The 72,089-nt window shown below is 38.0% G+C and overlaps 4 protein-coding genes and 1 pseudogene across 6 annotated transcripts; 3 read left to right on the top strand and 2 right to left on the bottom strand.

The window, feature by feature from the left end:
- The first annotated feature begins 5,651 nt into the window (after window positions 1-5,651).
- On the top strand, window positions 5,652-11,606 carry LOC137741367 (ent-copalyl diphosphate synthase 1-like; annotated as a pseudogene).
- A 4,163-nt stretch (window positions 11,607-15,769) lies between these two features.
- LOC137742516 (syntaxin-52-like) lies at window positions 15,770-19,826 on the bottom strand. 2 transcript variants are annotated; one of them, XM_068482404.1, is made up of 6 exons: window positions 19,463-19,826; window positions 17,920-18,138; window positions 17,401-17,603; window positions 17,197-17,297; window positions 17,031-17,075; window positions 15,770-16,039 (listed from the first exon to the last, which is right to left on the bottom strand). In XM_068482404.1, the coding sequence occupies exons 2-6, from the start codon at window positions 18,132-18,134 to the stop codon at window positions 15,908-15,910; spliced, it is 696 nt and encodes a 231-aa protein (XP_068338505.1). In that variant the 5' UTR covers window positions 18,135-18,138; window positions 19,463-19,826; the 3' UTR covers window positions 15,770-15,907. The 2 variants fall into 2 exon arrangements, with proteins under 2 accessions (XP_068338505.1, XP_068338504.1); XM_068482403.1 differs by lacking the exon at window positions 19,463-19,826 and adding an exon at window positions 19,292-19,413.
- A 1,956-nt stretch (window positions 19,827-21,782) lies between these two features.
- LOC137742590 (NADH dehydrogenase [ubiquinone] 1 alpha subcomplex subunit 2-like) lies at window positions 21,783-31,058 on the bottom strand. Its single transcript, XM_068482499.1, has 4 exons — window positions 31,044-31,058; window positions 23,527-23,651; window positions 23,320-23,426; window positions 21,783-22,072 (listed from the first exon to the last, which is right to left on the bottom strand). Exons 2-4 carry the CDS (start codon window positions 23,610-23,612, stop codon window positions 21,969-21,971), a joined length of 297 nt encoding a protein of 98 aa, XP_068338600.1. The 5' UTR covers window positions 23,613-23,651; window positions 31,044-31,058; the 3' UTR covers window positions 21,783-21,968.
- On the top strand, window positions 23,965-28,621 carry LOC137742098 (serine/threonine-protein phosphatase PP-X isozyme 2). Its single transcript, XM_068481845.1, has 8 exons — window positions 23,965-24,223; window positions 24,878-25,030; window positions 26,169-26,231; window positions 26,310-26,395; window positions 27,138-27,213; window positions 27,311-27,579; window positions 27,667-27,745; window positions 28,129-28,621. The coding sequence occupies exons 1-8, from the start codon at window positions 24,083-24,085 to the stop codon at window positions 28,177-28,179; spliced, it is 918 nt and encodes a 305-aa protein (XP_068337946.1). The 5' UTR covers window positions 23,965-24,082; the 3' UTR covers window positions 28,180-28,621.
- Window positions 31,059-43,703: 12,645 nt separating the features above from the next.
- LOC137742784 (uncharacterized) lies at window positions 43,704-49,592 on the top strand. 2 transcript variants are annotated; one of them, XM_068482733.1, is made up of 7 exons: window positions 43,704-44,440; window positions 45,065-45,458; window positions 45,590-47,424; window positions 47,571-47,684; window positions 47,964-48,118; window positions 48,438-48,561; window positions 49,077-49,592. In XM_068482733.1, the coding sequence occupies exons 1-6, from the start codon at window positions 44,012-44,014 to the stop codon at window positions 48,484-48,486; spliced, it is 2,976 nt and encodes a 991-aa protein (XP_068338834.1). In that variant the 5' UTR covers window positions 43,704-44,011; the 3' UTR covers window positions 48,487-48,561; window positions 49,077-49,592. The 2 variants fall into 2 exon arrangements, with proteins under 2 accessions (XP_068338834.1, XP_068338833.1); XM_068482732.1 differs by having other exon boundaries at window positions 43,704-44,464.
- Window positions 49,593-72,089: the final 22,497 nt, after the last annotated feature.

Genomic DNA, 72,089 nt, shown 5'->3' with positions numbered 1-72,089 from the left:
AATCAAGGGAAGATAACTGTCTTACAAGTTTAAGATAATGATAGCCTTGATAGCTAACCCTAGGGACCGAGAGTCTTTAAGGTTACACTTCAACACTCCCCCTCAAGCTGGATCGAGGAGATTAATTGAGCCATGTTTGCCCAAAAAATGATGAAATTGAACAGATGACAGTGCCTTGGTAAAGAGATCTACCAGTTAATCATGGCTTCGTGTGGATATGGTCCGGATGACTTGAGTTTGGACTTGAGCCTGGATGAAATAGCAGTTTACTTCAATATGTTTTGTTCTTTCATGGAACACAAGGTTGGCAGCAATGTCCATGGCTGCTTGATTATCACACATAAGGGACATAGGAGCAGAACTAGGGAACCCTAAGTCTGAAATGAGCCTTTTAAGCCAAATTAGTTCACAAGAATTGGCTGCCATGGCTTTATATTCTGCCTTTGCGCTAAATCGAGCAATGACCTGTTGCTTCTTGCTCTTCCATGTGATGAGATTTCCACCAACAAATGTACAATAGCATGTGGTGGATTTCCTATTAATTACATTCTCTGCCCAGTCTGCATTGCTCCAGTATGATAATATCATCAACGTAGATAAGAACCACCACCTTTCCACTGGTGTCGGTTTTTACAAATAATGAAGAATCAGCATAACTTTGTAGGAACCCAGCCGTCTCCAGTACGAAACTGAGCTTGGCATACCAAGCTCGTGGGATTGTTTCAATCCATATAATGCCTTGTGCAATTTACAAATCAGATTGCCTTCAATACGAACATACCCTGGGGAAGGCTGCATATACACTTCTTCTTGTAACTCTCCATGAAAGAAAGCATTCTTCACATCCAATTGGTAAAGGGACCATCCATAATTGATTGTGACTGAGAGTAGAACCCTTACTAAGTTCATCTTGGCCACTGGTGCAAACATTTCCTTATAATCTACTCCAAGGTTTGAGTGAAACCTCGAGCAACAAGCCTAGCCTTATGTCTCTTGATTGAACCATCAGCTTTGAATTTGTTCTTGTAAATCCATCGGCTTCCAATAGCCTTTTTCCTTAGAGGTTGTTGGACCAAGCTCCAAGTGTGATTCTCTTCTAGTGCACGAAGCTCTTCTGCCATGGCTTGGTTCCATTGTGGGAATAGAGATGCTTCTTGAAATTTTCATGCCTCACACTTCTTATCAATTTCACAGAGAAAAGTAGCATGAGTTGTAGAGAGCCCAAGAAGACTAATACTTTCAGTGATAGGATTCCATGAAGCATACATCACATAGTCCTGCCACCTAACTGGAGATTTTCTTGTTTGATGAGGATTTCTCTTAATCACTTGAGACTCCGTAGAGGATTGAGAATGATCCGAGTGAGACTTCATGTGACATCCCACATCGCCCAGGGGAGTGATCCTTAAATGTATATTCTCATCTCTACCTAGCACAAGGCCTTTTGGGAGCTCACTGGCTTCGGGTTCCGTAGGAACTCCGAAGTTAAGCGAGAAGGGGGCTAGAGCAATCCCATGATGGGTGACCCACTGGGAAGTTGCTCGTGAGTTCCCAAAAACAAAACCGTGAGGGAATGGTAACCCCAAAGCGGACAATATCGTGCTACGGTGGTGGAGCGGGCCCGGGAAGTGATCCGCCCCGGGCCGGGATGTGACACTTCATGTCTCTCTCACTGCCATTTTGATCCCTGGAAGTGATTGAGTCAGTTGGTACTTCTTCGTGATCTGTAATCATAGTGGATGATCTCTCTTCCAACGCTGGATGATTGAAGTTTTGAGGAAGTGGAAACATGTCAACTAGTTCTTCCCCTTGACTTTTGTGAGTGAAATAAGGACAATCTTCTTTGAACTTCACATCTTTTGATACTAGGCACTTCTTAGTGACTGGATTGAAGCACTTGCATTCCTTTTAGGTGGATGACTAACCCAAAAACACTACTTGGTTGCTTTGGCATCTAGTTTGTCACGATTCAAGGTTTGGATGTGAACAAAACAAACACAACGAAATACCTTGAGGTGTGTCAAATCAATTTGCCTACCCTTGAGTACTTCATAGGGAGATTTAAACCCTAGCACATAACTTCGAAGTCGGTTGATGAGGTAAGTGGTAGTAAGGATAGCAAACGACCAAAATTTTTTAGGGACATTCATGTGTATCATGAGAGCACGAGTCTTCTCCAAGAAATCTCTGTTTTATCTTTCGGCTACTCTATTTTGTTGAGGGGTCCCTACACAGCTGGTTTGATGGATGATACCCTAAGAATTTATGTATTAAAGCATGTTGTTTGATAGAAATTTAGTGTCATTATTTGATCTTAAAACCTTATTATTTGATTGAAATTGTGTTTTAACATGCATATGAAAATCCTTGAAAATGGTTGGAACTTCACTTTTGGATTTCATAAGGTATAAGAAACTCGCTCAAGAGAAGTCATTAACAAATAAAACAAAGTACTTAAATCCTTCCATTGATTCAATTGTTGGTCCCCATACATTGGCGTGCACCATTTCAAAAGGTATACTTGTCTTAGACACTGAATTGCCAAAAAGCAGTCTAGCAAATTTTGAAAAATGACAAGTATCACATGTAAGGTGTGATTTACAAAAGTTTGGGAACAGTTTTGACAAGATGACCTTAGAATGGTGAGCTAATCTCTTATTCCAAAGTTGGTTTTCATCTATGAACTTCAATGAGCTTGAAGAGCCTGAGTAAAACAGGGATTCTTGCACAGGTAATAACGTCCATTTATGAAGACCCCTTCACCAATCATCTCCATGGTGAGAACATCCTGAAACATCACATTATTTGGTGAGAAAATGGCATGACAGTTTAGGGTGTTTGTGATCTTTCCATTTGACAAACGTTGGAAAGGAAAGGTTGGTACATATAAGGTAGTGGAAGGCTTTCTGTGTGAGAGTAAGTTGATTTCCCCTTTACCTAAAACTAAGACATTCTTTCCATTTGCATCAGACACATGTGAAGGACTTGAAAAAGGTTTAAAATTATGTAAGTTTGTGACTTTGTTTGTCATGTGATTAGTGGCTCCTAAATCAATTATCCAACAATCTTTTTCAACACTGGTTAATAGGGCATTAGTGAAAGCTTTAAGTATACCTGGTGCTTCATCCCATGGTACTTTCTCATTTACAGCAAGAAAGTCGGCAAAATGTCCCAACATGGCTGTGTGATTGCCCTCTTCAATGCCTTGACCATGTGAGACTCCTCCGTGTCCATTACTTTGTAGATAAGCTGCAAATTCATTGATAAGTGACAATGGATTTGCTATGAACTCCATGGATCCTTGTGGAGTGGTAGGAGGGTGAGCATTAGCAAGTTGTGCCTGGCAGTGAGGTTGCTAAGAGGGCCTTGGTATCATTTTTCCATCTTTGCTAAACTTAGGCTTGAGTTCAGGATAGAGTTCCCAACAGTTCTCTTCCACATGCCCAACACTATTGCAATATTTGCATTTTAGGTGTGTATTTCTACCCTTGTACACTTTGACCTCTGAGTTCTTGTAATTTGAACCATATGCACAAGTCTCAGTGAATCACGAGCTATGTTCAACATTCATCACCTTCTTCCGCGCTTCTTCTCGTTGAATAGTGGCACAGACATTGTTGAAGGTGGGCAGTTCTTGACTCATCAAGATGTGACTCCTTAGATCCTCGTACTCAGAGCTCAAACTCCCTAACAGTTGGTAAATTATGTCTTCCTCAGCTCGTTTTAGGAGAATGGTAGGGTCTGTGGTATGTGGGAGATAGACATCCAACTCATTCCACATGGTTTTGAGGCTTCCAAGATGTTGGACAAACATTTTCCCTTTTTATTGAACACTAGCAATGTCATTCTTCATTTGGAAAACACATGCATAGAATTGGGGTAACTAAAAATCTCAACAACATGTTTCTCCATAGTGTTGAGCAGCAAGGACATAACAAGTTGGTCTTTGCACAACTATGCATTGTATATGGGAGAAGAACTGTCTAGAGATTCCACACTTTTATTTACAAACCCTAATTTTCCTTTGCCTTCGAGAGCTAGTGAAACAGCTCGAGACCAAGGAAGGTAATTGAACTTGTTCAATAAAACTAAACGCAGACGTTGATTGGTGTTAACCTCGACATCTGAGAAATTAGAAGAGAGACTATGCTGGGTCTCATCCTCACGGTTCACTGAACTTTCTTCAGCCATGGTTCAGGCTTTGAAGAAAAATTGCAGCAGTAAGAATGGGCAGATATAGGTTACCAAAGAGTCTGTTCTGATACCATGTTGATTTTTCGGTTTAAATTTTAATGTATTTCATAAGTGTCAATGTACAAGAGACCAAGTATATGAGATAAGAGAGGGAAAGAGAGTTGGCTACAAGCAACCAAAGGGAATCCTAGTGACCGGGGTAAACCTAGGCCTAATCTAATCCTTAAATCAAGGAATTACACCAAACACTAGGTTAAGCAACAAATTAGTTAACTCCCTTAAATCAAGGGAAGATAGCAGTTTTACAAGTTTAAGATAATGATGGCCTTGTTAGCTAATCCTCGGGACTGAGAGTCTGTAAGGTTATACTTCAACAAAATATTACTTTTGAACTTGGTTTAGTGAAGAGTGTTTTTCTTCCTATTCTTAAACTCTTATCTCTTTGGTGGATTCCTTAGAGTGGCAAGTTGTATATCTTTGAGTGTTCACTTATGGTTTCCTTTTGATTTCCATTATCCCATGTCAACAGTGGCTTGTCTTTACATATATAGTAATAATTTTGTCAATATGCTATATATACCATTTGAAGCATATATTTCATGATAGTCAAGCACATAATGACTTATTTAATATATCATGGGATTAGAATTAATCGAGTCCATGATCTCACAGCTAAGACAACAAAAACCATAGGTGCTAATAGACAAGAAGACAATAAGGCATATTGTAAAAGGTTTGGAAGGTAATGGCCTAGAGGCCAAGGAATCATAAGATTCCCTCAAAACTACATTCTACAGTGACAAATTATTGAAATCCGCTTTGATAAAAACAAATTGCTTAACAACTATCAGGTTTTCCCTTTCCAATGTTTTTTTTATTGGAGTTTCCCTAATTTCTTTTGCAAAATGATTTCCGCATTCCACTTTCTCCTACTACACACCTCTCTATATTCTTTGATTGTTGATTTTGGACAAACCCATATTTTCCAATGGATTTCAGGTTCTCGTTCACTCGAGACATAAAGAAAACTTAACCCAACTAACGTCTTGTTTGGTGTAGAATTGTTTTGGTTAATAAGTCAAATCTGAGAGCAAATATACTATAAATTGCACGTAAAAATTGCATGTTGGCAGTCTTCAACAGTGGTACATTATTCTCTCTTTTCCTGGAACCATCCCGTGCCATTGAGACTTAAAACAACACTCGAGGCAATTTGCATGTTGAATCTAGTTGGCCTTTATCGGAATTTTGACACCAACAGAAAGAAGTTAAAGAAGGAAACATGAAAGAAACAAACACAAAAGCATATACGAATGATTCAGTTGTCATTTGACACAAGTCTTTAACTCAATTATTTTTTATATTTTTATTTTACAATTTCATGTCTTTAAAATCCCTCGAGACTCTCTTCAATTTACTGCGCGCCTACTGCTTCTTCCACTCAACAAACAACAATAATGTCATCTAGTTCCGCCCAGCCTTTTCTCTCTTCACCCTCAACTCTTCCACGAACCACCTCCTCTTCTCTTTCCATTATTAATCAATCACAAGATTTACCGCGTAAGTCCCCAGTGTTACCTTTCAGTTACTTTTTACTATTTATCACCATCCGTGGCACACTTTGCACCTTTCCAAGATCATGGATCTTGCTTTTCTTTTCATTTTCTTTCCCGTTTCTTTTCCTAGAAAATTCAAGAAACCTTGTTCAAGTTTTTTCTTTCTGTCGTGGATCGTTGTGGACAGAAACTATTGAAGATGTAAAATATTCCACATCCAAACTTTGACACTTACAATCTTAATTTTCAGCGTCAAGAAAGTTGCATGCAGATAAATATATCTTCTCAATTTATTTTTGGTAATCTATTTTAGCCCGATGTGGTTTAAGAGAGATTCTCTCATGTATCCGAGAATTAGAGCTAGCTAGAACCTATGTATTTCACCACGCATACAACTGCGACCTAGCTAGGCTCTTCCATTAACCAGCATCATGTTCTCGTCTTTTCAAAACTTATTTACCTTACGGTAATCAAATTCACACTAACTTTTAACACTAGAGACGAGTAATTAATTTTACCGCACTACCCTTTCTAGGTGTTTGGCTGTTCGGGGCTAAAGACGAGTTTTTCGCTCCAAATGCAGTACGGATTCGAAACCCCGAACTCAAGGTAATTAATCTATATTATTTTACCTTTCCCATTGATTTTTTACGTATAGTTCTTTTACTCACGGTAATATACATATGCAGATCTCGTGTTACAAAATAATGATCAGCTCCTGAAGTGGCACGATAGTGTGGATGACATAGAAGGAGATGAAGCAGCTCCTACGGTATAAGACGTACTCTATATACTTCTATTTTCAGTAATATTCTTTCTTATATTTTCACCTTTTTCTGGTATTTTTTTCGATATGGTTTTTGAAGGATTCTCGATCGATTAATATGATCAAGGAACATGTTGAGACCATTAGATCGACGTTGGTTTCGATGGAGGACGGGGAGATATCAATCTCGGGATACGATACCGCATGGGTGGCTTTAGTGGAAGATGTTGAGGGAAGTGGTTTACCTCAGTTCCCATCCATCCTCGAATGGATTGCCAACAATCAGCTCCCAGATGGTTCTTGGGGAGATACTGAAAGTTTCACTGCTCATGATTGCATCATCAACACCATTGCCTGTATTGTAGCACTCAAATCATGGAACGTTCATCCTGACAAATGCGAAAAAGGTAATACAGTACTAACTATACTCGTTTTGACCAACTTCTCTCAATGTTTAATTTCCCGTGTTGTGATCTCGACAGATCACTAATCAACTGAAGAAAAACGTTTAATATTCTTACTGTAGGAATGGCATATTTCAAGAAGAACATAAGTAATCTTGGGAACGAGAATGCTGAGCACATGCCCGTCGGGTTTGAAGTTGCTTTCCCTTCAATTCTTAAAGTAGCTCGGAGTTTAAACCTGGAAGCACCTGATGGCTGTCCTGTGTTGAATGAGATTTATGCCATGAGAAATCTAAAGCTCAAAAAGTATGCATATGAGTCATCATTATGTTTGCATATGTTTTCCGTCTCAGTTCATTGACGTACTGTTAAATTTTGCTCAACAATATCGACATGATATCAATTATATGGATGACATATTAACAACTTATGAGTAGCCCACTATCAAAAGTTAACGAGTTAATAGATGGAGTTGGCGAACTAGGGTAATATAAAATACGTACAGTAGTAAAAATCCATTACAGTTACAAAAGCGTGGTATAGAATGATATACTTTCGTGATTATTCAGAAGGCATTTTAATAAACTAAAACTTCCCCAAAATTGGTTTCACATGGTGTGTAACTAATGGTGGGTGTGGGATATATAGGATACCAAGGGAAATAATGCACAAAGTTCCCACAACACTACTCTACTGCTTGGAAGGAATGGCAGGTTTGGACTGGGAAAAGCTTCTAAAACTGCAGTCCCAAGATGGCTCTTTCATGACGTCGCCGGCCTCCACTGCCCATGCCCTCATGCAGACCAGAGATCCAAGTTGCATGGCTTATTTGGCCAAGGTCGTCCACTAGTTCAACGGCGGAGGTTCTTCTTCTCCTCCTTTTAATAAAAAAAAACCATCCATTTTAACTGCATGCCGTTTGTTCGAACCTTATTAAACTACTTGTTGAAAGAGGTTTTAAAATCTCCATCCCTTATTTATATATATGCGTATTTACATGTTTACTAGTCTTCTTTTTCCTTTTCAGTCCCTAATGTGTACCCAGTCGACTTGTTCGAACATGTATGGGCTGTGGATCGACTGCAGCGCTTAGGAATCTCTAGATATTTCGAGCCACAACTTAAGGAATGTATTGATTACGTAAATAGGTATGCTTGATAACTCATGTCCAAGTGTCTTTTTAAGTGGGATTCCCTCACTAATGATATTTGCATCCCCTGGAATGCACATATTCCACCATTAATTTGCAAGTATCTTCACCGTATAAATTTCATAGTCGGAACCGTTCAATTTCTTAACCTTCATTAGAAAATCATCCCACAAAAAATAATTCGAATAAGAGATTTTATTTTGTCATCCAAATATATCAAATAAATGGATAGTTCATTATAAATATGATACTTGGTACTTACACCTACATTTGGATGACTAAATAATCTCCAATTCGAATGATTTTTTGGTGGGATGATCTTCAAATAAAGATTAAAAATTTGAACCGTTCCAATTATGAAGTTTAGACAGTGAAGATATGTTATTCCCAAATGGTGGAATATGTGAATTCCCCTCATTGGGGGATGCAAGTGTTATTTTTCTCTCACCATCAAATAGTGTAAAAACATACAAATAAAATTTTAATGACATTATTTTTTTTTCGTGAATTATAGATACTGGACTCAAAAAGGAATGTCTTGGGTCAGAAATTTGAAGATTCTGGATATTGATATCGATGGGATTCAGACTACGCAGGTTGCATGGCCACCAAGTGTCCGCTGAGTGTTTTCATTTTACCTTTATTTAGGGAGTAAAGAATCGAATTCAAGACCATGCATGTACGAGTGAATCCTCCTTGTCTTTACAAGTTCATTAATTAGAACGTGCAGTAATAATCTGTACTAGGTAAAAGTAAATATTGTTAACTTCATTTTTTTTAATTAATTTAATTTCGTAATGTGGACAGATGTGTTCAAGAATTTCAAGAAGAGCAATGAGTTCATCTGCTTTGCTGGACAAAGCACACAAGCTGTGACTGGAACGTTCAACCTGTTTAGGGCTAGCCAGGTGCTGTTCCCAGGAGAAACGATCCTTGAGGAGGCTAAGGAGTTTTCCACAAAATTTCTCAGAGAAAAACAATCTTCCAATGAGCTGATAGACAAATGGATCATCACGAAGGACTTGCCCGGCGAGGTATGAAGCAGAATACCAGCAAAGACTTTTTTTTATTTCAATGTCGGGCTTTCATTTCATGGGGAGAGACTTTCCTACATCCCTCAGATTCTGGCACACGTCCTTCCCCATTTCATTAGGTCGTGCAGCATTTTTATTTAACAAGAATCGGTAGCTGTATTCTATTAATAAACAAGAACAATTACAAAAGTTGCCACATGAGTACATTTTCTCCAGTAACCAATTCATTGATGTCCAAAAATAAATAAGGATATTCTGAAGAGAAAGAGCCAATAAACAAGTGGAATACGCACTGGATGTTCCATGGTATGCGAGCTTACCTCGACTGGAGGCCAGATTCTACATCCAACAGTACGTTGGAGGAGACGACGTTTGGATTGGCAAGGTTCTCTACAGGTGTTTCACTTATTTATTTATGTTTTCACCAATTTTAAATTCTCAAATTCGTCCTATATAATCCGACAGCCCCCTGTAAGGGGGCAGCATCGATCTAGGAATATTTATTAACTAATTTTTTCAATAATTTTGAACTTGGTTTCTAACGACTGATTGGTTTTAGGATGCCATACGTGAACAATGATTTGTATCTCGAGCTGGCAAAACTGGACTACAACAATTGCCAAACACTGCATCTGATCGAATGGGACAACATTCAAAAGTATAACCAAACCAAAGCTATTTTATTATTAAAACTTACAAATTGTATATTGTTAATTTTTGGAACTTTAATTTTACATATATATGCTGTATCAATTATATGCAGGTGGTACGCAGAATCTAAACTTGAAGACTATGGATTGACCAGCAGAAGGCTCCTCATGGCTTATTTTGTTGCGGCGGCAAGTATTTTTGAACCGGAAAGATCCAACGAACAGCTTGCATGGGCTAAATCAACATCGTTAATTGAGACTATTGGGTCTCATTTCAAGGAAGAAACTTCTGAACAAAGGAGGGCATTTCTACATGAGTTCAGAACCAAGTACGTAAATACAACCGTTCTGTTAATTTGGTCTTTCTTGGTCTTATATATATATTGGCCTCCAGCATAGATTTAGTACCAATTCCCCAAGCAAAGACATTTAGTGTAAGATTATCCTATCGTTTGTTAAAAAAGACAAATGCTATAATTATATAGTTTAATTACTTGTAGGTAAATAACAATCTGATATATGTGTATAAGTACTCATTAGCATCGCCGTAGGAAAAATTTGTGCGCATATACATGAGGAATCGGTTGTTGAGGAAGCATGCATTTACGTACATTGGATGAGACATTAATTTACACGGCAATGTTTTACAGGAAGATGAGTACAAACAAGAAACGGCAGGGACTTATTGAGACCTTGCTGGCAACCATACACCACTTCTCAATGGACGCAATGGCGGCGCATGGCCAAAACATCAGCCACCCTCTACGCCAAGCTGTGAGTTCCTAGCAAAACAACATAATGTTACCTAAAACCAGTTGGCAACAGAGGGAGTGGCCCAACTCCTGTAAGCCATTGCAATGAGACTTCAACTTTCGACATGCGATAATTTTTACATCCTCACAATCCCAAAAATCTAATTTGGGTTTTTCTGTTTTGTTTCATTAACTAAATACATGGGAAAACTGGCTTCTGAAGTGACAAGATAAAGGAGACATGCACCAAGATGAAGCCGCACTGCTGGTGGAAACGATAAATCAAACTGCCGGCATTTCACTTTCAGAGGGGCCGTTGTTGTCCAATGATCTAGACCATAACCAACTTCTGAAGATCACCAACAGAGTTTGCAACAGACTCCGCAGCTACCAAAACCAAAAGCACAAGATTAGAAATTTAAACCTATTTCTGCATTAGGGTAAGCTATCCTTTCTCCAGATTCTGTTTTTGGGGCGTCTTTGATATAGTTCCTTTTTTATTTTTCTCAGGTGAATGGAAATGGCAGCTACATCGTAACAACCCAGGAAATCGAATTAGACATGCAGCAACTCGTGCAAATGGTGCTCCAAAAGCCTTTGCACGGCGCAGAGTCTTCGACCAAGCAAACCTTTTTCATAGTTGCGAGGAGCTTTTACTATTGTGCATACTCAGACCCTGAAACCATCAACCACCACCTTACCAAAGTACTCTTCGAGAGAGTAATTTGATCCTTCTATGTAGGATTGGTGGAAAATTATCTATAAATTGTGGGTTATGTTTATGGTGTAAGACAAATATAAACATATGTATGTCCTAACACCACCAATCATAAGTTAACCAATTGAATTATCAGAAACTAAGAACAAGATATGTATCTAGACCAAACATGCTCATGAGAAACACTGAAACCTGCGTAACAACTGACCTGCAAAACCTGAGATCGAAGACGACGCCATTGCAGCTCTTCGAACAGGTTTAACCTTCTCCTCTTTAACAAAGCACAAGTACTCACCGAACAATAGGTATTCGGAACAAATATTAAAAATGCAGATCTTTGCAAGAGCAGTGGCTAAACATATATATAGCAGTGTTCCAAATATTCTCCTATTAGAATTCGTATGGACTCAAACAACTAAACCATATCACAATATGAATGAACTAGACTCCTGATACTGAGTCAAATCCCATATAGAATTGGTACACCACACCCATAATTCTATAACAAACAGGATTTACTAAAAGCTTATCAACGGGACTTTTCCAAACGAAGATTTATACAATCCGGCTCTAAATATTTGTCTCATACTCATACTCTTTCATTTTCCCACTTGAATATGAAATATGACTAACAGCTGTTGAATAAGAAGAGTATCCAAGATAACTCTAATGATCTCAAGAAGAAGAAAATAGAGCACACTCTTAAAGAAAGCTCACAAAACAAACTAATTAGCAAAGCTTTTCTTATTTAGCTCTAGGCTTTGTTTTTCCTTGGATGATATACAATGCTTGGGGACTTAGGTATTTATAGCAAACCAAATGAAAGCTACACCACACACTTAATTAAACTAAGATTATTTACTACCACACAAAACCCATTAATTGCACCTAATTTTTTCCACTCAACCATACCTAACATTGCCTAACTTTGCAATTGTAAGCAATTACATCATCAAACTAGATATGGACTTGGACTTTAGATTGGGTTGTGGATTACTTATGGTTTTGGGCTGACATTGATTCTCAACAACAGCCTCATAAATCATGGAAGTGATCACCAAGTCCAAGTTAACCAAAAGCTCATTATCACATACAACCTTACCTAAGCATTTTAAAGCATGGAACTGCTGAGTTTCTTCTGTCCATTACAAAATTAACCCATCAATCACTCCACACCCAATCTGCAATTTGTAAACATGTGAACTAAAATTTGCAGCAATGTTAAAACACATTACTCCCACTCATATAAGTCAATCTTGACACAATAAGGCCATGATAATAGTCGATAACTAAAATTTATCAATACCAATAGTATAATCAATAGTCCCAAAAGTATGCTTCAACAAAATCACAAAATGATTTTCTAACAAACCAAACTATCTCATATATAAAATTTGTTTTCTAGCACAAATTAATCCCAGATGGAAAAACTGAAACCCTTAATTGAAAATAACTAACAATAATAGCTAACAATAAACTACCTGAGAAGATTAAACTCAACCAAAATATATAAAACTAACTCAGCTTGTAGAACTGCAACTTCAATATCAATGCAGAGCAATGAAATATCAAACAGCAACCTTTATGATTCACTCCCACTTGTCAAAAGACTCTAACACCCCCATTCGAACAACATGTCCTTTAAAAACATTATTAGGGATTGTTTTAGTCAGAGGATTCGCAATCATCAAGTTGGTTGACAAAAAACTGAATTTCGATTTCCCCCTTCTTTACCATTTCTCTAACTTTAAGAAACTTCACATCTATCAATCTTGAAGCTGAAGTTCTTTTGTTATTCTTTGAGAAAAAACACTGCTGCAGAATTGTCACAGAGCATTCTTAAAGGCCTCTTCACAGAATCAACAATCTTCATTTCAGCAACAAAATTTCTAAGCCAAATCGCTTGTTTCATCCCCTCAAAACATGCTACAAACTCAACTTCCATTGTAGAAGTTGATACGATTGTCTGTTTTGCACTTTTCCATGAAACAACACCCCCTTTCATCATGAAAATATAACCTCCAGTTGACTTCCTTTCATCCAAATCTCCAACAAGATCTGAATCAGTATAGCCAATGATCTCCAGACAATCCTCTCTACCATACATCAGGATGAATTCTTTTGTTCTCTAGAATTATCTCAGAACTTTCTTTGCAACTATCCAATGAGATTCATCTGGATTTGATTGAAATATTCCCAGCAAACCAACTATGAATGCCAAGTCAGGCCTAGTACATATGTTTGCATACATAAGACCAATGAAGCATACAGCCTCATCTTCATCAATTCTATCTCATGCTTAGATTTAGGACATTGATCTCGAGAGAACTTATCACCTTTGTTTACTGGGACATCAGTACAGCTTTCCATATTAAACTTGCTAAGGACCCTTTCAATGTAACCCTTCTGAGACAAGCCAAGCAATTTCTTCTGTCTACCCCTCACTATTTCGATTCCAAGCACATAATGAGCTTCTCCCAAATCTTTCATCTCAAAATTTGTGCTCAGAATTTTCTTGGTTTCCACAAGTAACTGCAAATCTGAGCTTGCAAGCAAAATGTCATCAACATATAGAATTAAGAAGATAAAGTTCGATCCCTTAAACTTAAGAGAGATGCAATCATCCATCTTATTTTCAGTAAAGCCATGGGATGTGATTACTTGATCAAACTTAAGAAAACATTGTCTTGAAGCCTGCTTAAGTCCATAGATTGATTTATTAAGCTTGCAGACCATCTTTTCTTTCCCCCTTTCAACAAATCCAAGAGGTTGAATCATGTGAATATGTTCTTGCAAGTCTCCATTCAAGAAAGTAGTTTTTACATCCATCTGGTGAGAATGTGTCATTATAGTCTACACCCTCCCTTTGATTGAATCCCTTTGCTACTAAATGGGCCTTATATCTTTCAACTTTGCCAGCAGCATCTCTTTTTGTCTTGTATACCCATTTACACCCAATAGGCTTGATATTAAAAAAATTTGAAAAACAAAACACTCTATTTCTAAAGAGCTCAAGGTGGGAGGGAAGACAAAGGATTGAGAAGATTTTTCACTTTTGAGTTTCTTTGAGATTTTTTTTATTTTATAATGGATGTAAAAATAAATATACTTTTAAATTGGGTTAGGAAGGGTGTAATAAATTTGAGTTTAAAAAGATATTAATTCTTTAATTAAAAATAATATGAATATGGAAAGTAAGTTGGGTTCAAAGTCAAATGAATTTAAATAAAATTTCTTTTTGCAAAAATAAAATATTGAATCAATCGACAACTACAGAAACGCCCAATTATACTGAACAAAATTAACTGCATTAACAAGGCAAATACCTGCATGATCTCTCGAACCCGGTACTCATCCGGGCTAATAAGAGCAAGGGCGACATCAGGGGACAAATTGGAAACGCCAAGTTCTGTGCTACGATCTCTATAGCTTCTTTCGGCACATTGCTCATCTTTATTTAATCTGACAAATTTTTTTCATAAACCCTCTTGCATCATGACCAACCCCACTGGTTCTGGAAAGCAATTATCGAATTAATAAGAAAAACCCTAATAAGCTATGAAATTGGCCAATTGGGTATGAAATTTTGTAGCAAAATTGGCAAGGAAACGAGATTAAGCAGAAAGAAAGTGCCAAAAACCCATCTGGGTCCGTCAGCTTCATGATTATATATGTTTGTATATGTGGAGCAATATAGATATATCCATATTTCACACATGCGGTTTAATATTATATATGAGTAATGTTAGGAAGATTAAATTGGTTGACAAAATTTTGTAAACTAAATGACATGAAAGTTAATAATTGAATTATTACTTAAATGTTGATAAATATGTTCATTTCTTATTGGTGACATGTTTAACTTTGCCTCTAAATGATAGACATGATGTGAAGTTAGAGCCATGATTATCAGGTTCAAAAGCTAGGCTTATTACTTTCATGGGCCTATAAATCAATTAGGCCCAAACCGTCATTTTTGGCTTGCGAGGGCGATTATTTACCTTTATATTATGTAATTCGAACTTCGGATATATTTCAACAGTGAGAAATATGTATGGTTGAACTAAATAAAAGAGCCGGTTGAACTAAATAAAAGAGCCAAGCGTGTCACTAATATTACGGTCCGGTATAATTATTGTTATCAGTGACCCAATGTGTGAATAAAATGCCATACCCATCCCTAATATTACGGTCCGGTATAATTATTGTTATCAGTGACCCAATGTGTGAATAAAATGCCATACCCATCGCCAATTCCTCAGCTACTTGCCTCTCTTGAACAAAAGCAAGTAGCTTGTAACTCAAGCGTGTGAGAGCATTAATCGTTGCACATGAGGTCACGATTTCAATTCACACATCTTCCAACGTTATTCACAATATATGATTCGTTGTAATTGCTCCAATTGCAATTCCTCCCCAGTTCAATTCCTCCTCATTCCAAATTCCTCTATTTTGATTACGGTTACGTGAACGAGCCCTCAATAACAAAGGAATATGTCAACAATTTTGCTTAATGATTGATTCTTTTCACCTCATGTCAAAGTCTTGAAAAACATGCTTCCAAGCAAGAAAACACACAAAACATTTATAAACAATCGATCGTTACAAAAATATCACGGCAACAACATCAAAACACACAAACAGGAGATCTTCATACTCGGTGTAGACTTATAGTTGGTACTATTACAAGTATTTGATCAACAAAAATATCACGGCAATCAGAACCACTATCCCGACGACAGATAAAAGCATGCACATGCAGGAGCAACCACCCTTTGTGCGCTTGTTCAAAACTGCCAAGTTTTTCTGCACCCGCTGTTTTGGCATTAACGGGTAGACAAAATAGTATTTGATTAATATTTGCTCCCAATAAAACATTGCAATTCTTAAGGAAACAAAACAAAGATCAAAACAATCAACTTCAGCAACAGTAAGGAATCGCAATACCCCACAGAGACTATAACATGCTCTATAAGCTTCGTCAGCAAACTTCAAATCATATCTGGAATCTAATTTAAATGATTCTAATTCGTCTGCAAACCTTCTTTTCTTTTTTCTTTTTTTTTTTTCACAATAAGGAGTCGCAAACTTGAGTGCACAATGGATTTTTGGCTGATAAAATCCATTGATCTAGTATATTGGGCTCATGTATACCCTTGTCGATACAAGTTAAGGACATATCCTAGTGCTAAAGTTATTTCAGGTTACGAGCTCCTGTTCCTAGCACAGAATCTAGCTTTCCCAATAAATAATTTTTATTGCTAAGATTTAAACCTAAGAGTTATCCAAAATCTTAAGTTCTTCCTCACGATCTCAGCCAAAACCCTCACTTTAAAGTTATGTAAAAACATGAACCACTGGCAGCCAAAAACATGAGGGAAAAAAAAAAAAAGTAGAATTAAAAGATTTATCACTTAAATCCCATTACTTTTGTTTCCTTCAATCTCCCTATCAATTCCTAATATCTTTGAAGTAACATAATTTTCTTCACTCGACAGCATCTACTGTTTCTCCTGTCAGCCTTACTTTCAATAATAATTTTTTCTTAGAAATACCAAGCAAAGAATTAACGACAGCCCACACTAATCAAAATGCATTTATGAACGACAAGATGGTCAAAAATTTCCACCAGGGACAGTTCTGTTGTGTCATGGTACACACGTCTCTTTTTTTTCTTTTTTTTTTTTTTTGCTGTTGATTTTCTTTCTTTCCGGGAATTCAGACAGGAGGGAAGAAAGAGTTGTGCAATATTCATTTGCTAAACAAGGGTTCACAATAATTTAAAATACATGAGTTAGATGATTACCCGTAACCGGGAGTCTGTAACTTCCACATGATCATCCAAGTCATCCTGCACAATGGGCCGGAAAGACATAAGTTATACTGAGAGTACAAATACATTTTAGATAAATAAGTAATTACTTTTTAGATGGAAGATTCAAAGACACAAGTATTAGAGTGCAAGGACATACAATAAGTCTAGTGTGTAGGTCAAGTTCTTCATTGACTGCCAATGCAATATGTTTTGTGCTTACTACAGTCTCCTCCAATTTCTCGAGCCCCTCATCTTGCTCTGCTTCATAGGAATACCATGTAAAGATCAATATTGTGAAAGTCAATCATGTGCAAAGATTACAGGACAACAAAATAGTTAAATCCGAATAAGGATCTCTTGCCTTTCATAATTTGTCGTTGCAAACCAACAAGGCCGTAGTTGTCTAGGCCAACTGTTCTTCCCATGGCATCAGCTTTATTTATTTCTGATCCCAGCAAGTTATCTCGGTTGGCAGTGTTGGACGTCAATGTTGAAGCCATCTGCTTAACTTTCAACCTTAAATTTCCTATCATATCCTTCCGACGGTTCATCTCTTTCTCTGTTCTGAGTTTCAAAATTGGCAGCATAAAAGAATGTCATATAATGATAGCCAGAAGTCACTTTAACATTATAAAGGACTATCTTACAATAACAATGTTTGATCAAAAGTTTCATGAGCTTTTATCACAAACGGTGATAGCATGAAATACTAACTCAAAGAATTCATAAGTTGGGCATAAACCCCTTCACATGCAGCATTGACCAATAGAAGCAGGAAATGAAAGAAGAGCATACAACATTGTTCAGTTCCTATATTTAGCTCCAATGGCAGTTGACGCATGCATTAAAACAAGTCAACTATGAGTCTATAATGACTTACATATGCTGTTTTTCAGGGAGTTTTGACAAAAGGGACTGTAAGCTATCAAGTCTAGTCCCCAATATTGTATTCTTCCGCCGTATAGCAGAGACATGACGCTGAGTGTCTGGACCTGCGGGCAATGTACTCCATTCAGATATCATACCGTTGATATCATCAGCAAGTTTTGTTGCTTCATTATATTCCTTCATCCATGAGTCCGAAGAAGATGCCATTGTGCTGAAATAAAAAGGGCACACTAATTCATCAATAACATACTCAGGGATTGCTTTTGTACAAATGAACACAATATCTTTACATATCTTTGGGCCTTGTATAGGCTCAAAATAATCAAATGACAAGTATAATACAAGGTTAACCACAGGCAGCAGATTATATCTAGAATAGCATCACGTAAGGATATTTTATCTTTCTGGTTAGCACAATTTTTATTTTTCCCCAAGAACTTCATCAACCCACCATATCTTTGACGGTAAGCTGAAAAGACAAAGGATTTGTTTGGTAAGAGTAACATAGCATGAGCAGTACTTGTTTGGTTGATAAGCACTTAAGAAACAATAATCCTGCAGCTAATTTCCAGTTAATTTAAACCTATCCATACCAAAGCATTGTCACCTAGCTATAAATTCGGCCCAAACTACCAGTACTTTTTGTTACAATAAAAGTGCTGTGTTGACCGACTGCAAACCAAGAAACTTCTCAGGGAATTGATATCCAGCTGAGAGCGGTTACACCACCATCTTTTGGAGCGTAAACTTCCACTTATAAGATCTCAACATCTCTATATATTTAGTCCAATCTTACCGAATCTAAAAACCTCTAAATCCACGATGAACCAAAAACATTAATATACATCATGAGCACTTCCCACTTCCAAAAAAGTAACAACTCCACTTTCTACCATAATACGATCACAAATATCCAACGCCATATACAGGACCCACAAGCTTACACCCACTAGCTCATATAACTCGGATAAATTCAAGAAATACAGCTAAACAGAACATTGCATCAGCTCGCAAAAAAAAAAAAAAAAAAACAAAAAATCCTGCTTGTCTCGTTTACTCCCCAATGCAGGGACACCGGCCATAACTAAGCTCTTAATCTGCCTAATTCTAAGTAAGTTAATTGGACTACACGAAACAGTGTTCCACCAATTCTTCTCAATCGATAGCGCTCAACCGAGAGCAACAAAAGTAAAAGATGCAAATCGAGCTCCTTTGGATTAAAGAAAACTCCATAATTCAAGCTAAGTAAAACAATTTGAACCAATTCAAGTAAATATTAAATCAAAGCAACTCATGGCCAGATAAAATCCATGCTAAATAAAAAATTTAAACAAATAAAAACTAATTAAACAACATGCACAAACCTAAACGATCCCACATAACCCATAATTCACCAAAACAAAAAAATGCTGATGGACCCTAAAATGTTAAAACCTAATCGAAATTGTCAAAACGAAAGGAAGAAAATTTGGATACAGAGCATATATCTATATATATGGGAGAAACAGGATTAAAATAGAGGCGATCGTAATTACCTGAATTAGGGATTACGACTGAGGGTCGTGGAGAATGGGGAGATCGAAACGGGGTCGTATCGGGATAGAGACGAGAATGGAGACAGTTTGATTAAATTTGATTTGATTAATGGAAAAGGCTTAACTTTAACGGAAGGAGACGACGCCGTACGGCGGCACAACCAACCAACAACAAAGGGGAGAGGGAGAGGGAGAGGGAGAGGGAGAGAGAGAGAGAGGGCGGAATCTTTGTCCGACCCCGACGTCGGAATTATAATTTGTTTAGCTGGTGGCTGTGTGTCGTGTACAGCGTCGTTATTGTCGTGGTACCCAAAGGCTTCTCCATCGGTCTATCCGCCCAAGTCCTATTATCCTCTATGGTTTACGTTGCTAATCGAGATTATCACAATTAATTACGCGTTCCATTAAATAAGTGTGAAGTTGCTTAAATAATTATTAGTTATTTAGTAATCTTGGAAGAATTACCTTGCAAAATGGAAACGACAAATATTTTATTTTAACTTTTATAATTTAAAAATGCGTTTGGTCCTTTAATCCAAGATATTTGTTGCGAGATAAAAACTTTGAAAGTGTGTGGTATCAAGGGAAAGGATTAATGTTGTAAAAGCTGTGGATTTGAATGCCTACATAGTAGGGGTGGGCATAAAAACCGCAAAACCGCAAAACCGTATCGAACCGTAAGAAAAAAAACCGAAAAAAACCGTGTTGACCGGAAAAGTCAACTTTGAGTGAAAAACCGAACCGTTCAAACCGGTTCCGGTTCCGGTTTCGAATGACCAAGAACCGGCCGAACCGAACCAAACCGTTTTATTAATAATGAATAAATAAATTATATATACACACACACATGTCATGGTATAATAGGTTGAAAAATTGTGTACAGGAGCTGCTGCTTCTTGCTTGCTCACGGAAGTCTGAAAACTTGCAATTTGTTTCATCATTTTTTTGTTTGTTGACTCATTGACCAGTGCATATGTATTTTAGTTGTCTCTTTTTGTTGACTTAGTGCCACTACCAAAGACATTTGCATTAAAAAAGATGTGTTGTATGCAACTTTATGTAATCAGTTTTAGAAGATGTATTTGAATGCATAATGATTTGGTGTTCAAATAATTTATTATTAGGAATCGTAAACCGGCAAGAACCAAATCGAAACCGGTGTAGACCGAACCGTAATGTTCTAGTCATAAATTTAAGTGGAACCGCACCGAATCGAACCGTTAATATATTTCGGTTCCGGTTCCAATTTAGGGGTGGAACCGCATCGAACCGCACCGTGCCCACCCCTACTACATAGTTTAGTCAAAAGTTAAAAGGTAAGAAGGACTAAAATGGCGGTGTTGTCAAATTTACTATTGTTGGATGACATGATCTTCAACTTATATAGCATGGTTTTTTAACATGCCTTAAATTGCCTTGTAGAATTATGCACGTAAAAGGCTCAATATAAAGAGCATCAGTGTACAATCAAATAACACACCAGATCAAAAGTGAAAAGCAATAATACCACTATCCCCTCCTTTCTTTACCTACATCATTTGTGTGTTACATTGCACCTGTTCCGCTTCTATCTCTAGCAAAAGTTATCTCTCTCACTTTCGCCTATTTATAACAATTAACAAATTTGTGTTGGTTGTAATATTTTTGTAACAATCCACTTATGTTGATGATCATTCAATGTACAATAAATTTCAATGTTTCTACTGTTGAATATTCATATCTTAATTTATAGATCTTTTAGGAAAAAAATCATCAAAATCGGTAATCATGTGACCTCTTAATTAGAAAGTAGTCATTTTATTGTTTATAGAAAAAACTATGTTTGTCTATTTTTTCCCATTATGACAAATTGTCTTAATGATATTTTGATAGAACTAAGGGATGAAAAATTCATCGATCAGATCGTCGAATCCATCATATATTGAGCCCCACAAGGTGCCCCTCAATGGAAGGAGACTGTTTTTTGTTATATACATTTTAGCATGGTGGCATTTGTGGTGGGGATGGTGGTTCCAACGGCGGTGGTTGAGGGTTGTGACGGCAATAGTGATTGGCGTTGGTGGCAAAAGTGGTGGTGCCAATGGCTGTGGTGGGTATAGGTGGTGGCAACAGTTGGGAGGACCAATGAATGCTGTGTGGGGGAGTAATGATGGCAAGGGTGATGGTGGTGAAGATGGCTGCAGGGGTGATGGCGCTATAGATGGTGGTGCAAGCGATTTTGCAACTCACAACGTTGGCTTTGTTCGCATCTTGATAACCAGGCCAATAGACGGAAAAATCGAAAAGGAAACGCAAAGGCACCAAAGAACTCAATTTCCAGAAGATTTGTTCTTCATGGAAGACGGAAAATACATGAATTATTCAAACTACAACACGTGCAGTACTGCGCGTAATCAACCCGAAGAATCATCTTACACAAGAAACACCTGAGCTAAACAAAGGGCAGGCGATCATAGGAAAGAATTTCCCATGAATGTACATTTATTTCATTTCACACTGTCGATTATCAGGCCTTTAGAGACTCCCCCACCTTACCCAGTTCCTCTAGTGCTTTCGAGATCTGTGGCTCTGTCAAACCTTCCAGTCGAACGCCCCTCTCAACACCCATGTCTGTCAAATAATCAAAGGTTAAGTTGACGGAGCAACATGGTGCAAAATTCAAGTTAACAGCACACGACTAAAGAACCAATAAAAGAACACACATAGGTTGAATAAAAGTACATCAAGAATGAAAAATATCAGACCATTGAAAAAGGAAATTAATAAAAGTTTTAGCTCCAACTCTAAACAATCCTATGAACCAATTGCTAGAGGCTGGCTAGAACCATCATAGTTTGGCCACCTGAAAAAGACATCTTCTATTGCTAGCAATCATGCTCTTCTAAGTGCCGAAACCTAAATTCTTTCTCTTCTGACCTCTGGTGGCATCTTCAACTTAAACAAGATACATAAATTTGGTGACAAATGTCATAACAGTGACTGAAACTCAGCGCATCAAAGTAACAGAGGCGACATCTATTTAGTAACGTTTGAGTAAACCTTACATACTTGGAACTTTAAGTTAGGAATTAACTTATTTTCAATAGTTATCCATTATCCACTATCAAAATAATTAGAACTTTCTAAAGCTTCAAATACACATTTTCGTTCATATATATGATACCGGTGAAGAAAACAAGCACATGACCGCTACTTAGCAGTTTTCACAAACATCTTGAAGTGAAACATAGTTCTAGTTATAATAAAAGGGTATTATTGCAAGTCTAGAATACAAACATGTTGAAGTGTTCCGAGATTTAGAAATCTCAAGTTCCTCTTGTTGATCAGTTCCCAATAAAACTAAAACTAAATTTTTTGAAATTATCATCCTCTTTAAAACATTTTCTCCTTATCCCATATCCATTTTCTCCTTACTTACTCAGATTTATTTTCTCTGTTCTCACTATTCTCTTATTTTCCCTTCTCTATCTCTACTTAAAAACGAAAACGAAAACTAAATGTTATCGAAAAGGCCCTAAAATGAGCAGACTCCAATACATATACTTTCGTGCTTATTAGAGAGCATCTTATGAACCATTGAAAATACCGGAATCAAAATAGCAACCAAACGAGCGGCTGTCATAAGTTGGATTCCAGAATTATTCATAAAATCATAAGGCAATGCAGTGAGAGCTAATATCTACCTTAAACCAACGACGATACACATAATAAATCGTAAGGAAATGTAGTGAGAGCTAATATCTAGCTTGAACCAATGACGATCATGAAATTAAGCATTTCAAATTCTAAAAAGCACTGAAAAATGTAGAAATAAAAATAAAAATCCATAAAAAATTAGGAAGGATGGGGAAGAATACCAAATCTAGCCCACAACTGAGGCTCAATCCCTCTGCATTCACGAATCAAGATGGGCAATTTGGGGTTTGCACTCTTCAGATCCTTGTAATTCTTCTCCACAAATGCTCTGCAAATTCAAACAAAGATTTACCCTTTCTATAAAATTAAAAAAAAAATATATTAATTAATTAATTAAAATAATAAAAAGAAAAAGTGATTGAATGGACCTGGTGGATGCGCTTGAAGGGGACGATTGGCAAAGCAAAACCCTAAGCTCCTTCAAGTTCTGAGATAGCTTCCCTCTCCATGCCATTTTCTCTCCCTACCCTCTCTCTCTCTTCTTTCTCTCTCTAACTCGCAAGCTCAAGGATGAAGAAGTTCAGGTTATTTCTTCCAAGGTTTTTTATTCGCTTGGTGACTTTCGGGTCGAACGACTTGTCGTGTGATCTGTTTTAAAAATTGAAATTGAGGCGGGGGCATTTTAGCAACGATAAAGTTGGAAGTGGGCAAAACTGAAAAAAAAAAAAATCTGGAGGGCTGAGAGTGAGAGGAGCCCGCAGAAAAAAGGAAATGGGAGAGTGATAGAGAAGGTTGTGAAGGACAGTCGAGAGAGAGAGAGAGAGAGAGAGAGAGAGAGAGAGAGAGATTCACGAATCACTATCTCACTGTTCGAGAGAGAGAGGATTGGTGGTGGTGGAGGCGCGGCGGCGTGGGGCTGAGGAAGGGGAGAAGAGGGGGTAGGATAGAGAGAGAAAGTTGAGAGAGAGGGAGGGGGAGGGAGAGATGTCAGACCTAGACCGGCAAATAGAACAGCTGAAGAAGTGCGAGCCTCTCAAAGAGTCGGAGGTGAAGGCTCTCTGCCTCAAAGCCATGGAAATCCTCGTCGAAGAGAGCAACGTTCAGAGAGTCGATGCTCCTGTCACTGTACTCTCTCTCTCTCTCTCTCTCTCGCTCTCTCTACATATACATATATATATATATATCTCTCCCTCTGTAATTGCGAGCTCAATGGGTTTTTGGGTAGTCGTCGAAGTAGTACTATGATATTTATTTGGGGGTTCGTTGATTGTTTTGGTTATTGGATTTGATTTGGCTATGTTTTTCGATGTTTAATTCGATTCAGACAAGTGGGTTTGTCTTTACTTTCAATTTTTGTGCATTTGCTACCTGAATTTATGAAGGAAAAAGCTTAAATTGCTATTGGATTCTAGGAAATAGATAAGGGTTTTAGAATGATATTTCAATTGTGGTTTCCTATTTTTACTTGGATAATCAAATGGTTGTAGAATTTCGTGTAGACCCGGGTTTGGGGTCCGGAGTGAAATATAGCATTATCAGTAGTTACCATTTACTTTAGTGACGATCAGCCCTATTTTCGCTATAATTCATGCTTAGTACTTGATGTTACGAACTACTCAGAGGTGGTGTAGTGATAAGAAGGCTTAGCAGGGAAATAGGGCTGGTGGAACTATTTCTTCTTATTGAATATATGGTGCTTTAAAATATGAATTTCAAGTCCTGAACGTTGCGGGGTTCAGGCTAATTAATTGTTATTGTTCTTTGTGTTTTGATGAATAGATATGCGGTGACATCCACGGGCAGTTTTATGACATGAAAGAGCTTTTCAAAGTAGGAGGTGATTGCCCGAAGACCAACTACTTGTTTCTTGGAGATTTTGTTGACAGAGGATTTTATTCTGTTGAGACATTTCTACTCCTACTTGCCCTGAAGGTGATAGGCTTATCTTCTCTTTACTTTTTCCTGATTTCTTGGGAGTTTTCGACACATTCTTCAAAGTTTCTAGGACAATTGTTGTTTCTATTGCCTCACAACATAACCCTAATTTTAAAAGGGAATTGTTACTAGCACTCCAAAAAGTTTCATTCTACACTCCTCACAAGTGTATTTTTCTTTCTAATTATAGAAAGTTTGGAGTGCCAAATGAGAGTATTGGAGTGCTAAGAACAATTCCCTTTTAAAATTGTAGGATCTGTTTGTTTTCAGTAGATTGGTGCTTGTAAAAAGTACACTAAATTCCATGTCATGGATCTCCTGCCATGTAAAACCACACAGTGATGCAACAGTGCAAAAATCAGAAAATAAAAAGATTCAATAAAGATAGCTAAATAAGTGAAACTGTTAGTGTGAAAGTTACTGTCAAGTATTACAAGGAGTCTGTCAAGTTTTTAAGAGTTTGTTTGTTTTTGTCTTAAGAGCACGCAATGTCTTTAAATGGTTAATTAAAAGTTTAAGTTTCTTTAATACTTGGTATTTTACTATTATTTTTTTTGTTTGCCTGCCACTATTGTTTCTTATAGATGATAGAACTTGTTCCACAATGATACAACTACATTAAGGGCTCATTTGGAAGTGCTTTAAAATAACTGAAAGCACTTCTAGCGAAAATCTTTTTGGGTTCTAAAAGCACTTAAAGTGTTTCGTGCAGGAAGCAAATAACTGGTGCTTCTTGCAGGAAGCACTTTATGTGCTTTTCGAGGATTCAATTGCATTTTACTAAGGATTGGTTCCAAAAACATTTTCACCAGAAGCGCATTCAGCCATTTTAAAGGCACTTCCAAACGAGCTCTAATGCCTTATCTTACTTCACTCACAAGTCTTTGGTGGTTGAACTGTTGTAAAGGTTTCTGTAAACTGCAAGCTAGTACATATAAGGTTATGGCTACAAATTTCCTACCTATGGCTACAAATTTCCAACCTGAATTTGTAGAAGAATATCTAATTGATAGTGATTCATTTTGATAGTGATGCTAGATTTTGACAATAACTATAGGTCGTGCATTTATTCTTATGTTTCATTAGTTTATTTCATATTTTTTTTTACTATTTTAACCCAAATTAATTACTTCAGGTGAGATATCCAGATCGGATAACTCTTATTAGAGGAAACCACGAGAGTCGTCAGATCACACAGGTTAAGTCTCTTTTACTGGTGCCTACTGTTTAGTGCTTACCCATTCAGAATATTTACTGAGTTATCCTTTCTAGACAGGTGTATGGATTCTACGATGAATGTCTACGAAAGTATGGATCCGTCAATGTTTGGAGATATTGCACAGATATATTCGATTATCTGAGGTTTGCCCTTTTTTTATCACATAAGATTTTTCTGTTGAAGGTTAGGACAGATTAATATTTCGTAGTGGAAACCTCGTTTCATAAAGGTTTATGACAGTTTATTTTCTTGTGAAGGAGATCGTAGGATATTATGATCTGTGAAATAAACCCTGTATTAGTTATCAAAACTACCCTTCCTTTCTTTTGGAAAGGATCCCCTAGGCCTTAGTTGAGGTAGCAGGTGGGTGGTGCAGGACTGTGATAGATCTTGGGATTCAAATGTACCTATAGAAAAGGAGAAAAAGTTATTAAAATTCATTTTTAAATTTCATCCAAATTGGACATTGAGATCATTATAACTGGATGTTGCCATTTTAGTCTCGTAAAACAGTTACTGTCGCTACACCATTTTAACAAATTTCCCATATCGAATAATTGCTAGAAATTTCATAATTTAATGCGTTAATTTTCTCAAATTCTTTCCAGCTGTTTGATTCCCATATTTCTCAGTGTCTTTTCTTTTGGCACGCTACCCATCGCGCCACACTCAACTCAGTAGGTGTTCGGTTTTTCAGTTTATCTATGCATCCTTTGTTTAGAAGCAAGTACTACATCTTCAAAGTAAACTTTTTGTACCTCAATACAGGCCATTAGGCAGTTTAGTTTAGTCTTCATTTAAACTGCTTCCAATAGAGCCCAAGGCTCGGGCATATTATATTTTTCTCCTTTACATATTTTGAATTTTTATGGTGGTTTCATGCAGTCTGTCAGCTCTCATTGAAAATAAGATTTTCAGCGTACATGGTGGTCTCTCTCCTGCCATTACAGCTCTGGATCAGGTTTGAGAATCCTTTATGAGTTTGAATTGTTACTAGTTTTATTTAGTTTTTAGTCTCTTCTTTGTATGCTAACCGACCAACATGTTCTGTTTGGCAGATACGAACAATTGATAGGAAGCAAGAAGTACCTCATGATGGTGGCATGTGTGACCTACTATGGTCAGATCCTGAAGATATCGTGGACGGTTGGGGGATAAGTCCGCGTGGTGCTGGCTTCCTCTTTGGTGGCAGTGTTGTTACTTCATTTAACCATGCAAACAACATTGACTATATATGTCGTGCCCATCAGTTGGTAATGGAGGGGTATAAATGGATGTTTAATAACCAGATAGTAACTGTCTGGTCAGCACCAAATTACTGTTACAGGTAAGTTACCAGTCTGCAATCAAGTTTCTCCTCCTTTTTCCGGAGTTTGAAGGTTTATATTGAGTCGTCAATGGTGGTCTGTTTCAGATGTGGTAATGTAGCTGCAATTCTTGAGCTGGATGAAAATCTTAACAAGCAGTTTCGTGTTTTTGATGCTGCCCCACAGGTGTGTACAAAAATTTGATTTTTTTTGAAAAATAAGAAACTTACTTTATTTTGAGCAGCACCGTGAAACTTTGTACGTGTTGTCCACTTGTACTTGGTGTTATGTTTGTTAATGCAGCCAGTAAAAAAAATTAAAATTGCACTGGTTGTTCGAAGGATTCTACTTGACATTGTGAATAAAATCTGGAAAGAGTTGAAATGCAGTCCATGAATTGGATTATGTGGAAATAATTAGCATCAAGTATGATTTGTTAAATTTATGAAAGAATAACACTTAGTTCAGTGACATGGACCGTGAATGTATCTGCTGTCTTTTTTTTTTTTTTTTTTCCTGTTGTCTCACTTTCCTTGTATTTTACACTAAACGATGGTGATAAAATGCAGGAATCAAGAGGGGCGCCTGCCAAGAAACCTGCACCAGACTACTTTCTCTGAGATTTGTTAAGCTTGCCTGTTATTATCCAAGAGCCTAATTCGTGAACAATCTATACAGACACAAGGTGGATGGAGAATTTCTCACGTGGTACACAAAAATTTACGGGTGAGCGTTTGTGTTTGACTCCTCCAACGACCGGAGAAGGCTGTTCTTTTCTGTTCGTCGCCGGTTTGGATTGTTGGGTTTGCTCTTCTTGTATGCCTGCTGCTTCTACCATTTTTCATTTGGTACATGTAAGAGTAGTGTGCATTGGCTAGCCTGTCGTACGAATTATTGAATCATTTTCCTTGTGATTGTCAGAGCAGGGAGAAACAAAGGGTCTCGGAAACAGACGCTTTTGCTTCTATCCGTTGGAACTGAATAGAAAGATTTGATTGAATTAGGGACAAAGGGTAAACAATTACTTTTGTCCTCGTGGGCAATAAAAGCTCTCTATTATTATCTCATGTTCTTTGAACTTGTGAATGATGTCTTAAGCTACACCCGTACAAACTGTTACGATGGCTACGATGGCGATAAGCAGATGGAAGTCTTTTACCCTATCAATAGCGTTGTAGCAGGCCGGCAAGATGCGTTTCTGAAAATGCCGGCTTCACATCGGGCGTTCTACAAAATGCAAGAATGTAGAGCTTGGTTTGACCTGTTAGAGAGAGGGCGGAGAATTTCTTCCCCCATGTGTTCTTTTCACATTAAGTGGTCAAGTGACTGACTAGCATATTAAAAGTTGCAGATACAACAGTTGCAGGGTAGATATCTTTGGATGTTCATGCGATATCCTTCGAGCATCCGTGCATCCGAGCATCGAATGTTCATGCGTTACCGATCCTCGACCTTGATCTCCGGACTCCACTGCATGTTCCAGATCCCGGATTATCAACATGGCGTGGTTCGAACATATTCATCGGCTTCTAGTTCCCCATCACAAACTACATTGAACTTATTTATGCGACATTCTGACCTCTTAACGTTTCGTAAACTCTTTAATACCCTATATTTCAAAGGAATTAAAAAATGAAGCTAACAGTACATTTCATACCGTCCAAGTTTGGGGTGAGTCGTTTTTGTTCAGTTTTCTCATATTGTATTAGATATTGAAACTGTATCAATTTATGTCTTATGTTTCATTTCAACGTATAAACTAAGACAATTTCGAAACTTAAGAAGTGTAATATAAATGAATTGGGATGTTTTGAAAACCATCTCAAACATTGAGGGTGTAAATGTAGTTAGCCCTAGAATGAACCGAGCATGGTGACCAAAAGGGCTTTGTGAGGAAAGAAATGTTTTCTAATAAACAAAAATGGTTCACATTATATTTGGCAAAAAGTGCACCTAGGTTGTTTTAAGTGCTTTTTCCAAGGACTTCAGAGTGTCCTTCCATGAAGTACTAGTGGCATTAAGATTAGTCTCCTGCTCTTGCCACCACCATCATTGCCGTCACCACTTATATAATTGTCACAGATGTCCTTATTACCATTACTTATACACCCTAACCACCACACACCACTATTGGCACTATCACTATACGCCCACTATTCATCATCATCTTTACTACCGCCACAATGCTACCTCTACACTCCAACCACCACACCCTACTATTGGCAACACCGCCATATTCCCACCATTGTTCCTGTCATGACCACCGTTGCTGCCACCACCGTTATCGTTGCCACCACCCTCACTATCATGTCTATTTTTGTTGTTATATAGAATAATATCACTTGCATTAAAATTTACCAAACGCTTATTAAGAATACTTTTAAAAATGGTGGTTTTACTAACATCCCACATATTGTTGAATACACCACGCATACAAATTTATTATTAAATGACTCATATACCCTGATATGATATGACAATTTTAGCCCTCATAGCATTAAAAAAAAAATTAAAAAAAAAAAACCTACTATTTTATGAATACACCTCAAATCAAAATCAACATGTATCCTAAAATTATTTTTCTTCAAGCTCTTAAAGTCATTTGCACTCCCCATTCGTGACATAAAATCATATGGACGCCACTAACCTCGGCACCCAAATTCTAATTCCATATCAACAATTATTACAAATCTTGCATTAAGGTTTCCGTTCACCACAATATTAATATCAAGCACTTACACAATCACGTGTAACATTCTGGGACACGGAGGGAGAAATGAGCACTTACTGCACCCTCGACTTTCAGTTAGCTAGCGTAACAGTTTTCGACTATGTTTACAAAGGCGTTGGGCAAAGAAAAATTTCCGACCATGTTGTGCAAGTTGGGTGTTCTTGACATTCACTTTTCAACTTGAGAAAAAGTGTTAAAATGTAATCGGAATCCAAATTATTTAGAGAATAGATTCGGCATGTCAATATTTGCAATCGATTTGTTATTTTATTTCCTACTTTTATTGTACATCGGGATAGCTGGATTAGCTGCTAGTTTGTAGGGAAACTTCCGTATAAAGGTTGACGTTCAATACCAGTAATTCATTCTGGCCAAGTACACTTTTCTATAGGTACTGCTACTAAGAACATGACAACCATTAGGATATGTTTGGTATTCTATTTGAATCTAACTGTTTAAATTCAAAAACAATTTTTAAGTTTTAGGTCTTAAAAACTTGTTTAGTAGAACTATTTTAAAAAACTGAACTCAAAACTAACTAAAAAATATAGTCAATTCTCTAAAAACATAAAAAGTGAGTTTTTAGAATTTTTAAATTCACTCATTTCTTTTCTTTCCCTCCTCCCCTTTCACTACAAATCTCTCTCTCTCTCCCCACTTTTTTTTTAACCTTTTTCATCTTTCTTCCAATCTGCTTTTTCATTCTCTCAGTTCTTTCTCTCACTTCTCTTCCTCTCTATCTCGTCCTCTCCTCTCTCTTCTTTCTCTTTCTTTCAATCATCTCTTACTTTCTTTCCACCTCTCTCTACTTTCTCCTTCTCTTGCGATCCATTTTTTTTAGATTTTTTTGTCTAGTTTAAGTTATAAGATTTAAAAATTTTAAATTGCAAACCAATCAAGTTTTTAAGTCTTAAAAAAAATTGTTTTTAAGAAATGTTCTTAAGAAATGTTTTGAGAAATGATAAAAAATTTCAAATATGATACCAAACAGGCCCTTAATTACAGGAGAGATTTTTCAATGTAACTGAAATACAAAGTGATACATTACGTGTCAAATGGTGAAATATGTATGTGTTTGGGCCCAAAATATTATTTTAGGCCAAGCTTAGAGCCGCTCTTGGCTTAGTAATCTTCTAAAATTATCATGGGCCGTCTAGTGAGGATCGGGCGAATACTATCATGAAGGGGATTGGTTTAGATAAGAGTGGGGTAGTCGAAACCTAGTGTAACAAGGAGTCTTTAAGGCTAAGACCTAGGAGATGAATTTGGTTTGTTAAAGAGCTTGGTTCAAAGTCCTATTGGAGTTAGGATTAGCCGATACCTAATTAGATTAGGATGAGGAATTCTAACCGGAGTACAATTCTAGCTCGGCTATGAGGGGTTTGCTACTATAAATAGAGAAGGGAGTGCATCATTCAAGGCCCTTCCAATTCAACATACAAATTGCCCTGCTCAAAACTTCTCAACAGCCTTTGAGATTTTATCCTTCTCCCATTTCCTCCAGCCAATGCATCTTCAGCTTGGATAAACAACATTGTGAAGGCAACCGACGACATCTTCAATTTGGTTAGACAGCACTAGAGCTATAAAATTAGTCGATTGAGGGGCACCTTCAGTTTGGATAGATAGCGCTGCTTCAAGGCAGACTGGTTATTTATCCAAGCCTTGGTCGAGAAGGATTTTCGAATCCTTGTTGGCAGAGGTCATCTCATTAGCCTTCTCGAGGAAGTGAGGTGTTACAGATTGCTAGGCTCGGCACATTGAACGTCGAGTTGTTTTATGATTGGATACTCATAAGTAAGTTTCAGAGTTCGGCATTTCGATAGCCGAACCACATTTACCACCAAGACATACATATCTTTCAAGTATTTGTGTCCGTATAATCTGGTGTCAGTTCGACGTGCTTATATTTTCACGAATATAATCATCGTGACTGAACCCAGCGCACACGATTTGTGAACTTTGCAAAACTAATAGCTTTGTCTTCAGGCTTTAGAACCCAAAGGTCGAGATGTGTTCCTTCCTCGGCCACAATCGCAAGACGCAGAAGTCAGCAGCACACCCAATGCGACATCAACACATTTTACTCCCTAGCCGAGCTTGGTCAACTAGTTGGCACGCCCCACACATAATTGAAGGACGTAGTTAGCTTATTAGTTACTTGGCATACACACCACGTAGGCTTGGTAGTTTTTAGGGTTAATATTTTGGCACGCCCAGTGGGACCCAATGTTAAAACTACGAAGTTCATGACCATTTAGGCACGGTCAGTAAAGAAGAAAACAGCCATGGAAAAGTCAACGACTAGTCTTCCAGTCTAAAATCTAGGACAAGATGGCTTGTTACAGGCACAGAATCCTTCTGTTGCCGTGACTCCTGAAGCCACAAGAGCGACACGCCGAGAAAAAGAAGTTAATCTCGGCGGCCAACCTCATGATGCAGAGATCCCCATCAAAACAACAAAGGGCATTTTTGTTGAAGGACTAGTGGAAGATTGTGACAAAGACGGCGGTGAGGCCTCTAATCGACCAAGAAGAAAAGATCTTGAAGTCCCCATCCCAAGGAACAATCTACAAGAATCCCACAACTAGTTATGCGTCGACTGAAAACGAAGAATCCTAATATGCTAGTATTGACGCGGTCGAGATATTGATCGATAAACCATACATATGCAAAGCATTGGCTTATCTTAACTCCAATGATGCTAAAACCCGCTCGGCTTCTGAAGAAGTTACCATCAAAACATCGAAAGTTAATACTTTTGACATCACTAAGGTTGACACCATCTTCGACCAGTTGTTGCTCGCGAAAATTGTCAAGCTTCAGCCATGGCATAACATTCCCAAGGCCGATGATTTAAAAGGTAAGACATATTGCAAATACCACAATTCGAACAAGCATACGACAAATAATTGTGTTGTATTTCATGATGCCATTCAAAGCTGGATCGACAATGGTAAGCTCAAGTTTCCTGAGAAGCAAATGGGCATTGATACCGATCATTTCCCTACGGCGACAGTAAGCATGGTAGATGCTCATCTTCCTAGGGATAAAGGAAAAGGAAAGGCCGAGTTCGTTCTAATGCAATTCATCCCAAAGTAGAACTCTCGGCCACGATTAAAGATTGATTTATTTTCAAACAAGCCACCCAAAGATTTGACGGGACCAGTTATTGTCAAGTCAATGTCGGACTCCAGCGTAGAGGAAACTGACGAGCCGATGGTTTTATGTAGTTGATGCAAAGCAAGCGTCGTCTTAGCTGAGCCAAAGAAAAAGCCATGTTGGCTCGAAATATAGCACCAAGTGCCCACAACTACGGTAACATCCCAAAAGGTGCGCAGTACAACACAACGTCATAAAGTTTTTTATAGGTTTGGCTCTCAAGTAGAAGATAACAAGCTATCTTCAGCCAAATGACATCTTGATTTTGACGTGCCATTTTACAATGAAGATTATTATGCGCGCAACTCTGGTAATTCAAGTTCATCCGCAAACCAGCGCACCTTTAAACATCCTCAGCCACGAGATCAGCGTTGGTATACCTACAACTCCTCTACCGATATATATATATATATATATATATATATATATATATTACGTTGTTTAAATCACAGAAACTTCGATGCCAAAGAATGGACTGCATGGCCTACCGACGAGCAGCTCAGGATACCTTGGTTACCAAATGGTAGCCGAAGGAAACAGCCGATAATGAAGATAACCGACAACCTTCGGTGATCATGACCGAGTTGCTCCAAGGGAAGAAGGCAATCGATCGTCACTTTGAAACCATGATTGAAGAATCCCAAAAGCGAATCAATCGTGACTTTGAAACCATGATTGAAGAATCCCAAAAGCGAATCAAACTCCTTCTTCGACCCGAGGAAATAAAAGCTCGCCTCGAGCATTTCCAAAATGAGGCCGAGAGCAAACTTCCCCCACTATCTACCCAATAACCATTGATTAGAGTTAAACGAAATCTCACCTACCGTTCTTCGATGAAGCTTTGGAATACATGTGGTAGTTTCACAAGAAGCATTCGGCAAATGATTTATACGGCTTACCGAAAACGTGCCAAAATACTCTTGTTCTCATTCTAACTTGCCTCGATGAGGAATGGATCATCCAAAAGACCTCAAATCTGGGGATGAAAGCTAGGTTCCAGCATATATGAGAGGCTCTAGTTTTTGGCTTCGAGGTAGATCCATACACTGATATTGACGCTGTTGAACTTCCCTTTTTGTTCGAGGACTTCCAATATTTATGATACCATTTCGAAGTCTTTTCAGCCGTCTCTCTCTTCAGCCTTATGACCAATGAAAAGGAACGCGTAGCACGATTAGATGCTTACCTTGACACGAGAGATGCCGTATCGCATCTCAGAAGCAAATTCGTATGTCGTCACAAGACCAAAACCCAATTTTAACGTTGAGCAAACCCGAGGTCGACATGTAGAACGAGAAGACTCTAGTAGACGTACCGCAGAAACATTCCCTGGTGCCAGCTGAAGAAGATCAAGCATATACTGCCCACGCACTAGATACCTTGCCCGAAGGTCCAGAGGAAGAAGATCGTGACCCAATGGGTCATTCGGTCTTCGACAACATGGAAATCAACATGGTCTATATCTTACTTGCCGAGTTCCAGCCAACCACATCCCAACCAAATTTCCTGGATGGCGATGTGGTTGCCGAGGAAACCACGCAAGTCGATTTTGTGGCCACTGAGGAGGTTGAGCTGGCAACAAAATAAGATAAACTCAAAGCATCTATTGACGAATTGTTTCCTTACTCTTCATCAGTTAATCTCTATCATTTGAAGTTGTTCTATGTTACGGCTCATACTGAAGGATATCCGGTCTCCAAAATTTTCGTCGACAGTGGAGCAACGGTCAACACCATCCCTGTCACTATCATGAAGGCATTACATTGTTCCAACGATGAACTTATTGCATTTGGGGTCACCATAAGCAGCTTTGTCGGTGACAAATCCCAAACCAAGGAGGTGTTTCCATTAGAGGTAAATATCGTAGGTCGTAATCATATGATCACGTTTTTCATAATCGATTCGAAGACCGAGTATAATGCATTGTTCAGTCATGATTGGATTCATCAAACGAAATGCATCCCCTCATCATTATATCATGTCCTCATCTTCTAGGATGGCAAATCGGTCGTGGTTCATCCGGCCGACAATCAGTTGTTCGAAGCTAATATGATTCAAGCTCGTTATTATGACGATCACGTCGGCTACATCACCCTATAAGATTTTAACGAGGAAAGATGGCCGACTCAAATCTTATTTTAGAAAGCCATTGAGGTAGGCGTTGAGACTATTCACCAGGAGTCAGCGAGACTCAGGTTGGCCGACCTGATTGCCGATCCTGATATCTGATACTAAACAAGACAGATACTGGGCCACGGTTTCATCCACCATGGAATGACTACTGGCCTATTGGCATGCTATTTCCAAGCAACTAAATTTGGGCGTGAGCTTGGTAGAGTTTCTCGTCGAATGAGATAATGGTCTAGTTTTATCACTTGACAAGGTGCAAGCTACCCCAGTCGAGCTCGAAGACAGTTGGCCCCAAGTCAAAGACCCTTTAGAGGAAATAAATGTTGGAATGGCCAAAGACCCGTGACCTTTATTTATTAATGCTTTGTTACCCCAACCTATGAAAACCGAGCTTTGTAATTTAGTCAAGGAATTTAAGGATTGTTTTGCTTAGAGTTACCATGAGATGCCTGGTTTAGACCAAACTCTCATCGAGCACGAATTACACATCAAACCTGGTTGTAAACCGTTCCGCCAACCCTCCCGATGATTCTCAACCAAAGTACAACTCAACATAAAAGATGAGATCGTTCGACTTGTAAAAGCCGGGTTTATTCGGACAGCTTGATACGTCAAATGGTTGGTGAACATTGTCCCAGTTTTAAAGGAAAATGGTGCTCTACGTATTTGTATCGATTTTCAAAATTTGAATTTGGCAACCCCTAAAGATGAATATACAACGCCAATTTCAGATTTGTTAATTCACGCAACAGCAAACCACAAGATGTTATCCTTTATGGATGACCATGCCAGTTACAACCAAATTTTCATTGTTGAGGCCAATGTCCACAAAACTGTTTTTCGTTGCCCAAGGGTGGTCGGGACTTACGAAAGGATCATCATGCCGTTCGGCCTTAAAAACATCGGTGCCATATACCAACGTGCTATGAATACTATTTTTCATGATTTAATTGGCACCGTCATTGAGGTATATATCAATGATGTTGTGGTCAAATCAAAACGCCACTGAACACACTTAGATAATCTTCGGTAAGCTTTCCTTTGTATGTGCTAACATAACCTTGAATTGAACCCTGTTAAGTGCACGTTTGGTGTGTCGGCAGGCAAGAAGCAATTACAATCATCGTGGTATTGAGGTGGACATAAATAAAGCTCGAGTGATCATCGATGCTCCACCATCGACAACCAAGAAGCAATTACAATCATTACTCGGTAAAATCAATTTCCTCCACTGTTTCATTTCTAATTTGGCAAGGAAGATGAAAGCTTTCTCCACGCTTTTGAAATTTAAGGATCCTGACAAATTGGAATGGCGTGAGCAGCACCAAGATGTCTTCACGCAAATTAAGGTCTCCCTCATTACCCCCTGTCTTTGTGCCACCTTGACGTGGTAAACCACTCAAGTTGTATGTATCGGCCGCCGAGGAATCAGTTGACTGTCTTTTTTCACAAGACAATGACATGGAACGGGAGTAGGCTAATTTTTTATCTTAGTCGAAATCTTAACTTGATCGAGATAAATTATTCACCTGTCAAGAAACTTTGTTTGGCTTTGTTCTTCGTTGCGTCTAAACTACGTCATTACGTGTTCCCTTCTGTTACACAGGTTATTGCTTAAACAGATGTTATTTGCTATATGCTTACTTGACCGATAGTAAAAGGCCGAATCGGAAAATGGACAATGGCATTATCTGAGTTTAGTTTGCAATACGTGCCCTAAAAAGCTGTAAAAGGACAAGCGCTGGCCGATTTCTTAGCCCAACATCCCTCCCCATACGGTTTTGGGGCAACAATGTTGAAACTGGCATAATGGAAACACGTGATAATTATTGGACAATGTATTTTGACGGCTCTAGTATTTCGACCTCGATTAGCATTAAGATCGTCATCCAATCCCCGGATTACTGATGGTATTTTGCTCTTAAGCTGGATTTCGATTTTACGAATAATCAGGCTGAATACGAAGCCCTCATCATCGGCCTTAACATCCTTCACGACTTGAGGGTAGCCTGCGTGCTCATCATTTGCGATTCAAAACTTATGATTAACTAACTCAGTGGAACTTTTCGTTACATGAGTTATACTTTAGCGCTCTATCACATAGTTACCAGCTATTTAGCCAAATTGTTTGAAGGCATCACATTCAAGCACATCTCACAAGTTTGAAACACTGATGCAGACGAATTGGGTCAAATAGTCCCCGGAGCACAACTCCTGGGGGCAAGCTAGGTTGAGTCATACCAATAGTGCGATAACCACACCCAACCTTGGTTAATCAACAAGTTCTCCAGCATGACCACGTGATCCGTACATGAGTTATGTCCCTACCTTTGTTGTTGGAACGAGAAGATCCTATAGATGTTTATGCGGTCGAGACATTACCAGACGATTAGAAAAAGTCAATTATGCAATATCTTGATAATCCCAGTGGCAACCATGATTGCAAGACAAGGGTACATGCCACAATTACGTAATGTACCAGAATGAGTTGTACGAAAAAAGTGAAGACGATCTGTAATTATTATGTCTTGGCCTGGAAGAAGCAGCCCAAGAGATTACAGAGGTAAATGAAGGAATATGCGGGACGCATCAATCCAGACTCAAAATGCATTGGATGCTCCGCCGACATGGATATTTCTGGCCAAGTATGTTAAAAAATTGCATTGAATACGCACAAGGGTGTGTACAATGTCAAATTCATGGGCTTATACAGAGGGTCCCGGCCGAATTACTTTACTCGGTCACCAAACCATGGCCGTTCAGAGGATGGGCCATGGATGTAATTGGCAAGATCATGTCGTCTTCCAGATCAACAAAGCATGCATGAATACTTATAACAACTGACTACTTCACCAAGTGGGTTAAGGCGAAATCTTATGCTGAATTAATGTCTAAAGAAATTTGTAATTTTGTGGAAGAAAACATTGTAACCAGATTCGGCATACTAGAAACCATTATAATAGACAACGATACAATTTTCATGGTCGACAGGTTTATAGAATACGCGGCGAGTTTGACAATTTGACTAGATCAGTCCACGCCATATTACTTACATGCAAATGGACAAGCCGAAGTAAGTAATAAAGTTTTAATTGGTATCCTCAAAAAAATGATAAAAGAAAAGCCTGGGATGTGGCATTTGAAGCTAAACGAGGCATTATGGGCATATCGAACTTCACTCCGATCAACAACAGGGACGACCCCATATGCATTGATTTATGGGCATGACGCGATGCTACCAGTTGAGCTAAGCATAAACTCATTACGAGTTATCGAACAAAGTAGTTTGTTCAGTGCCTAGTACAGTCATACCATGAGGCAAGAGTTAGAGGACTTGGAGGAAGCTCAGCTTGATGCCTATAATTTACTAGTAGCGTAGAAAAAGATCGCCGAGCGAGCTTATAATCAATGAGTTAGACAAAAGATGTTCAACGAAGGTAACTTAGTGTGGCAAATCGTGTTACCAGTAGGGATTAAAGATCCTAGATTTGGAAAATGGTCATCGAATTGGGAATGACCTTTCATCGTCCATAAAGTTCATGGCAATGGGGCATACCACCTTAAAGATCAAACTGGTTTGGTCCATAAATTACCTATCAATGGAAAATTCTTAAAGAAATATTATCCAGTCACTTGGGAAATGCAGGAATAAGGAAATTTTTATTAATTTTCAAAGTACGTACAAGCAAGATTACAAAAATCAACCAGCTTACAGCTAAAAACAAGAAGTCCTAAAGGGTCGAAGGAATGAATGCTTCAAGAGCGGCTTTCAATTCTAACCACCTTACTTCACCCATCGTGCCTTTTGCCTACCTTGTCCTTTTATCAAGTTGTAGTTGTTGTATCCGCTTTGCGCCAGCCACGTATTATGTTAGTCGAGGCTTATTCGACTCGAAATCCTTTTTGAGCTCCGAAGCAGCGGTCGACCTTTGACATTGGAGTTCAGCAATTTGACGGTCGAGGTCAGCCAATCGTTCCTTCTTTGCCTTTATTGCCTCGAGCTCCGGTCAAATAGCTTCATGTGCGACCATTGCAGCCTTGAGCTCATCCTCTGCCCGGAGAGCCTTCTCAAAAATAGTAAAGTATTGTCAGGTTAGCTTTAGGACATCGGATAGGTGAACAACATTCTCGTTGCTCAGCAAGTCGCTGGTTGTAAGGTCATTTAGGCATTCCCTTGCGGAGTTGAGGTCTTCACGTTGGAAGATTTGCGGGGACGAAAGGGACAGAAGCCCTTGTAGCTTGACGAAGGCATCAAACTCAGCCGCAGTCGCAAAAGGCTTGGCCATAAAGGCAGAAAGCCTAGGTATCCCAGAAGTGTTGGAGAGAAGGGTGTCGAGCTCAACTTCCCATGAAGGCTATACATATATATAAAAATTTGTTAGAAAAGTGAAATTAAAAGAACGATAGATAAGGAGGTTATGTTAGACCTGCCAAGAAGAGTATTCGACCATGTTTACTGGTTCATCACTCGAACCCAAAGAGCTTAATGGGCTAGCCCAGTGTTTAAGGCAACCTTTTAATTCATGAGGCCAACGAAGGTTATCTACGTTTGATGACCATTGGTGTGGCCAACAAATATAAATAACGCCTTTCGGCGCATAAAATTTTCGGTGAAACGAACGATTTTGCATCTGGCATTTAATGTTTTTCTTGGTTTAGAGTTTTTTTAAGGTTTGGAAATTGATATAAGAGAACAAGGATAAGACTTACAAAGGCCGAGATGACCTCTTAAGGATAGATGCTGAGATTTTGGTCTTGGGGATGAACTGGCGTCTCTGGTGTTGTTTCTGGCTTAACTGAAGGTGATACTTCCTGTCTTGGACCTGCTTCGGCCGCAGAAGGGTCGACCTGGTTAGCCGCTTTGACCTTCAGTTAGGGATTGGTAGTTAGAAGTTCAGCTAGTCGAGGGCGCCTCACCAATCGGGGTACTTTACTCTCGTCTTCCTGGTCATAAGAAGATTGTTCGTTAGTTTAAAGACCCAGTTAAAACACATCATTTTTAGGAAAATAAGAAGAAGCATACCTTTTCTTCTAGGATAATCATTAGATTTTTTTTCAGATTAAGGGGAAGGGTTTTCTAGACCGTGGTAGCTGCCTTCTCCAAGGCAACAATTGTTAAGCTGACTTCAGGAACAATGGTCAGCCCTGGAGTTGCAAAATGCTTGACCAATGAGGCAATAATTGGTTATACCATGACTCGAGTGGTAGGACGAACTTTAGTTGTTTGGTCCAATGGAGGGTTTTGCGATACTCTCATCGAGGCTTGGACAATATGAGAAAGGAGATGGCCACTAGGAGTAGTTGCTCATGTGGTTTGACTTGAGATGACGTGAATTTCCTGTTCTCTCTTCTTTGCCTTTTTCTTGATACGCTTTTAGGGCTGGGCAATGTTACCAGTCGTCTTGACCTCTTGGCAAGGTCGTTTGCTCGGCACAGTCAACACATCAGAGGTCGCTATTGAAGTTGGTTTGGCTGAAGGAGGAGCAATGGTCGCATCCCTCTTTAGGGGAAAAACGAGTTTCTTTTTGGGCGCGACCATCGCAACCATTTCGGGCCTTTTTATTGAACGGCCACTTGGAAAATCTGAGTTTGAATCAGAATGAAGTTTGAATTAAGTATATATAACAAAGAGAAGGAAAAGGTATGTACCTTGTGCCATTTCTTTTGATTTTAGGGCGAGAGTTTTCCTCGGTCGATCGCCAAAAAGTCTTTTCGAAACTTCCTTGACCAAGATACTGAAGAAATCCTTGACGTACGCATCTCACCAGTCAGCGAAGGTGCTGATACTGTCGGTCTCTGGGGTATATGGCCGAAGGCATTTGGCGCACCGATCTTGGAACTCTTTCTCGACCTCATTGCATTCCCTCTCCGAGCAACTGGAGATGCACTCTCGGCTTAGAAGCGAGCGAGAAGTAAGTAGTGGCAGATGATAGCCTTGGAGGTAGCCCAGTTGACAAACCATGAAGTGAGGATGGTAGACTTCCCAACTGGCCTGTCGAGCATCACAATCGAAGGAAAGGTTACGAACCAAAATGAACGACCTTGAAGACTATCATGAGGGGGTTTGCTCCTCATAAGGATCGGTCGAATCCTTTCATGAGGGGGATTGGTTTAGATAAGAGTAGGGTAGTCAAAACCTAGTGTAACAAGGATTCTTTAAGGCTAAGACCTAGGAGATGAATCTGGTTTGTTAAAGAGCTTGGTTCAAAGTTCTATTGGCGTTAAGATTGGTTGATACCTAATCAGATTAGGATGAGGAGTTCTAATCCAAGTACAATTCTAGCTCAGCTATGAGAGGGTTTGTTACTATAAATAGAGAAATGGGTGCATCATTCAAGGCCCCTTTAATTCAACATATAAATTGCCCTGCGTAAAGCTTTTCAACAACCTTTGAGATTTTATCTTTCTCCCCTTTATTCCCGCCAACACATCTTCAGTTTGGATAAACATTACTGTAAACGCAACCAATGACATCTTCAGTTTGGATAGACAACACTGGAGCTGTAGAATCAGCCGACCAATGAGCATCTTCAGTTTGGATAGACAGCACTACTTCGAGGTCGATTGGTTATTTATCTAAGTCTTGGTTGACAAAGATTTTTGAATCCTTATTGGCAGAGGTCATCTCATTAGCCTTTTCGATGAAGTGAGGTGTTATAGATTGCTAGGCTCGCATATTAAACACCGAGTTGTTTTATGATTGGATACTCGCAAGTAAGTTTCAGAGTTCGGCATTCCGATGGTTGAACCACATTTACCATCAAGACATACATATCTTTCGGGTATTTGTGTTCGTATAGTCTGGTGCTAGTTTGACGTGCTTATACTTTCACGAATATAATCACCGTGACCAAACCCGGCGCCGACGATTTGTGAACTTCGCAGAACTAGCAGCTTTGTCTTCATGCTCCAGAACCCAAAGGTCGAGATGTGTTCCTTCCTCAACCGCAATCGCAAGACACATAAGTCAACAATGCACCCAACGCGACATCAACACATTTTACTCTTCGGCCAAGCTCAGCCAACGAGTTGGTATGCCCTGCACATAATTGAAGGACATAGTTAGGTTATTAGTTACTTTGCTTACGCGCCATGTAGGTTTGGTAGTTTTTAGGGTCAACAGTATGTCAAAAAGATAATAACTTTAAAAATAAAATCAGTTATCTAAAAACACGTGGTGTACCACCCATGTTCCGGTCTTAATGAAAAATTTCCCTAATTACTGAGTGTAAGTAAGCAGTGTGTTTTCTAACACTAAGATTGCAAACATATCCTTCAAAGGCCACTACAGTACTACACAAATCCCCAATCTTAATTTATTGTAGGACGTTCCCTAAAATTAATGTACATCTCCATTTCACCTTAAAAAATGTATCTCCTGTATAGTTGTTACAAGGGATTCTCTTTGGATCTCTTCCTCCTAATCCACCAAGTTCAAAGATTTGGACCATTGAAATTTGATAAAGTAAGCCCCTGTTTGTAGCCGTTCGATCAAATTTCAATGGCCCGTATCCCCGAACTTGGTGGATTTGAAGGAAGGGATCCGAAGAGGATCCCTTTCCATGAGAATCAAACCTAAGACCTCTCACTTACAAGTAAAAAAGAAATCACTAGACCATAGTATTAAATGACAAATGATCCAAGAGTTTGAAGTGGGGTTTAAGTAGTGAATATGGGATGTATGCAGATAGTGAAGTGTGAGGTGTGAGGGTAGTATTAGAATGTATCTGAGGAGGTGTATTAAGATGAATTGTACTTTAAAAGGTAGATGTAAGGTGTATTAAGTATATAGGTGTATTCGACAATACATGAGGTGTTAATACAACAACTCTTTTAAAAATACAATTTATTAAATATTCAACTATTTTATTATACATCTGATTATTCTTAAAATACATAAGAAATAATTTATTATTTATTTGAAAAACAATAATCCAAAACTGCCCCTTTTTTTAATTTTTGTTGTCAATTAACCGGTTGCACTTAACAAACCGGTCATGGTATATCAACGGCCCACGGAGCATCCATTTCTAAAAGACGAAATATCCCTCTCTCTCTCTCTCTCTACTACTTTCTCTCTCTAAATCTCGCACTGCTCGTCCACTCGTCTCCCCACTGAATTGAAACCCAAAACTCTCTCTCTCCTCTCTCTCACTCGCTCCCAAACTCACAAACTCACTACATTATCAAAAGTTTAATCACTCACCCAAATAAAACCCCTCAAATTTACCCGCCAAAAAGGCTTTAGTCTTTCTCCCTCACAAAAAATTCGCCTTTTCAAATCCCCAAACCCCCAACGGCTAAGCCTCTCCGGCTCTCTCTGTCCTAGCTAGGGTTTCTCCCTCCTCTTCTGTCTCTCTCTCAGCTCCCCCTTCCTCTACGCGCTGAACGGCGTCGTCTGGGAGCGTCGCTCTGTCAGCCCCTTAGTTATGGATCCGCCTCTGAACGCCGAACTCACTCAGCCGCGTCCGCCGGCGGTCTCAATTGGGGAAAAGAGGCCGATTGGGTACGGAGGAGAAGGAGATTTGGGGACCCAATTGCATAAGAAGCCCAGATTGGGACCCAATTCGGAGAAGGATCTGAGGAGGGTGGCGGAGATTGTGCTGGCCTTGTCGACTATGGCCAAGATTCGAGGGGGCAAGAAGCCCACGGAGCCGGAGATTGGGCTTATGGGGGAAGCTAGGTCGAAGCTGGTGGAGCTGTGTGAAGGGTTGGCCCCTAAGGATATTGTGGGCAGGGATGCAATTGGGGCTGTGATTGAGGATTTGGGGCTCAATGCTATGCTTAAGGAACAGAGATTAGGATTCCGGGGTCCCAAGTTGACGATTGCGGAGAAGTTTTTGCAGACGAAGAGGAAAGTAAGGACTCAATTTTTTGATTTGGTATGGTTTTTGAGTTTTGAGATTGTTGAGTAGGTTTTAGTTTTTAATTGGTCCGATTTGTTGTTTGATTGATGGGAAAGTGTTCGGCAAATGAATAAAGAAAGAAGCTTTGGATTCTGAATTGTAAATTGTAGGTAAATGGACTGATAGTAAACTAGTTCATATGGTTTGGCGTTTTGATTTTATATGCGTTCAAGGTATATGTGTATGGTTTTGAGACATTAAGGGTGAAAGCATTTTTTGTTATGGTTTCGTAATTGGTCATGGTGGAACTATTTGGCTTAGGCGATGTGAACATCTTGGGCTTGTTGGTTACTTTTACCATTATAATTTATATATGCAGTTCATTGCATAGTGATAGTCTTCGGTTATACTGAAAGGTTTAATTTTTATTCAAAAAAGTATCAGATTTCTGTAAGCGTGTGTGCCAGTGTTTGAATTAGTAGCTAGTAGTGAAGTCTAAGGTCATTCGAACAAGAAGTTGTCTTTGACATTGTATGGCTAATGCCATATTACAGCATATAAGGGTTGCCAAACTTTCAGTTTAGGATTTTTTTGGACTGTAAAACTATTTTTTCTGAACTTGAAATTCATTTTTAGATGGAAGAATCCAAGAAATTCTCTGCACTAGCTCAACCTGCTACGCATCCAGCTCACCAGTTTAAAAAAAGCTTCAATGCAGCAGCTGAAACCCATGGAATGCCACATACTGTTCATATGATTCCTACAAGCAAACCAAGTCATGCACCAATTTCCTCAGGAGGTTTCCCTGTTACTCCATCTCTTGTTCATGTATCTACAGCAACTCCCGCACCTACACAGTATCAGTTTCCCAACAATGATGTTAGAGCATCCATGGTGTCTAGTGGTTTTCCTAGCAGCCATCTAGGCAGGGATTCTACTACTCCAACAGGGCTTAGAATTGAAAGAGCACAGTTCAGATCAGATGGAGGACCAAATGCAAATGCATCTTCTTATGCATCTCAAGTACAAGGTAACTAATGTCCTTTAACTTTACTTGTATGAAAAGGTATCCTTTTTATGGAATTTTTTTTGCGTCATTACTACTGATTCTGTCTCCTCTCTGCATATGTAAGTATTTACACCATATTTTTCCATGTGCAGCAAATTTGTCCTCAAATCATCCACTTCCATCAGTGAATGCTCCAGCTTGGTCAGTGCAAACTCAATCTGCCAAAAGTGGACCAGAACACAAGGTGCCAAATCATATATCCGTCAAAGTTGAAGGAAGTACTGGTATGAGTATGCCACATATGACTCCTGTAGCTGCACGGAATCAGAATACCAAGCCATTTGTCTCCCAATTAGCTTCTGGAAATCTACCCGTTGTACATCAGCCTTTGCAACAGATGGACTTTGTTAAAGCTCATTCGCTTTCTAACAATCACAATGACATTGTGAAAATTATTCAGAAATTATTACAACCACAGCCTCCTGATCATCCTACATGGATTCCTCCATCAAGGGATTACATGAGTAAGGCTTTGACTTGCCAGAGTTGCCAGCTTACCATCAATGAGGTAGACAATGTTCTTATTTGCGATGCGTGTGAGAGAGGATATCACTTAATGTGTGCACAGTCATCTAATCAGAGAGGAATTCCTAGAGGTGAGTGGCACTGCATGAGATGCCTGTCATTGAGCAATGGAAAACCTTTGCCTCCCAAGTATGGACGTGTGATGAGAAGTAATATACAAGTAAAAGTCCCTTCTAACACAGCTGGAGTTCAAACATCCTCGGAGAATAAACTGGGAACTTTAGATCCAAAGGTCAATCAGCCGAAGACAGCTGCAAATGGAAGTTCTGTTTTGCAGAATATTGCTGGTATAGATAGTGGGGCCAGCAATCATGTTGAGTCAGCACCAGATCTAAAGATTTTAAATGCAAAAGAATCTCAAGTACAGAATCTCACATCAAGTAGCAAAAATATGGATGAGAAACCTCTTTCTGGAAGTTACCCGTCAAGTGAAAGATCTGAGGAGAGATGTTCTGAATCAAAATCAGAGCTTCCTGCTGAACCAAAAGAAATTACTAGATCATCTAGAGTTGAAGAAAGACATTCGGAATCAATTGCAGAACCTCCTGCTGAATCAAAAGCGGTGCGTCCTGTTGAACCAAAAGAAACTACTGAATTCTCTGGAGTTGAAGAGAGACCTTCTGAATCAAAAGCAAAACCTCCTGCTGAATCAAAAGCAGAGTGCCCTGCTGAATCAAAAGCAGAGCCTCCTACTGAACCAAAAGAAATTACTGAATCATTTAGAGTTGAAGAGAGACCTACTGAATCAAAGGCAGAACCTCCTTCTGAATCAAAAGAGGACCTTCCTGCGGAATCAAAAGCAGAGCCTCTTGGTGAACCAAAAGAAACTACTGAATCATCTAGAGTTGAAGAGAGGCCTTCTGATTCAAAAGCAGAGCCTCCTGTTGAACCAGAAGAAACTACTGAATCATCTAGAGTTGAAGAGATACATTTTGAATCAAAAGCAGAACCTTCTGCTGATTTTTTCAACAAAGGTGCGGATAAGTCTGATCACTCCCGACCCCCTTCAAACACACAAGTTGCAGACTCTGCTGGGCTGCCCAACTGTTCAGAAGTTCCATCAATGATATTCCATGACCAGAATTCTGCATTGAAAAACCCAGATATTTCTCACTCGGTAGGAAACTCTGGCTCCTCTTTAAGATATGACATCAAACAGGATGACCAAAGCGGTGCACAAGCAAATACTGGTGAAAGTTCTGTAGCTAGTGGTCGGGCTCTAGAGCATTTCAGATTTTGTTCAGATGGCTTGAAAGTTGTTGAATGGATTGGCAATGTAGTTCAAGGTGGTGATGAAAAAATATATTACCATACTTGTTGCATTGATGGGGTAGCATATCAACTGCGAGATCATGCTCTTTTCCAGTCTAGTCATGGAAAATTGATACCCTCGAAGCTTCAGGTAAGTGAATTATTAAGCATCCCTTGATACTTCAGTAGCAGAATCACTTCTTGTTTGTTTTAGAAACATTTTCATCTGTTTATGGTTATATTGAGCTTTTTTCTTTTTATTAGAAGGGTTGTCATGACTTTGTAATTTCATTACAGTCCATGTGGGAGGATAGGAAAACTGGGTCAAAGTGGGCTATTGTCAACAGGTGCTACTTTCCTGGTGACTTACCAGAGACTGTTGGTCGCCCATCTACACCTGAAAGCAATGAGGTAAACGTTTATTCCTGTACGTATACATTCTATGAGATGACCAAAAAGTACTGTTCTATGTATTTATGTCTTTTGTAAGTTGTCATATGATGCATGATTGCAAACACATATGCACCAATATGATATATCTTTCTAAAGGTACTATACTTTGCATGGTGCAATTTAATTTGACACTCTATGGTGATCTAAAGGCCTCTCTCTCTCCCATTTTTTATTGACATGTACAATATTTACAATATCCGTATGAAAGGTAATATTTTTTCTTTGTTTGTGTTGCAGGTCTATCAATCTAATCATGATAGCACTGTAATGGCTGGTTTGATTCGAGGTCCTTGTGAAGTTCTTTCTCCTGCTAAGTTCAGTGGGGAAACTGAAAGACGGAGCCAGTTAGAACAAGAGGCAAATAATGAATTGCGACCAATCTTCCTTTGCAAGTAAGGCTTTTTAGTTCTTATATGGCACAGAAATAAATAAGTGTTTTGTGCGTGTCTTCTAATGGAAGAGTGCAATTCAAGTGTATGGATCATATGAGATACTTACTCGTTGCCTTCTGTGTTTTCTCCACAAATGCCTAGATTCTTTACACGCGCGCGCACACACACACACACACTCACAATGTATGTGTGCACACGTGGCTTCGCTTAATGTGAGTAGCCGTTTTTTATCCTATTATGTGGTAGGATAATTCTATTTGTTATTCTGTTATTTATTTCTTAATATTTTCATCTTATTTTTTACTTATTTTATATGCAGATGGATTTATGATGAGTTTAAAGGGGTATTGGAGCCTGTTCCTGAGTAATCCACTTATGCATGTATTTTTTTCTGTGGTTATTCTTCTTGGTTATGGAAACTCGATCATGCTCTCTTTGATGAGGTATGTGACAACTGTTGTGATACTACAGCATTATATATTATAGCTTTTGTTTATTTTGTTGTAATTTGGAGTAGGCTCCTCATAGGACGTATTAAATGGGATGTGATAATGAATAACTTATTTAGTTGAAAAATGACATTGACAATTACCCCATGGAGTGTTCTTTTTCTTCTTCTTCTTCATATTGGAATAGTGCATAGTAGGTTCATAAGACGAATAAACAGCATTATTTGTAACTTGCCTGAGAATTTTGTGTGATTTTCACCCTCCCATATCAACAAATATAAAACATAATAAGTATGTGGTGTGTTAGTTCTTTTATGCTGCTATTGTTGCGTGCCTAGCCTTTTGAGCTTGTGGTGCTTAGGACCTTATAGATGTGCCCTTGTTTCAGAACATCTGTAATTTGGCAAACAAATCATTTTCTTTTCCATGTGATTCTGAATTTGCAACCTCTCACTTTCCTAAAATTCTTTCAATGATCTGTACTTAGTCATTGTGTCAATATATTACAGGTAGCCTAGTGCAAACGGGGCATGTTTAGCTAATCTGCAAAGGAAGTTTCAACAATCATGTACCGTACGATATGTAGCTGTAGCCGTAGGTTGTATTGTAGTCGCAATAGCAATTCAAGCTATAATCTTTGAGGCCCAAGCCCCTACGCGGCGCTTCATTCTTGTTATTATGTTATCGTGTTAGTTAGTATTACTAATTAGAAATGAATATTTTCTCCTCTGTTGTCTACTATCCTTTGGATATCATTGACAATCTCTCGTTCTGGGACTGGCTCTATAAGCAAGGGCAACGTTTGCACTGCTTTCCCAGAAAGTGCTCTCAAGAATATGAAACTGTCGGATTCCGAGGGGGTTGTCTATTACTCAAGACTTGTGTTGTATTGCCCTTTCTTATTTATACATCGATGCTTTCCCAGGAAGTGCTTTCCAGAATGTGAAATAGTGGTTGTATTTGGCTGAAGCAAAATTGGCTAATAAAGCCTTCAAAGAGCGTACATGTGAAAAACCCCTACTGTTTGTTCTCATATGGGAAATTTTTCAAAATTTTTTCTCGCTTCTTTATTATATTCTGCGGGATACCGTTGACTTTGGGCATGTAGTCTTTCAAGTTGACATTCTACCACTTGAAGCTACAGATTTTAATTTTTTTTATTTTTTTTAATTTTACTATTACAAGCGGAAGGGAGAGACTTTGAAACTATTACGAGTTTCAAACTTGGAACTCGTGAGTAGAAATCTAACACTTTATTTACTAGAATATTGGACTTCATACACTTGAACCTACATATTTTCACATCATTGACCCCTTCATCTGCTGAACTACGAAGTGTACTATTTTTCACATGAAACTCGATAAGCCTAATATTTGCTTACATGAAAAAAGTTCTTCTTTATAGTCCAATTAGCACTTTCCAGGCCATTTGTCATCAGTATGACACTACGAAAAAATTGGTCAATTGAGCGCCACCTCTAAAAAATAATCTGACATTTAGACAAACTAATCAGCTAATAGTGTACGAATTTATAACTTGAGCGTAAAGTGTCCAGCTAAAAACTCAAAAGAGTTATGCTAGAAAAACCACATTTCACATACCACGTAAATTCACCAATCAACAACTTTTCTCTATTTTTTGGTACCTATCTTCTTTGTTCGAGATTTTCAACAAGACCTTTTCATCAGGGAAAGTGTTTTTTCATTTTTCTAGCTTCTCACACACCCCTTTTATTTAAGGAAAATTAATGAAAATGGCTTGAAAAGTTTTAGTTTTAATCAAAAACCATGTTATAAGTTTTGTTTAATGATTAGTACAAGACCCATATTAAAGTAATCCAACTAAAAATGGCCTAACTATAATAAATTATGATTTGTCGATTTTACCCCTAACTTTTTTAGGTTGAGTTTCAGATTTTCGTCGTTAATGGAGTTCATCGTTGTTTTGTAGACCTTCTTCTTTTTCTTTGAAACAAAAATATAGATCCTCATGCTATTTAATTTATATTTTGTATTATTCGTTGAAAAGTGATCGTCGTTATTATTCATAATGTATTCGAGATACTGTTTTTCATTTTTTCTTCGTCAGTGGAATTTATCATTTGTTTCTCTAGAAAATAAATTTGAAATTTGCATGTTACTCAATAATAACGACTGGTCACTGTTTTTGGATTGTAAAAATAAACTGTTTCTGGATTTTAAGTAACACTGTTTTTGGAATCTAAGTTACTGTTTCTGGAATCTAAATTACTATTTTTGGAATCTAAGTCACTGTTTCTGGATCCAAATGAAATTGACACATTGTTTCTTAAATGTAAGCTAGAAAAGAAATAATAAAATTCATTGTATTTGAATTCAAAGCAAAATAAGTATCATGTTTCTTAAATATAATCAACTGATGCATGAAAAAAAAGAAACAATCAAAGTTTAAAACATAGACTGTTTTTGAAATCTAAGTCACTGTTTCTAGATTTTGGTTATTTTCTTTTCAGATACAGTGTTTGTTTGTGCACAGACAAAACAAACACTGTATCTGATTTTTTTTTTTTTTTTTTTTTTCCAGAAGCAGTGTTATGTTTTGGATTCTCCGGAACTAGTTTTGTGTTTTGATTTTTATTTTTTTTGGTTTCCAGACACTTTTTCGTTGGCTTCTACCATTAAACTTCTTTGAGCTTGTTTCAGTGGCTTTCTTCCAATGAATGCTTCAGTTTTCAACTTTGATTTGGTAAGCCTATATTACAGTAGTACATTTCCCGGATGAATGAATGCCTAATACCTATGCATTTGCACTTTCAGCATTAACCTCTACGTTTAAGGGGTCTTTTTATACCAGAAAGTTATTCTATCACATTAACCATTTCCAGAATAAGAAGCCAAGGAAAAAGAGAAATAAATAAACCGAGAGGAAAGGAATACAAATGGTGGCACTATTTCAGAAAGTAATGAAGTCTCAAACGAAGAAAGTCATGGAAGAAAAATCAAAATACACATGCTTCCCTCACACAACCAAAAAACACATCATTGGATGTGTATGAAATGCATATCTAATATTTTTCTTCCAACATGCTCATAATTTTGGGTGCACCTTATGTTTAGTCCTGATCTGACAAGAACCTTAGATAAAGACCTAAGTTAGGGTAATGAATCTCAGCTATTTATAGACGCCTGACATGTACGTACATCACCGGGATCGTAGGTCCTTTTTGGATCTGATTGGAATAAAATATTAACACTATATATAAATTGTTCGTGGTGCAGATAAGAGGATGAGGACGATGAAGAGGAAGAGGAGGATAAGGACATGAAAAAGGTAGACAATAGTTTTGGATGATTTTTTATTAAACTTTGAGTCCTTTTGGTTAAATGACATTTTCGGATGGTTTTTGGTTAAATGTTTGTTGGCCCAAGCCATTTTCATTAAAACTCCCTTTTATTTATTGCAAGTAAATTGGATAAATTGGTGATTAGGATCAAACAAAGGTGTGTAAAAAGTTTAAAAAAAAAAAAAAAAGTGAAAATCACTTTCCCTTCACCCTATACATTTGAGGATAAGGCTTGTGCAGGGATGGGCAAATTACCCATGAGTTTGGTTAACCACGGTTACCTGCCTATTTAAAAGTTCACAATTACGGTTATGGGTAACCGTTTAGACTAACAAACGGTTATGAGTGTAACCGTTTATCCGTGAAATTTAAATGGACGGTTATGAGTATTACCCCCAGTTATAATAGGTATCCATTTACCCATTTAATTTAATATACGTAAAATTTACTATTTTAGCTGAATTTTAATTTTTACTAGTGAACTAGATTCAAACTCTACTCCTCGTGTTGAAGATTCCTCATTCGGTGATGATATTGATGTGAATGTGGTAAAAACTAATCTTTATTTTTCTTTTTTTCTTTGGAGTTATTAGTGATACTAATTCAATTTATGCATATGGGTGTGTGAAAAATTCATGAAATGTAAACCTTCTGTTTATGCATATTGATGAATGGTGATACTAACTCAATTAATTTGGTACTCCGCTTTTGTTTGCTTTTTTTTTTTTTTTTTTTTTTTCCCCTGATAACTGAGTGTACAATGTAAACCCATGGTTCTAAAAGATGCTAGACACTAGTCGGGCGGTGAGCTGGGGCCTAATGCCTAGGCGGCTAGGCGAACTAGGCAGATTTATGTGACATCCCACATCACCCAGGGGAGTGATTCTTATATGTATATTCCCATCCCTACCTAGCACGAGGCCTTTTGGGAGCTAACTGGCTTCGAGTTCCGTAGGAACTCCGAAGTTAAGCGAGAAGGGGGCTAGAGCAATCCCATGATGGGTGACCCACTGAGAAGTTGCTCGTGAGTTCCCAAAAACAAAACCGTGAGGGAATGGTAAGCCCAAAGCGGACAATATCGTGCTACGGTGGTGGAGCGGGCCCGGGAAGTGATCCGCCCCGGGCTGGGATGTGACAATTTAAGTAAATCTATTATATTTTGTGTAAATAAGTGTGTTTATACTTAAAATAGAATGACATATATATTATGAAGTATTGGAACATAATTAAAACATGGGGAACATGCATATAATGTGTATTCATTTACGCATTCAACAAGTCTCTTACAATTTATTAAAAAAATAAAATGCAAAATGAAAGTTATCTATTTTTTGTCTAAATGAGTCGCAACCTATGCGGGTGCCTAGGTTGGTCTAGACGGGTTAGGTGGGTACCTAGATGGGCGCCTCAGTAGCTCTAGGCTCCCTTTCTTAATTTTCAAACACCTAGACATTAATCGGGGCAGTGGCCAACTGCCTAGTGCCCAGGCGGGGATTTTTAGAACAGTGTGTAAACCTTCTGTGATCACTTACCTCTGTTGGATTTATGCTAATTGGTGTTGGTGTTCCTAAATGGGATACTAATTCAATTTATACATTTCTTTTGTAGGCCTCTTTTGGTGACAACATGTCGATAAGACTTTGTGATTGAATGTGCTAAAGCATTAATGTTCGAAAGAGTTTAGTTTTGGAATATTTTCGAGCTTTGAATCATCTAGTATTCAAGATAATGACTACTTTCTGTTTTTAGAAGCTTTACTTTGTAATCATATTGATTATAATAAAAGACTTGCTTGGCTGTAGCAGAAATATGTTGTTCGTAAACTATTGTTTCAATTATTGGAATTGTATGAGGACTTAAATGATTAAAATAGGGAAATGCATGCTAAAATGTACCTATAACGGTGGTTAATTATCAGAAAATGAAAATTATGACAAATTTTTCTTTTGTAATTTTCAAGTTGTTAAAAAAAAAACATGTAGACATGTGAAAAAAGGGGTAAATGGGTAAAAAAAGGATAAACGGGTTCAAAAATGGGTAAATGGTTATGGTTAAATGGGTAAACGTTATGGTTAAATGGGTACACGGTTATAGGTATTGTTAACCGTTTATAAACAGTTATGGGTATGGGTATAACCGTTTATGCAATTACCTAACGGGTAAACGGTTATGCAAGTATGAACATAAACGATTATGGATAAATAACTACGGTTACCCTCCCGCCATGACTGTTGCCCATCCTTAGGCTTAAATGAACCCAATGGCGGTAAGTAAATGGAGGGGGCCGCTCTGAGCACCATGCCTGATTTTCAAAAGACAATGACCAAAATGTTACTGGTATTTGTTTTTTTTTATTTTTATTTTTTAATTTTTGAGTACATTGATAGTTTTACAATAAGGGGAGAAGGAGTTCGGCAAAGCCACACACAATGGGCAGCCTAATTTGGTATCAAATTCATTATCCACGAGATTCGAACCTAAAACTTCTAACTTTCAAATAAAAAAGAATATCACCAGACTTTAGTACTGAGTGGTAAAATGTTACCGGCCTTAAACTAAGGGGGTGCAATGTTTCTGGTCATATTCTATATTTCCAAAATGGATAAACTCAATTGAGCCGAAGCTTGATAGGGATGGATTTATCCTTATACGAAGACAACGCGACAAGAGACAATATTCTACATAATTAGATTATAGTAATAATAACTTATCATCTCTCATCGTAGTGCCATATTGCACCTGTTCAAATTAACCGAAGACATGCATAGAAGAGAAAATCTCTTGTAATCGGTACACCATATAATATCTATTGAACAAATAGTGTACTGCACTTCTACTTGACCTACAAAGTAAAATAAACCAAGCAATTGAAAGCGAATCCTTGAGCCATAGTTATCAACTATCTAGCATAGCCAAAAAAAAAAAAAAAAAAAAAAAAAAACAAAGGAAAACTAATGAAAAAGATTTGAAAACTTTGAGTTTTAACGATAAAGATAAAATAAAGGGTAAAGTAAATAGTACCAGGATTGACTTTTTAGTGTAAAAATATGGTTTTTCGTTAAAGTTAACATTATCGGAACTTTTCGTTAAAGTTTCCAAAAAAAAAAAGAAAAAAAGAAAAAGGAAAATGAAACAAAATTCTTGACCACTAAACAAAAAATTATTTTCTTGATTCTCGTGATTGATCGCTATATATCTCATTAGAAATTTTCTAAAACCCTAAGGGGGCGTTTGTTTACCCTCACTAAGTTGGACTGGACTGGACTGGACTAGCTATTAGTCCAATACTGTGTTTGTTTCATGCTGGGACTAACATTAATGAGACTAAAGGGGACTAGCATGGACAAAACCCTTCACTAAGAGGTCTTAGTGAGACCCCCCAATAACCATGGGACTAGCTAAGACTATCCTCTCTTTCTCGTCCTTGTCATGCTCAACGACCACTCCCGACAGACTCCTCGTCATCTCCGGTCACCTAGATCAATCATTAACTTTCCGACTCTCTTTCAGATCCATTTCACAACCAACTTTCATATAAAATATACCAAATTGAAGCTGGGAGTGACAAGATTACGATTTTACCTGAATCGAGGCTAAAATGTGGTCGAATGTGGCCGGAAAATGGCCTGGAAGTCTCGGCCTGTTTGGGCTTCTTCAAATCCATGACAGATTCGAGCATTCAAAGCTAAGATCTCGGTCCAGGGATGGTGATGAATTTTTTGGTGGTGCTAACTTCATCCAATTTAATGAAGGTTGGCCGGAAAACACATCGGGAAACCTGCAACTCGTCGGGAAAATTGAAGCCGTGAGGTTCCGTTCAAACAGAGCATAGCTAGAGAGGGAGGGAGGACAGAGATATAAAGACTTGAATCAATAAGGAGTTTGACCAGGAATGAGAAAGAGATATGAATTGAGAGGTCTAAGAGGAAAAAAAGAGGGAGAGGGTGGGACGATGAGAGAAGAGGAAAAGAGTGGGACGAAAATGGTAGGAAAAGATGGAGAAAAAGATAAGATCATAATAAAATATTAATAATTTATATATTAAATAATATAATATTAGAATTTGTTATTATCCAGCTTCTTAGTCCAATACTGCACCAAACGTTTCACTAAGTTAGTCCAATTTAGTCTAGTCTAAACCAGTCCAGCTTAGTCCTTGAAGCTAATCCAGTCCGAGATAGTCCAGCGCAACAAACGCCCCCTAAGTTTCATGTAGGCCTTCAATTCCCAATACCGTTTAGTTTCTATATCTAGTGAACCTATACCCCTTTTATATATGATGGCCGTTTGCTTTCTACTACATCGATCTTTTAAGATCAATCATACATAAAATATCATAATGCATAAACTAACTCAGAGCACAAAGCACAGTGCAGCAACTCAGAATGTCTTTTTATGTCCATCGCGTCACCACCATATCACCCTTTGGATAAAATTTATTTTCTGAGGACATCGTCCCAGTGCAACCCTATAGTGCCATGTAATACCCCCTCATTACGACTTAATGTCATTTTAAGAATTACGTAGTGCCTCTGTCGGTATTGACTTCTTTTTTTATCTGCTTTTCAAATTTTAATTAGATGGTAGTGCCTTTAGAATTTAGTGCCGCTTTAGAAAAAATCATATGGAACTTGACCTAATTCTCAACCATATTAATTTATTTCTTATATGGACACACAATCGGAGGAAAAAATCTTGTAAACCAATCAAGCATTGCAAAAGTCCTACATTAGAATTTATGACATATTAAAAACTAATTAAGAAATCAAATCTAAAAGAATAAAATGTTTATTGAATATATATCCACCTCTTAGGCTTATCTTTGTCGTCATATAACCCTACACCATGTTTGATTTTGCCTCATAAATTAGTACCAAGCTATGACTGTGTTTGAATGATTGTGGGAAGGCTGTTCCTCCACTGAGTTACAATATTATGCTTCTTGGATAAGGTGGTGTAAATGGATAAGCATTTTTTAGTGGCACTCCCTCTTATGTGTAGCCGTCTCATGCCTATTACCAAAATCATATTTCCAGAGTTTATTAATTATAAACAAATCCCTAATTAGAAGCTAATTAACTATTAGTTTGTATTTGTCTCTTGGCAGAGAAATTGTTTTTATAGGCTCTCATGCTCTATCATCTACCTACAAATATATAATGGAGTTCCTTCAAACACCCCAAACTAGTGTCTAACTACTTAATTCCTAACTACGATTACTCACAATTAAACATATGCTAACGACAAAGGCTCACACGTACATGGATGCACTGGTGGATCTATATATTTTAAGAAGTGAGATCTGTCTCCCCCGTACAACAACTTCTTGTCTTAATTTGCCTTACCTATATTGATGTTATCCTTAAAGTAGAGATGAGATGTTTGATGACATGCTTGTAAGAAGCTCAGGTAGCAGCGCTGGTTGTGTTTTCTCGTTGTGGCGAAGAAAAATATATGGAACCTTCATATTGCATATACAATTGCTAATCATGCATGCAACACCAGTTGAAAGTCCTCCACGTACGCTAATACTGATCGTCAATTAAACCCCTCACCAACTGCAGGCTCTGTGTGTGTGTCTATATATATCAAGTACAGGATGAATTTGCAAGGGAAAATATTATATTGATAGCAATAGGATTACTGGTCCCATCTGTTCCCATAGGAGACGAGCCGCCCCTTAAGCAACAATCATAAACTTACCATATTTTATAAGGAAAACTAATGAAAAAAGCTTGAAAACTTTAAGTTTTAACAAAAATGACAAAAAGGTGTTGTAAGTGAATAGTAACATGATTGACTTTTTAGAATAAAAATGTGGTTTTTCGTTAAAGTGAACAGTACCGTGAGCTTTTCTTTAAAGTTCTTTATTTTCTAAGGCCTTGACCTAATGGCCCAGATCTAAATGTTGAGAGATTTTTTTAAGGGACTTTCGCGTCACGTTATTTGTCGCTTACAACACATATAAAGGGTTGCGTTTTGATTTCATATGGACTCATTTTGACCTATACAAGATATGTTAGACAGAAAAATACTGAAGATAACATGACACGAAAAACCCTCTTCTAAGATCTCTCCTCAGTATGAGGGGCCATAGCGAATAGCAGCAAAAAACTCATGACACACAACACAAGAACAAAAGAAAATAACTGCCCTCTCTTTTTTGACCACTCTTACTCAGCTACATGTTAACTTTTCCCACCCTTTTCTTCAAAACCCCCCCAAGATAATAATGAACTAATTCAAGTACTACTGCATTGATATAAAAGGTCACCCGACCATCCAACGGACAATATCAGTTCAAACTAATTAAGAGTAGTCATATCCACATCCACTTACTATCATAATAGAAAAAAGAGGGTACGTAATCACTTTGTATGGACATATTGCATGGCTTAATTGGGAGGAATGTGAATTATGGATTATAAAACCAAAAGCTATGTATGCTATAAATATAATGTTAAATATAGAGATGAGGGTAGTTAATTGGGAAGTTAAAGATAAAGGTGATGGAGAAGAAGAAGAAATGGTCTGGCAACCGGCGACCATCACGCTGTGATGTAGAATTTGAGAGAGAAATCAGCAAAAGAAAGAGCAGTTTCCGGGTCTTCATAGTTAAATTTAAAAAGGGGCACATCAGGGTCACCTACAGATTAATTACACTACGTTTTGTGAAAACTGTGCCTGGCTTTCCCACTCTCTTTTAGAGTGCGTATCAAGAAAATGTAGCTCAACAAATTTCTTTGGTCTCCTTTTCTGGGGGTACTAAGAGACCTTATGTTCTACTAAGAGACCTTATGTTCACATGGTGATAGGGCCAAGAATGCTGAACGTATTTTTCTGTGAGCAGGGAACGCTTGCACTTATAGAAGCGATGACAACCAACTCCCATCTATCGTGGAGGTTGGTTACTTTCCCGTTGCTTCAAATCCCGATCGTGTAGAGGTGGTTGTGATTAGTGTTTCCTTTCAAATGCACGATGAAAGTATACCCCTCAATTATATGATGTAGCTTTCCACATATCCAAACTCTCATTAATTTGTATTACCAACATATCATTTCTCCTTTATCTTTAACTAGTTGATTCCACATAGGATTCTTACATCCTCATGAATAAAAAATATCCAGATATTGTAATTTAGAGAGAAGAAAAAAAAATGTGATAGTTGTGGTTGTGTTGTCTACATCGAACCTTGCATATATATATTTCTCCTCCTAGGCTTTATTACACTGCTAAAAAAAAACTTTGTGCGATAAAACACACATCATCCCGCAAAGTGGCTTTGTGCAGATTTTTAAAATCATCACACAACGTATATAAAAAAAAGAGAAACTTTGATTCTAGTTTCTAGTTGACAAAAATCTTGGATTGAAACTTTATTAATTTGAATAATTTGATTGAAAGACAAAATGTTAAATTTCAATATTAATTAAGAAATTTAAGAATGAAAATTTATAATTCCTCCCTATAATCATACAAAGTTTATACCATACAAGGATTTTTAATTTCCTCAAATCTAAACTGTGTGAAATCGGATAAGATGTTTTATTTTTTTCAAAAATAAAATGTTTTATTTTAATTACAAAATACGGGTACATTTTAGTAAAAAAAAGGGTGAATAGATTTTACATTAAAAAAGAGTACATTTTGCATACAAAAAAATTGGGTACATTTTACATAACAAGGTGTTACAATTTTCATGAAAAATGGATACATTATAAATAAATTAGGGGCATAAGTAAAGGATTAAAAATTTATGAGTACAAATAAAAATTTAAAAATATGGTCACAAAAATAAAATAAATATATAGGTACAAATTAAAACTAGAAATAAAAATGGTACATTAAAAAAAATGGTTGCAAATTGAAAATAGAAATATATGACACAAATTTTAGCCACGAAAACAAATATACCAAATGTATTTTTAACACCAAATGGATATATTTGCAAAATAAAATCGAAATACACTGACATGTAAATAGTTTATTATTGAAATAATGACGTAGAAAAAAAATCAAAGGAACTTGATTAAAAATTAAAAATGAATAAAATTTCAGTCAATAAAAATAGAAAAATGAGGATAAGAACCTAATTTTTCCTATGAAATAAAAATTTGCATGACAAAATTTTGTTGCTGAAACTATAGATTTTCATCACGCAAAGTAATTTATTTTCTTTTTTTATTTAATTTAAGAAAACTATTTCTTATTTTTTATTTTTTATGTAAAACTTTGCAGTAAGAAATTCTAATATTTGGGTTGGAAAGTAAATTTATTTTTTTTCTATTTAATTTTCTATTTAAGTTGTAAACAAAAATTATTAGTATTATTTATATTATTTTTAAAATATTTTGTGCGAACAAACTCCAATTTTCGTCGCAATTAATTATATATTTTTAAGTTGTGAAAGAAAATTATTTCTTATTTCTGTCTTTTATACTTTTGCAGAAAAAATTGAAATACTCGGTGCGCAAATTAAATTATTTATTTTTATTTAATTTTATATTTTAAATTGTAAACAAGAGTTATTTATTACTTGTATTTAATTTCATATCTATTTGTACTATGTGTTGAAGGCCTGTCGGCATTCATTGCACAAAATGAGCAACTAGTGGGGTTGAGTGGTATTCCACTGTGTGAGGAAGCTCCCACGATTCATCACCTTTTGTTTGCTGACCACAGTTTCCTTTTTGGTAGAGCGAATATAGATGAATGTGCAGTGATTCAACATATTTGGGATATTTACTCTCAAGCTTCTGTCCAATCGGTGAACTTTGGTAAGAGTAGTGTTGCATTTAGTGTGAATGTGCTTCAATATGATCAACAAATGTTAGCAGGTTTCATTAGTTTTCAGTTGGTGGAACGACATGAAAGATATTTGGGGTTGCCGACATGTGTGGGGAGGAATAAAACACAAACCTTCTAGTATATAAAGGAGCGAGTGACAAACGCTTAATGGGTGGAAAAATAAGCTTCTAAGTAGTGTGGGGAAGGAACTTCATATTAAGGTTGTTGCTCAAACCCTTCCTTCTTATGCGACGAATTTTTTCTTGCTCCCAAAGACATTTTGCGATGAATTACATCAACTTATGGCCCAGTTTTGGTGGGGGAATGCTTTGGAGGATCGGAAAATTCATTGGCGGTCATGGGACAAGTTATGTAAACCCAAAGTTGAAGGAGGGTTAGGGTTCCGTGATCTCTATTCTTTTAATATGGCGGTGTTAGCTAAGCAAGGGTGGTGGGTGTTCCACCATCCCTTGTCATTGGTAGCGCAAGTTCTCAAGGCACGGTATTTTCAGAATTCTTCTTTCTGGGAAGCACAAGCATCTGCATCATCTTCGTATTGTTGCCAAAGTATCATTAAGGCGAGGGAGGTCTTGGTCCGTGGGTCTAGGTGGGTGGTGGGAGATGGTCAGACAGTAAGGGTTTGGTTGGATCGGTGGGTACCTCGGCCTAGTACTTTCAAGATTATCTTGGCACCTCCCCCAGGACAGATTCAAATGAAGGTTGAGGAGTTTATTGATACTTCTACAAGGGTATGGCGTATCGATTTGTTATTGGAATATTTTAGCCCAGATGAAGTATCTTTGATTCTATCTCTTCCTCTCAGTTTCCGTGCTCCAGAGGATAGGTTGGTGTGGCAATATGATGAGAGGGGTCATTTCTTTGTTAATAGTGGGTATTGGGTGGCTCGGTAATGGTTACAATCGTTGGATAGTAGTGCATCTTCCTCTACCACATTTGTGCGTATGCAGGACTTTGGAAGCATCTGTGGAAGGCTAACATTCCTTCTAAAGTTAAGAATTTCACCTAGAGGGTGTGTCATGATATTCTTCTAACCAAAATCAATCTCTATAAAAATGGAGTGGGAGTGGAGATGGCGTGTGGGGTGTGCCAAGGGGAGGAGGAAACTGCAGCACATGTGTTACATACATGTTAGTTCGCTAGAGCGGTGTGGTTTAGTTCTCCATTTGGTCTTCAGTTGTTCAGGAGTATTCAAATGGCACTTAAGGATTGGCTGGTTGTGGTGCTAGAGAGTAAGGAGGTGGATTTTGAGTTGGCTTGTTTGATTATGTGGGGCATTTGGCAATAAAGGAACTCACGAGTGTGGAAGGGTTCTCAAGCATTACCTATGGTTGTGTGGCAAAAGGTGTCGTCTTGGTTATCAGTGTTTCAAGCGCCGAATTGTGAACCTACTAGGGTGGGGGTAGTGCCAACTCCATGGTGGTCTCCGCCTAGCCAATGGTGGGTTAAGGTTAATATAGATGAAGCGGTGAAAGGTCCTACTAATATAGGGAGGTTGAAGTAGTGTTGTAGGACTGAGAGGGGGGTTTTGGCTACAGGGGAGCAACAGTTTCCAGGGGTCACTACGATAACGCTCCTGGAGTTGTTTGCCGTGCGGTATGGCTTGTAGGTAGCACAATTGAAAGGTTGTCAATGGGTCGTGGTCAAAAGCAATTCTCTGAAGGTTATTACAGTTCTTAATGGGACCTATGCGGATTCATCGGCTCTAGGTATGATCGCGGAGGATGTGTTGCAGCTGGCTTCCACCTTTTCTAGGGTGAAATTTATTCATGCCTCTCGTTTAGGTAATGGGTTTCCCAACATCTTGCTAAGTTTGCTTTGTCTAGTAGTAATAATCTAGTTTGGTTTGAGGAGCCTACGACTCTTCTTCAAGAACTCTTCTTCCAAGACATATGTAACTCTGGATGAGTTTAAGTATTCAATATAATGCTTCATTTCAAAAAAAAAAAAAAAAAAAAAAAAAAAAAAAAAAAAACAATTCAACTTTAATCCTCCTCCCCCAGGGCAGCAGTACTTCGCTCCGCATCCCGCAGCACATCAAACTTCCACTGTTGGAAATGCTTCTTGAAAAGGTCATCTAGATACTTCCGCTGCTTCTCATCGATTTCATCAACATCCTAATGAACCTACATTAATGCCAATAACAATAAATTAGTAATTTAAAAAAGGAAGTGTTATTGGCACTCCAAAAATCTCATTCTACACTCCTCACAAGTGTATTTTTCTTTCCAAATATAGAAAGTTTGGAGTGTAGAATGAGATTTTTGGAGTGCTAATAACAATTCATTTTAAAAAGTACTACTTTTTAACAAAAATAATTATACATTACTTAATACAAACTTACTGATAACTCCTCCAACATGGACTTCTTCAACTCCTCAAGCACCTTTTTCCAAGACTCAAACTCGACAGAACATTCCCTCCGTACCAAACCCCCAATATCAAACCTAAGTTCGGCGTACGCATCAGCCATACTTTTGTCTTCTAAGTAGGGCACTTGCTTACGTCGGTACTTCTCTACTCGCAATACTACTTTCCTTTCGTGAGAGCTTTCTCCCAACAAAATCTTTGAAAATTAGGATTCTAAAATTGTGTTTATATAGCACTCGAAATATTTTGCGCGACGAAGGGGTTCGTCACGCAAATTGGTTTATTCGTCGAGCAAAGTGCGTCATAAATGCACTGTAAATGGGAGCGGTTGGAAGGCATATGACTGTTTCAGTGAAACTTTGCACGACGAATATGTGGAAATTTTTGTCGCGCAAACATTTGACGATAAATTTTTTTTTTTTCCCGCGTTTTCTTGTGCCACGACAGTAAGTGTTCGTCACGAGATGTATTCTTGTGCTATGAATACTTTCGTCGCATAAAAAAAAAATCCCATTCCTGCCATTTTTACGCGACTAATATGTTTGTTCGTCGCGCAAGTGCCTCTTATGCGATGAAAAATATTTCGTCGCGCAAAATGTCATCGCGAAGCTGTTTTTTCTACTATTGTCTCTCGTTCTAGTTGTCCTGTATATCCATTCCTACTAGTAAAAGGAATGGTTCACCTAATAGAACTTTTACGGGAATCAATTAATTGTATTGCTTCTTTAGAAATATATATATATATATATACAATCAGTGTTCAACTAGGAAACTAAATAAAGCTTATAAACAACCTACTTAAAAAAGGACTCCTACTATTTACATTCCCTTTTTTTTTCCTAATATTGACTCATGACTAACACTCCCCCTCAAGTTGGTGCATAGATATCACACATGCCCAACTTGACAAGTGAGTCATCAAACTTTCGACTACATACTGCATGAGTTAGAACATCTGCAAGTTGCTCCTCCGTATTCACAAAAGGCATTGACACAATCTTCCTTTCAAGTTTCTCTTTAATAAAATGTCGATCAACTTCCACATGTTTTGTCCTATCATGCTGTACCGGATTATCAGCTATATCTCTCGCTGACTTATTATCACAGTATAGTCTCATGGTCTCCTTTGGCTTGAACCCAAGCCCCTCAAGGAGTTTTCGAAGCTAGAGAATCTCACAAATGTCGTGAGCCATCCCTCGATACTCAGCCTCAGCTGAGGATCTTGATACTACCTTCTGTTTTTTACTTCTCCATGTAACCAAATTTCCTCCTACAAAAGTAAAATATCCTGAAGCAGACCGTCGGTCACCCACACTTCCTGCCCAATCAGCATCTATGAACCCTTCAACCCTCAAATGTCCATGCTTCCGATATAAAACTCCTTTCCCAGGTGCAGACTTCAAATATGCTAAGATGCGCATAACAACAGCCATATGATCTACACTCGGTGAATGCATAAATTGACTTACTACACTCACTGCATAAGCAATATCAGGACGTGTATGAGCCAAATAAATTAGTCTCCCTACAAGTCTCTGATATCTTCCCTTATCAACAGATTTCTGATTCGGATCTAAACATAGATGGTGTTTTTCAACAATAGGAGTATCTACTAGCTTACATCCCAGCATACCAGTTTCTTTTAACAAATCCAAAACATACTTACGTTGTGACAAGAAAATACCTTTCGAAGATCGAGCAACTTCGACTCCAAGAAAATACTTCAAATCCCCTAGGTTCTTCATTTCAAACTCAGCCGCAAGATTTTTCTCCAACCTTGAAATCTCATCAAAATCATCTCCAATAATAATCATGTCATCTACATAAATGATTAAAGCTGTCACTTTTCCATGCCTCTGTTTGACAAACAATGTATGATCAGAATGACTCTGATAATACCCAATCTTTTTCATAACTCGAGTAAACCCATCAAACCATGCACGAGGCGATTGCTTAAGCCCATAAAGAGACTTACGCAACCGACATACTCCGGTATTTCTGCCAGCACTGTATCCAGGAGGAAAATCCATATATACTTCTTCCTCCAAGTTCCCATGGAGGAAAGCATTTTTCACATCAAACTGTTTTGATGGCCAGTCCATATTAGCAGCTAAAGATATCAGAACGCGTACCGTATTCATCTTGGCAACTGGAGAGAACGTTTCTTGATAATCTACACCATATGTTTGGGTGTATCCCTTAGCTACCAACCTTGCTTTGTACCTGTTTAATGATCCATCGGCTTTGTATTTGACAGTAAACACCCACCGACATCCAACTATTTTTTTTCCTTTTGGTAAGGACATCACCTCTCAGGTATTATTCTTCTGTAATGCCAACATTTCTTCATCCATTGCTTTTGCCCACTTTGGATCCTTTAGAGCCTCCTCCACACGGGTTGGTACTCGAATAGCCTCCATATTGTCCACCAAGGTCCTGCGTTCTGGTGCAAGACCATTGCAGGAGACATAGTTGGCTATTGGATACTTCACTTTGCCTTCCGGAGAAAACCTGTCAAGTGGCACACCCCGATTTTCTCTCGGTGGCAGCTTATATGCATTTACATCATTACTCACGTTAGTTACATAATCATCCACAATACTTACCTCAGGTATATCCAGAGAAGATTCATTGGGCAGCACTGTGGAGCTAGAGAGAGAGGGGGTTACGTCCGCAGACTTGTCAACAACCTGCCCTGACTGCAGATCACTCTCGGCTGCAATCACTCCTGATTGCATACCGCTCTCAGCAACAATCTGCCGTGGCATTCCAGCCCCATTATCAGCACGGCATCTATGATCACTGCCTCATTATGCACGGCATCAGCTACAGTGTTCCCTCCCAAGTCCAACCATTCTAGATCACCACTACAACTCTCCCCCTGGTGATCTGAAGATGAAGATACGGGAGCATAAAAATACTCCGATTCAGAAAAGGTCACATCCATGGTAACATACATATGGCGAGTCTCAGGGTGATAACATTTATATCTTTTTTGGTGAGATGAGAAACCAACAAACACACATCGGAGGGCACATGGATCCAACTTAGTGCGATGAATTTTCTGAATATGCACATAAGCCACACACCCAAATACCCGGGGGGGTGAGAGTATGAGTAGACACCACTGGAGCATGGTGAGTGAGGGCTTGAAGAGGAGTGCGAAAATCAACCACCCGAGATGGCATACGATTAATCACGTAGACGGCATAAGTAACTGCTTCAGGCCAAAAACTCTTAGGAATCGATGCGCCCAGAAGGAGAGCACGTGCCGTTTCTAAGATATGGCGATTTTTCCGTTCAGCCAGCCCATTTTTCTGTGGAGTATAAGGACAGGTTGTTTCATGGAGAATGCCTTGATCACATAGAAACTCTGACAACTCACAATTAATATACTCACCCCCATTATCAGAACGGAGAACTTTAATCACAAACAAGTATTGTGTCCGAATCATCTGAGAAAAAAATCGAAATACTATACCAACATCACTTTTATTTTTTAACACATACAACCACGTCATACGAGTGCAATCATCCACAAACGTAACAAACCACTTAATCCCAGAAGAAGTAACAACAGGGGAGGGTCCCCAAACATTCGAGTGCACAAGTTCAAATGGTAAAGCTTTTTTATTCATACTAGGAGGAAACGAAGCACGATGGCTTTTAGCAAGAATACATACTTCACAATGTAAGTCTGATTCATTTATTCCACTAAATAGACTAGGCAACATATGCCGTAAATACCCAAAAGATGCATGCCCTAACCGACGATGCAACAACCACACTTCTTGTAAATTACTAGACCGGGACGCTCGAACTGCATTAACTCTGCCAGAAACAATGTCGTCCACATAGTACAACCCCTCTCTCTTAGTGCCACGCCCAATTATCTCCTTGGTCTGAATATCCTGAAGTAAACAAAAGGACGGATACATTAGAACAACATAATCCAATTGTTCAGTAACCTGTGGTATGGACAACAAGTGATGGGATAAAGAAGGAACAAGCAAGCAATGATGTAAGGGAAGTGACGGGGTGAGATGCACAGTGCCGGCACCACACACGGGTGCCAAAGTACCATTGGCAGTTGATATATTTTTTCTGTGAGATGTAGTCATGTATTGAAACATATTTTTATCATATGTCATATGATCAGTTGCCCCAGAGTCCAGAATCCAACCTGTATGGTGTTGAATTTCGGAGGCTAAGAGAACACGTCCCACGGTACCTGTGTCGGAAGACGAGTCACCTCGAGTACGAGTCAACAAATTTTGACTAGAGTCACTTGGCCTAGGCACGGCTTCCTGGACTGTTGGTGTAGCCGTAGCAAGGGAGACACGACCTCCACTGGACCCGGCTACTTTATGCTCCTTGGCACGCAATTTTTTCTTTAACTCTGGAAACCAATCAGGCACCCCATGCTTAGTAAAACATGTATCTTCGGTATGACGGGTTTGTCCACAGAAAGTACACTTCAAATCATCTTTATTTTCTCGGTTGAAGGGACGAGAATTTAAAGATTGAGTAGAAGAATTACTAAGACGAGAAGCACCAACTGGCCGAGAGATCATGGCCATGGAAGGCAACCCTCCGTGATTGTTATTTCCACCCATCATAGTAGCATGTCGTTGAGCTTCACGCTGAACAACAGAAAACACCTCCTCAACAGATGGTAGGGGCTGAGTACGTAAAATATCACTAGGCACTTTATCAAACACATCATCCAAACCCGCCAAAAAAGCATACACACGATCAATTTGATGTTCTTCTCGAAGTGTCTTGAGATCCACAACACATTCCATCTTGATTGGTCTCCGTTGATCTAACTCCTGCCAAACGGACTTGAGATCATCATAATACACGCCAACTGGCCGACCCTCTTGACGAAGTCTGAACAATTTAACCTTCAATTCATAAATCTGAGAAATATCTGAGCCATCATAATAGGTCCGAGCCACCTCTTCCCAAATTTCTTTAGCGGTACGCAGGTGAATAAAAAATCCCATGATAGCAGGTTCCATGGAATTGATCAACCACCCTTTTACTATTGCATTCCCTGTCTCCCACGTCTCATACTCAGCACTATTCTTAGCAGGCTCCTTGGTACTCCCAGTCACAAAGCCCTTCCTACCGCGTCCAGCGATGTGCATCTCCAAAACTTTGGACCAAAGAGGATAATTTGATCCATTTAATTTCACGGTGTTTGGTACAGTAGACGCATCACTCTGAATAACGACCGGATTCAATACTGGATTATTGGTTGAGTTATTGCCCTCTAACTTCAACATGTCACTGCCTCCTTCTAATGCCATTCGACCTTACCCAAAAAAAAAAAACAAAGCAAGACTGATACTGATGATTCACCACACTGCCACACACGCAGCACTACCACACATACACGGCAACACTGCAGAAAACACAGCACACCCACACTGCTGCACACGCAGCAAGACTACACACACACAGCAACACTGTTTGCTGCAGAAGATTTGCAGAAAAAACTGCACCACCCACACTGCTGCACACGCAGCAAGATTGCAGAAAAACTGCACTACCCACTGCTGCACAGAAAAACTGCACTTTTCTGCACCACCCACTGCTGCACACGCAGCAAGATTGCAGAAAAACTGCACCACTGTTTTCTGCAAAAGATTTGCAAAAAAAACAGTCAACCAAGCACAGCGGAAAAACTAGGGTTTCGGCCACTCTGGCTCTTGATACCAAATAGAACTTTTACGGGAATCAATTAATTGTATTGCTTCTTTAGAAATATATATATATATATATATATATATATATATATCAGTGTTCAACTAGGAAACTAAATAAAGCTTATAAACAACCTACTTAAAAAAGGACTCCTACTATTTACATTCCCTTTTTTTTTCCTAATATTGACTCATGACTAACACACCTGAATGTTTCCCCTAACTAAGTATAAATATTAATAAAATACAAAAGGATATTTTGAAGTCGGTAATAACATGTAGGGAGGTGTACACCAAGTAGGACGAAGGGAAAGTTCACGAAGCCACCTCCAGCTTCACAACATGGTTTATGTATTATCCCAAATACTCTAATTATAAACAGATAAATTAAGAGTAAATATTTAAAACCAAAACTTTGTAATGTAATACAGTGAGTTAGGAAAATCTATTTATAATAATACGAACCCAAAATAAATAAATTTATTCCATTCGACGATATATTAGGCCCACACACAATGTACATACATACATATATATATATATATATATATATAAAAACTTGATCAAAGAAGGATTTTAGCCTCCCTACCACCACCACCAGTAAAACAAGAATCAAACCCAGATTTTGCATCGGCCCTAGCCATTACCAATCGTTTCATTCCCTTAGGTTCCACAATAGGAAACCTTAGACCAAATTACCAGTCACCTCGTCCTAATTACCAGACAGCCCTAGTTAGCCAATGTGATCCATATTCAATTCCAACATACTAATCATCGCCTTCATCCTAACCAGTCAGTTGTACCAAAACATCTCCATATGTCAAGAAAAATCCCAGTGAATATCTTTTCAATATCCTTTTCAATCTCAGCCAAGAACAAACACCAGAAAAATTAGTCAAAGCTATCTTTCCACCCAATTTTCATTATCACCTTACAGAGTCATACAAAACATTGAAATTCTATCAAGCCATTCTCAGTCAAACAGAGTCCATTTCCATCAAACCACTTTATAATAAAACCCATGAAAACAAAATCCTATACCATGCTCTTTACATTGGCCAATTCCTAACCGAGTCAAATTGGGGAATCCCCCTTTACAAAACGAAACCTCTTCACACCCAATATATCCAGTTACCCAATATTCACTATAATTATTTTGATTACATTGATGCATGGACTAACATCTTCCTCCATCAGACAAAAGACTTCAATTATTCATGGTTCATTAATTTTGACAAGAGTTTTAAGTTAAATTTTCCTGCATGGTTCCCATAATGGTGGTCAATCATGGCCCAACAGCCAGTCTCCTAGACCTTATGCAGGTATTCTCCATCAGTTTTCAACAAAAAATTGACAGAAGCAGATTCAACTACAGAATTACACTTCTCCCAATATTCACGGCCAAATACAAAGTCCTATGGATCTTGAAGTTGAAATCGGTGAAGTCAATAGAGTAAGATCATTAAAATGGTGGGATAAATTCAATCATCAGAAGGTCATCAGTCAGGTCCTTTCTGAATTTCCCATTACTCCACCTCTAGTCATTCCAACACAGCCATTGTTGCCAATCATTTCGGCACAATCATTATCGAACATTAGTCCATCCTCATCCCTCAAAGGAACAGTGAAGTCACCCAAGTTAACAAGCACAAAGAGTAAGGACAAAGCTATCTAGCTCCAAGATTTAGCTCAACAATTACTTGTAAAAGCAACGATGCTCCACACTGAAGATGAAGAAGTTTCAAACTCAGAATCTTCGGATGAATCCTCACAACAACCATCTGATCCAAAAAGCCAAATAGCTATAACGACCGACTTCAAGACCCATTTGCATAAAGCCATGTAAAAATTCAATTATCATGTCATCATGTGAACACTATGATAATTACCATGTGAAAATTCAGTCATCTTTCCAAGGTCGCCATGTGAAGCATTCAGACAAAGTTCTCATCACTAATTCAGACATAGCAAGGAATCATTCAGTCATCTGCACATTCCATAGTAAAAGTAGCAGTTATTCCAACAAGTTTACTATTCATCAACAGTAAAAGCAAGTCATCATCCATCCCGTGATTCAACAATAAAGCAATCAATCATCCAAGTCTTCTTTCCAAGTTTATAAAAGGAGGACTCAGGAGAAAAAGAAGTCAAGTTAATTTCTACATATAATCTCAGTCAAAATTTCTTTGAGTTCATACTGTGCTCAAGGAAAATCATATTGTAAATAATTTAAATTCTCAAATGTTAAGGATGCCTGTGTGGACTAATATTTTTTTCACCAATCAATTTCTTATTTGCTGACTCAATCGTCAATAAGCTAATTGTAAGTCTCATTGTAAGTTTTCAATAAAACTTATTTTCAAATTATATCTGCATTATTATTTTGAATTCATTACTTTCATTATGAATATTTTCATTATTTTTATTCATTTACCACAATTGGTTCCATGGTTTGTTCAACCCTAGATATGAACCCCATTTGGAAAATCAAATTGTAAACAATTTAAATTCTCAAATGTACCAATATCTTTTTCACCAGTTAATTTCTTGTTTGTTGATTCAATCGTTAGTAAACTAATTGTTAGATTTGCAATGTTTTGAACGTCTTTTTGTAAAACATGCTTTGCAGATTTGCAATTGACACTGATTAAAAACTTTTGATTTAATAAATCATCTTGGAATTCACTGATGCATAATACTATAGATAATATTTCTTTCTTAATAGTACTATAATTACTTTGTGCTGGATTCCACACTCCTTAATGGGAACAAACAATTTGTTCAGGAGATTCGGAAGAAATTGACTAAGAATACCTCCATAACCAATTTCAAAGGCATCAGTTTCAACAATTTTAAATGAATTAGGACTTGGAATGCCAAGACAGGCCAATGTCTTAACATGTGACTTGATTTGTTTGACTATGGAAGTATGAGTATTGGACCATGATGAAGGATTTTCTTTTAGACGATCAAATAAAGGTTTGCATTGCAACATAATTTAAAGATCCTAGAAATCTCTATAATTGGGTTTTGTCAGTGATTTCATCTAGGAACTTATATGCAAATTGAATTAGTCTATCTATTGGCTGAATGGTTGACTGGTGGATATTGTATCCTAAAAATCTAATTTTGGTATGGAATAACTTAATTTTGGTTGCTGAGACAACTAATTCATTTGACTTAATTATCCTAGCAAACATATTTAAGTGTTTCCAATGCTCATCTATTGATTTGGAATAAATGAGAACATCATCAATGTAAACAATTGAGAAATGACTGTATTGATTAAATATTTCATTCTTGATATTCTGA

Source organism: Pyrus communis, chromosome 8, assembly GCF_963583255.1.
Source record: "Pyrus communis chromosome 8, drPyrComm1.1, whole genome shotgun sequence".
NCBI lineage: Eukaryota > Viridiplantae > Streptophyta > Magnoliopsida > Rosales > Rosaceae > Pyrus > Pyrus communis.
This window is presented reverse-complemented; position numbering and strand designations above follow the sequence as displayed.

What these genes read in the sequence shown, in the direction of transcription:
- LOC137742516 (XM_068482403.1), bottom strand. Translation starts at nt 19,314, where the DNA reads ATGGGTTATGTGGGATCGTTTAG. An exon ending in GCAACGACAAATTATGAAAG is followed by an intron (nt 17,298 to 17,400) that starts GCAAGAGATCCT and finishes CCTATGAAGCAG; the next exon opens with AGCAAGATGAGGGGCTCGAG. An exon ending in ACCTACACACTAGACTTATT is followed by an intron (nt 17,076 to 17,196) that starts GTATGTCCTTGC and finishes CCCATTGTGCAG; the next exon opens with GATGACTTGGATGATCATGT.
- LOC137742590 (XM_068482499.1), bottom strand. Translation starts at nt 23,612, where the DNA reads ATGGCATGGAGAGGGAAGCTATCTCAGAACTTGAAGGAGCTTAGGGTT. An exon ending in CCTTCAAGCGCATCCACCAG is followed by an intron (nt 23,427 to 23,526) that starts GTCCATTCAATC and finishes TTGAATTTGCAG; the next exon opens with AGCATTTGTGGAGAAGAATT. An exon ending in TCAGTTGTGGGCTAGATTTG is followed by an intron (nt 22,073 to 23,319) that starts GTATTCTTCCCC and finishes ATTATTTGACAG; the next exon opens with ACATGGGTGTTGAGAGGGGC.
- LOC137742098 (XM_068481845.1), top strand. Translation starts at nt 24,083, where the DNA reads ATGTCAGACCTAGACCGGCAAATAGAACAGCTGAAGAAGTGCGAGCCT. An exon ending in AGAGTCGTCAGATCACACAG is followed by an intron (nt 26,232 to 26,309) that starts GTTAAGTCTCTT and finishes CTTTCTAGACAG; the next exon opens with GTGTATGGATTCTACGATGA. An exon ending in GCACCAAATTACTGTTACAG is followed by an intron (nt 27,580 to 27,666) that starts GTAAGTTACCAG and finishes GGTCTGTTTCAG; the next exon opens with ATGTGGTAATGTAGCTGCAA.
- LOC137742784 (XM_068482732.1), top strand. Translation starts at nt 44,012, where the DNA reads ATGGATCCGCCTCTGAACGCCGAACTCACTCAGCCGCGTCCGCCGGCG. An exon ending in TGATACCCTCGAAGCTTCAG is followed by an intron (nt 47,425 to 47,570) that starts GTAAGTGAATTA and finishes ATTTCATTACAG; the next exon opens with TCCATGTGGGAGGATAGGAA. An exon ending in CGACCAATCTTCCTTTGCAA is followed by an intron (nt 48,119 to 48,437) that starts GTAAGGCTTTTT and finishes TTTTATATGCAG; the next exon opens with ATGGATTTATGATGAGTTTA.